The following is a 70643-nucleotide window of genomic DNA, read 5'->3' as shown; positions in this document are numbered from 1 at the left end:
GTGCATACCATTGCACGTCTACGAGAATGTGAGTTCACAAGTTCTTCCACTTCAAACTCTCCTGTGTCCCTGCTGAATCTTCGAACATGATGAGAATTAGCTTTTTGTCGGTTCTTATGCAGTATTGCAGATACCTCTTCACAGTACGCATGTCCGGCTTGCATCATGTTGAGTATTTTGAATCCTCTCTCTTCAAACATTGAACTGATCCTGTAAAATGTTGTCCTCACCAATGCCGTTGCAGGCAATTGATAAGTGCTCATTTTACGTATATTTGAATATCATTTTAAGCACTTATTTGACTTGTATGCTTGCATTTTGTATCATTTTATCCCCAAAGTAATTAGTTTAGTAAATACATAATTTTAACTTATAAATTGTGTAAACATTATATATTTCATGTGTTTAACATGGATTTTGATGTAGGAAAGAAATTCATGAAGAATCCAAGTTTAAAGTAAAAATGTGCAATTTTAGAGAGGCTGGGTGCTGAGCACCAACTTGGAGATGCTGAGCACCCTAAGAAGCTGAGGAATCTTTGTCCTGAAGAAAGCTGAGCGCTGAGCGCTGAGCGTCCAAAATATGGCGCTGAGCGCCCATGACGGTGGAAATTCTTCAACTTGAAGAAACAGGGGCGCTGAGCGGCCTCTGAAGGGCGCTGAGCGCCTGTGGCCGCCTCAAACACGTATTAAAGGCCAGAAATCATATTTTTGAGGGATCTCTCCATTTCCTCTTCGAATTTCTCTCAATTTTGGCACCAAAACAGATCAAGGGAGCTTGGGCTTCATGGAGGAGAGGTCCCTGGGTTTAGGATTGATGGATTGAAGCTCCGGAGCATGGCGGCGACCGCCGAAGGATCGTGACAACCTCTCGGAGGCGATGGAAAGCTTGGGAAAGCTTCTATCGCCGTGGATCCTTCGCCGTTCTTCTGGGTTTCATCTTTTCTTCCTTATCCCTTGTACTTGTTGTTTCTATTTTTGTATTTAGATTGTTGAAATTTGATTCTTTGATTTGTTCTAAACTCATTCATTGATGTCAATGTAATCTTTCATGTATGATGTTTCTTTCTATGCTTCATGATTCTAACCAATCAATTGATAATCAAAAGAGCTTCACTAATTCATCAATAGATCGGGAGATTGTTGTGAGTTTGTGTATGCTTAGTTCAATGAAAGTATGCACCTATGTCTTAGGTTTTAACACCTTTGTTCAAGTTTTTTCTTTTTGTGCTTCATGTATCGGTTGATCCATGTTAGATTTCAGGGGACTAGCATTAGATCGAGAGATTGGTGTGGGTCCGGTCAAAGAGAGAAACTGCTTAGTGCATCAATTTTCTTAGGGTGAGAATATCTTGGGTAGGAACAATAGTGGATTTCCACGTGACAGGTGGGGTTCTGAGTTCTAACAGGAGTTTTCGGAGTGACAACGGAGACTTGCAAGCCTAGGATACCTTGTCTTAGGATGAATTGGTCATTAGGAATGTCTTTGAGAGAGAAGTTGAGCTATATTATTCCTTTTGGGTTTTCTAGATGGTAAGGGATTACGTCTAGGAATTCCAATTGATAGATTCACCTAGGCTAGGGATAGTTAGGTGGATAACTCTCGGCATCGTAAATGAAATGAACCATTGCAAAAGTGTTTGAGTTGAAAGCAATTAGAGGATTAGGGAAATGCATTCTAAATACGTTTTCTTCTTTGTTATCCCTGTAAACATTCTTTTACCGCTTTCCTTATATTCAAAACCATAAAAACAATTAATCAAACATCTTTTTATCCGCTCAGATCGATGTTTAACTGGTGGAACTAATGTTCACACAATCCCTGAGGATGATAAACCCGTATTTGCTTTACTATGATTGAATCATAAAGGTTTAGCCAAAAGCAGTACAAACAACGAGGAAAAAACCTTTATCAAATTTGGCGCCGTTGCCGAGGATTGTGTTTGTAATGTTGGTGAAACTAGTGGAATTTTGATTTGAGCTGTACATAGTGTATATAATGAATGTTTTGTTCTTATGTGTCAATTTCACTGATTTATTCTTGTTCTTAATGTTTGTTGTAGCCTGATCAACTATAACATGATTTGTGGTTTGGAATTCTATGAACATGTCTTAGAATGAATCAGCTAGTGAATTTAATGTAATTTAGGTTCATTAGTCATGAATTGATGCATAGGATAATGTATATATGTGTTCTCTTGTGCATAGTTGTTTGTGTTTTCTTTCTCTTGTTCTCTTATTTTTGTTTTTAAATTTCCTAAGGATTCCTCACTTTGGCTTCTTGAATGATCTTTGTATGTTTTCATGTTTAAAATCCTCTTTTGAGTTATTTGAATCAAGATAGAACCAAGAGTTTTGAAAACCATGTGTTTTGGTGTGCTTGTTTTCTCTTTTTAAATTATGTAGTATATGTGATTTAGTGAAGTTGTGCCTAAAGTTTAGTTTTTATGAGCTTCACAAGTTTTGTTTATCATATTGAGATTGTTCAATGAGTTTAGAAGCAAGAAATGTGATAAAATCAAAATTTGGGGGTGTGACTTGTTGAAATGCATGTGAACATTCGGTCGAATTTGGATTATGTGCTTTTGAATGTTAATAACTTGTGTTTGAGACTTCTAATAGATCCAAAGTATTATATCTAATGCACATGGAAGGTTGGAATGCAAGGTAGGTGAGTATTGCAAATTTTGAGGTATGTGGTTGTGTGAAAGTGGTAAAACAACAAGTCCTCCGAAGTGGTTTTTCTGCATAACTGTTAAAATTTCTTCCAAATGATCTTGAGCAAACTCACTTTTGTGTTAGAATACTTTTCTTCAAGTTTTAGATTAGGTTTTAAGTTAAGCTCTTTGATTTTGAAGTGAAATTGAATAAGAACTCCTCATTGTGTGCTTTCTTAGCCATGAAAGGTGATTTTTAGTAAAAATGCTCAATTGTGTGTTCTAAGGGTCTCCACAAGTTTCAAGTGATATGTATATATGATTTTGAGGCCTATCATGATAGAAAAGTGAGGATTGAAAAATTTGAGGTGTTGAGTGGTGAAATAATGCGAATTCGGCCTTAATTTGAGCTTAATGTGACTTTTGTGCTAAATGTGTGTTAATTTCTAATCTTAAGATTCACACAAGTTTCTTAATTGATATGAATGTATTTGAACCATTTGGCATGTGCTAGAAAGGTTCACATCAAAATATAGCCTATCAAGTTGTGAAAAAACATGAAACTTGTCATTAAAAGCTTATAATTGTGAATCTTTAGGAAAATGAGCTTAAATGTTGGTTTCTAAAACCTAGACATGTTTCAAATGTTGAGTGAGTGTGAATGGATCAATTTGCATGCTTTGAAAATTAGAAACTCAAAATTTGACCTACCAACTTGTCATTATAGAGAGTTCTGACTTATGGTGAAAATTGTCAATTTGACTCATTGGATTATAAGTTTTGGACTGAAATTGTGTTTGGAATTGATGTCAGCATGTTTAATTGAGTGTGTGTAGTGTATTAGTGAGGGTGTGAGGTGAAAACCTTGTTAGGAACAGGAATTATGAAAGTCCGAGTTTTGAGCTGAACTGAGATTATGCAGACCAGTTTTCTGCCAAAAAATCGCCCAGCGAGCTCTGGTGGGCGCTCAGCGCCATGAGTTTTGCATTGCAGGGTGAGTTCTCTGCCATTTTTGCGCTCAGCGCCCAGAATTCGCGCTTAGCGCTATGCTTGCCCAGAAAATGTGTTTTTGACAGCATTGCACTCCCTACTTTAAATGATCATATCTCCCTCGTTTCTTATCTGATTTAAGCAAATGACCACTATTTGGAAAGCTCTTCAAGTGTACTTTCATATGAATCAGAGTGCGGATTTTTTTTTTTAATGGAAGGTGTGAGCTTTCTCGTTCTCTTTTGTGTACTAATAAAAACTACAAGTGACTGTTAGCAGGAATCTTTTATTGCTGGTATTTCTTTGCCAAGGACAGTCCAATTTCTCCGAAGAGGATGATATTTTGATCGAGCATGGCATAGGAGACATAACATTATGAGGGAGTACTTTTTGTCCTTCTTTCTTTTATTCTTAATACCTTATTAACATTTTGGTATATAGATAAATTAACACTTTGTATGGAACTCATTGATAATATGACTGATTTCAAATCCCATGGTTGATGAAGTATCAATGGAATTGCATGATATGTTTTAAAGTCAACTTGGATTGTTGATTCCACGGTCTAACTAGTGTTTGCACTCATTGATAACATGATATGATATGATTGTATGATTCACATGGAATTCACAGGCATAACATGAAATTTTTGAAAATCAGGGACTGCTTTGAACCTAAGCCATGTGAGGGAGTGTGCCTATACAGTTGTGAGCTGAGAGAGTCCTCATTGTTTTGCATGATTGGTTTTGTTTGAGTTTCCGATTGTCATTGTTGTATAGAATTTCTTGGAAATGATCAAGGCATGTTCTTTCTTTAGTGCTTACACACTCACTTAGCCAAATGACCATACCCTTTTATTAGGAAATCCATTGCTCAACCCCATTGAGCTTGAAAAGGAAAGAATTTGTGATTTATTTCTTGTTTATAACCTTGATCCTAAAAGGAAAACAATGATCTCACCTAAGCTGAATAGGTTAAGAGAGCATTTGCAAGATATGGTTGTATTCAAGTTGGGGGGAGCTATTGTTGTGTTCAAGTTGGGGGAAAAGGCATGTTGGTTAAAAAAATGTTGAATTCTCAATCTCTTTTGTGCACTATATGTATAGAGTGTGAATAGTTGTGAAAAATGATGTTTCTTCCTGAAAGAAAAAAAAAGGAAGAGAGATTGAGAAGGTAAGAAAGAAAAGAAAAGGGGTGAAAAAAAAAAAGAATGGTGAATGAGATAGTTGGTAAAAGTGAGAGAGTGATTTATCATTTTTTTATTGGTTTGAACTGTGTTTGCTCTCTTAACTTATTGAGTATTTTGTATATCCATAAAAACCAATTTTCTTTGAAACCTGACATCATTACAACCCTCAAAGACCTTAGAGATCCTTGATTGAACATGCAGCGTTGACAATTGTTGAGACAAGTAACAAAATTGATTTATGTGATTCAATGTGTGAATGGAGTGAAACACTTACCTTACTTTATATATAATGAGATACTAAGATGTTGAGTGAATAAGTATTTCCTGGTTGAAAAGGAATGGATTGTATGCCTATTGATTTTCATGATGAATATGCATTTGTGTTACTGTTGTGTTATCTTTTGTGGGCTTCATATTTTGATTTTGGATCATTCAGTTTGAGATTCTGAAAAATCATGCAATTTAAGCTTTGGAGAATTCAAATTCCATGCCTCTTGAATGAAAGTCAATACCTTTTGTTTGAGGACAAACAAAGTGTTAAGTTGGGGGGAATTGATAAGTGCTCATTTTACGTATATTTGAATATCATTTTAAGCACTTATTTGACTTGTATGCTTGCATTTTGTATCATTTTATCCCCAAAGTAATTAGTTTAGTAAATACATAATTTTAACTTATAAATTGTGTAAACATTATATATTTCATGTGTTTAACTTGGATTTTGATGTAGGAAAGAAATTCATGAAGAATCCAAGTTTAAAGTAAAAATGTGCAATTTTAGAGAGGCTGGGTGCTGAGCACCAACTTGGAGATGCTGAGCACCCTAAGAAGCTGAGGAATCTTTGTCCTGAAGAAAGCTGAGCGCTGAGCGCTGAGCGTCCAAAATATGGCGCTGAGCGCCCATGACGGTGGAAATTCTTCAACTTGAAGAAACAGGGGCGCTGAGCGGCCTCTGAAGGGCGCTGAGCGCCTGTGGCCGCCTCAAACACGTATTAAAGGCCAGAAATCATATTTTTGAGGGATCTCTCCATTTCCTCTTCGAATTTCTCTCAATTTTGGCACCAAAACAGATCAAGGGAGCTTGGGCTTCATGGAGGAGAGGTCCCTGGGTTTAGGATTGATGGATTGAAGATCCGGAGCATGGCGGCGACCGCCGAAGGATCGTGACAACCTCTCGGAGGCGATGGAAAGCTTGGGAAAGCTTCTATCGCCGTGGATCCTTCGCCGTTCTTCTGGGTTTCATCTTTTCTTCCTTATCCCTTGTACTTGTTGTTTCTATTTTTGTATTTAGATTGTTGAAATTTGATTCTTTGATTTGTTCTAAACTCATTCATTGATGTCAATGTAATCTTTCATGTATGATGTTTCTTTCTATGCTTCATGATTCTAACCAATCAATTGATAATCAAAAGAGCTTCACTAATTCATCAATAGATTGGGAGATTGTTGTGAGTTTGTGTATGCTTAGTTCAATGAAAGTATGCACCTATGTCTTAGGTTTTAACACCTTTGTTCAAGTTTTTTCTTTTTGTGCTTCATGTATCGGTTGATCCATGTTAGATTTCAGGGGACTAGCATTAGATCGAGAGATTGGTGTGGGTCCGGTCAAAGAGAGAAACTGCTTAGTGCATCAATTTTCTTAGGGTGAGAATATCTTGGGTAGGAACAATAGTGGATTTCCACGTGACAGGTGGGGTTCTGAGTTCTAACAGGAGTTTTCGGAGTGACAACGGAGACTTGCAAGCCTAGGATACCTTGTCTTAGGATGAATTGGTCATTAGGAATGTCTTTGAGAGAGAAGTTGAGCTATATTATTCCTTTTGGGTTTTCTAGATGGTAAGGGATTACGTCTAGGAATTCCAATTGATAGATTCACCTAGGCTAGGGATAGTTAGGTGGATAACTCTCGGCATCGTAAATGAAATGAACCATTGCAAAAGTGTTTGAGTTGAAAGCAATTAGAGGATTAGGGAAATGCATTCTAAATACGTTTTCTTCTTTGTTATCCCTGTAAACATTCTTTTACCGCTTTCCTTATATTCAAAACCATAAAAACAATTAATCAAACATCTTTTTATCCGCTCAGATCGATGTTTAACTGGTGGAACTAATGTTCACACAATCCCTGAGGATGATAAACCCGTATTTGCTTTACTATGATTGAATCATAAAGGTTTAGCCAAAAGCAGTACAAACAACGAGGAAAAAACCTTTATCAAATTTGGCGCCGTTGCCGAGGATTGTGTTTGTAATGTTGGTGAAACTAGTGGAATTTTGATTTGAGCTGTACATAGTGTATATAATGAATGTTTTGTTCTTATGTGTCAATTTCACTGATTTATTCTTGTTCTTAATGTTTGTTGTAGCCTGATCAACTATAACATGATTTGTGGTTTGGAATTCTATGAACATGTCTTAGAATGAATCAGCTAGTGAATTTAATGTAATTTAGGTTCATTAGTCATGAATTGATGCATAGGATAATGTATATATGTGTTCTCTTGTGCATAGTTGTTTGTGTTTTCTTTCTCTTGTTCTCTTATTTTTGTTTTTAAATTTCCTAAGGATTCCTCACTTTGGCTTCTTGAATGATCTTTGTATGTTTTCATGTTTAAAATCCTCTTTTGAGTTATTTGAATCAAGATAGAACCAAGAGTTTTGAAAACCATGTGTTTTGGTGTGCTTGTTTTCTCTTTTTAAATTATGTAGTATATGTGATTTAGTGAAGTTGTGCCTAAAGTTTAGTTTTTATGAGCTTCACAAGTTTTGTTTATCATATTGAGATTGTTCAATGAGTTTAGAAGCAAGAAATGTGATAAAATCAAAATTTGGGGGTGTGACTTGTTGAAATGCATGTGAACATTCGGTCGAATTTGGATTATGTGCTTTTGAATGTTAATAACTTGTGTTTGAGACTTCTAATAGATCCAAAGTATTATATCTAATGCACATGGAAGGTTGGAATGCAAGGTAGGTGAGTATTGCAAATTTTGAGGTATGTGGTTGTGTGAAAGTGGTAAAACAACAAGTCCTCCGAAGTGGTTTTTCTGCATAACTGTTAAAATTTCTTCCAAATGATCTTGAGCAAACTCACTTTTGTGTTAGAATACTTTTCTTCAAGTTTTAGATTAGGTTTTAAGTTAAGCTCTTTGATTTTGAAGTGAAATTGAATAAGAACTCCTCATTGTGTGCTTTCTTAGCCATGAAAGGTGATTTTTAGTAAAAATGCTCAATTGTGTGTTCTAAGGGTCTCCACAAGTTTCAAGTGATATGTATATATGATTTTGAGGCCTATCATGATAGAAAAGTGAGGATTGAAAAATTTGAGGTGTTGAGTGGTGAAATAATGCGAATTCGGCCTTAATTTGAGCTTAATGTGACTTTTGTGCTAAATGTGTGTTAATTTCTAATCTTAAGATTCACACAAGTTTCTTAATGGATATGAATGTATTTGAACCATTGCAAAAGTGTTTGAGTTGAAAGCAATTAGAGGATTAGGGAAATGCATTCTAAATACGTTTTCTTCTTTGTTATCCCTGTAAACATTCTTTTACCGCTTTCCTTATATTCAAAACCATAAAAACAATTAATCAAACATCTTTTTATCCGCTCAGATCGATGTTTAACTGGTGGAACTAATGTTCACACAATCCCTGAGGACGATAAACCCGTATTTGTTTTACTATGATTGAATCATAAAGGTTTAGCCAAAAGCAGTACAAACAACGAGGAAAAAACCTTTATCAGCAATGCACGAGCTCTTTTTAATACAGAATTCATGCACTCAGCAAGATTCGTCGTCATGTGTCCATATCTTTTCCCACCATCATAAGCTTGAGTCCATTTGTCCTTTGGAATATTATCTAACCACTCTGCAGCTTGTGGATTCTTTGATCTTAGTACAGTTAGCTTTGCTTCAAATCTTGGTTGCCTCACCTCATATCCTGTAAAAATAAACATTCGAAATATAAGCTATGTAATGACGAAGTCAGAGTACATTTGCAAAAAAACTAAAAACTACTTACCCATATTGATGACATCTTTCTTTAGCTCTACATTTTTAAATCGTTTGTTGAAGTTACTAGCAATGTGCCGAATGCAAAAAACTGATTGTGAATTATGCTGAAGCCACCCGACTCTCGGATCTTGCAAAGCTGCTAACAATCTTGTTCCTCTGTCAGATATCACACAAAGACTCGGCTGTGGTGTAACAATCATGCGTAGGTTGTATAAGAACCACATACAAGCTTCTTTTGTCTCTCCTTCAACAATTGCAAATGCGATTGGAAAGATGTCACGATTTCCATCTTGAGTCACAGCAACTAATAATGTGCCACAATATTTCCCAGTTAGAAATGTCTCATCCACTTGAATAATGGGTTTGCAATACTGAAAGCCCTCAATGGATGGCTTAAATGACCAAAAAACCCGATTAAGGATAACGCTAGAAGGATCTCCCATACCCTCTACAATTGATTGAGAAGTATCATAGTTAACAATTGTACCGGGTACAAAGTGTTGAACAACATTTAACCATCTTGGTAGAAGACTGTACGATTCTTCCCAACCACCAAATAATCGTGCAATTGCTTTTTATTTTGCAATCCAAGCCTTTCTATATGTAACAGAAAAACCGAATTGATTTCTAGCCTCAGCAATCAAAGCTTTTATTGGAATATTAGGATCTGAATTTACTATCCCAGAAATACAATTAGCAATAATGGATGAGTCTAACTTATCATGATCTTGTCTCATTACAGAAGTAATGCAGGTGTGATTCCCATTAATCTTTTTTATCTCCCAATTATTACGTATTTTGCTGAAAGATGCTCTAACCCTCCATTCACACCCATTATCAAACTGTTTACACTTAGCCACATATATGTTTGGCCTTGACTCCTCAACCACAAAGTCAAATGAATTCCTAATATGAAATTGCTTAATTGCATTGATTGTTTCTAGTTTAGACTCAAAAGACATGCCTACCACACGTTCACTACTAACACTTTGGCTACCATTTGCCCTATCTTGTGTATAACCATCTGGAAAATTTGGATCTTCAAATGCTTCACTGTTAATATTAGTGTAAAAAGGTGATAACGTGACATCATTTGAAGGTTCTCCTTCACATTCCTCATTTATATTATCCTCTTCTTCACTAAAATCAGACACATTATCCCTAATTAAAGTATTATCAGAAACACCTGAACCACCAATGAAATTATTTGACATCTGCAAATTTTAAAAGACCATATAAATATTTTTATAAATATAAATGAGAATTAGAGTAAAGCTAAGACAACTATGTATAAACAAAAGTCACAATTTTACCTTGAAAATTCAAGAAACAACTCAAGAAATATTCTAGTAAACAGAAGGAGCTCAAGTGTTCAATCCAAACATTTGTATGTATTTGTTGTGTAACAATATGCTTATGAAGATGCATATTTATAGGGTCTTAATATATTAAAAAATATAAAATAAAAAGCCAACAAGATTGGCGATTTGAAAAATATCGGTGGAAAAAACAAAAGGTAGAAAACGCCAACTAGGTTGGCGATTTTAAGAAAAAAAGTAAATAAAAAGAAAAATAAGAAAACACTAACTGTGTTGGCAATTTTAAGAAAAAAAAAAAAAGAAAACTCCAACATGATTGGCGATTTATTTAAAAAACGAAAAAAAACAAAAACAAAAACACCAATAGCATTAGCGATTCTTTAAAAAAGTAAAAAAAAATATATATATATATAATCGCCACTGACAGTGGCGATTTATACTAGTTTGGTAAATAAAAAAAAGTACCCCGAAACTGTAATTTCCAAAATAAACTATACCACTTGGGTACAAAAGCCGTGAAAGGTCCAGTATTCGAACCCTGAGGAGAGACTAATTTACTAACATTACTAATAACTAAACCTATAAAAAAAACTATCTACAACTCACTATGTTATATAATGTTATTTTGGATGCCTAATGTTATTTTGGCTTTTCAAAAAAAAATTCATTTCAAGCTAGCCTTTACTTAATGACCGTTGTTCACCTATATATCAAGAAACTACTATCACCAAAAGCACATGATATATACTTATCCAAAACAAGTTTCCATCACTAAACATGGGTGTTACAATATGTATCGATCCATTTATGGGCAAGAAGCAACACATCAAGTAATAGTGTTAGTGTAATGAATGATGTAAATGAAACATGTTAAAAAAGTAACAAAATCCAATTAACAAAGGGAAGTATAGGTTGAATCAAGTGAATTGAATGCACAAAGTACAATTGCTATATGAAAATGAAACAGAGATTTGAGTTTGAGGGACCCCGTTTTCCTTTTGAGAGTATAATTACAACAGCAAAACAACTTCAGCACTTCACATTACAGAACATGGGTGTCCACCTGCTGATTGAATCAGTTCCTTCTAGGTGACACACTTGAGCTCCGACTTGGTAAATATAAGGAATTAATGGCCACTTTCACAATTCTTTCAATTGTTTCATATTCGTACCTACAAAGTTGTAATTCAAGGGCTTTTAATTCACTCATCCATACACAGTTTTCATTTTTGTTGTTGTGAAATATATATTAGCCAAACTATTTCATCAAAATATAAAATTAAGCTTGACTAATTAAGTTTCCCAAAAATATATATATATATATATATATATATATATATATATATATATCGTAATTAACTAGAGCTGAATATAAAACTTCAATAACAACATTAGATAAATTTAAGAAAAAGTAAATGAAATTAAACCATGTACCCTGTTTTCAAGTGAGATCCTTTCAGGTTGGCAACTTCAACTAAAGATGACATCCATTTCTGCACTTGCTCGGAGCCGAAGTTATTTTCATGCATAGCCATAGCACTGCCAAAACTATTTTTTTGATGCCTTATATCAGAAGCTTCCACTTTGTAAAAGATGGGCCAAACTAGTTGTTTTTTCTTCTCCATACGGTCTAAAATTGTGACAAGTTCATCCAGACAAAGTGAAGAAAATGCATAGTTTTCAGATAAAACAATGATTGAAAGCCATGATTTATCAATTGTTTCAACAAGGGATGGTGAAATTCGATCCTTGTCATCCTCCAATTTCTCATCATGCATGTTGATTTTAAATCTCTCCTGCTTCAAAGCATCATGGAGAAAATTAACAAAGGAGTTGCGGGTATCTCTTCCCAAAAAACTGAGGAAAACATCAGAGCGGTCTACGGTACCGATGACCCATTCCACAATCTTGTCCATACGTTCATATTCATACTTGTACTTGCCCCTTCATTGATTATCTTTGAATTAGAATTACTACTTCAATCTAATAAATTCAATCAATCTACATAACACAACAATATATATCCATGTTTTCTGATAACATTATTAAGGAGGATTTCCTAGCGCCCTGAGAAAGACTTCTTTTGTTACCGTAAAGTTGGTCATCAGATCAGGATGTTACAGTATAAAAGCTAAACTAAATCAAGTTAATAGAAATTTTGAAACATACCGTTTTATTTGAAGCTGCCATTCTTGGTAAGAACTGGTTGCTAGGGCCACCTTCCATTCTTCTATACTCTCAATCTGAGGCATATCTGGAAAGATATCTTTGGGTAATTCAGTCAAGGCTATTTTGATACTCTCACAATAGGCATCAGACGGATCAACGTCACAAAAGATTGGTAAAACCCTTTTTTTACACTGAATGATTTTGACAATTTCTCTAAGACAATAAGTAGAGGATGCGAAGTCTTTGGAGAAAACAACAATTACAACCCTTGATTCTTCCAATGCTTTGAGAATAGAGGAAATATTGTCGCCGCTCTTTAATCCATCGTGATCCATGAAGGTCTTGATCTTCTTTTCGCACAGAGCATTATAGAGGTTCCCTGTGAAGGTGTAACGTGTGTCTTCTCCTCTAAAACAGAGGAAAACATCGTAGCTCCATTTGGGTTTATGGTTGTGGGTGGCGAAGTCTCTGTCATCACCTTCATTCGCCATATATCTTCTACTCTATGTATGGTAGCTGAACGGAAGGAGTGAGTGACTTGACTTTGAGATTTGGTGAGAATAGTAAGGACTAAGGAGAGTAGATCTGTGTTATTGAGTTATCAGTTATGGGAGTGGGAACAATCCAGTTAAGTCAAACAAGTTGGACATAAAAATATGGTGTCTCTGTCTTCGATGGTTCCCACTTGCATCTTACCGTCAAACTTTTTTTTTTCATTTAATACTACTACCTCTGTATCTATTTAATTGTCAAAGGAGAAAAAAAAAAAAACACACATATTAAAAAGTGTATTTAATTTTGTTAAATTTTAGAAATGTATTATTTATTTACTAATTTTACCCTTTGAAATGTGTTTTATCTTTCCTCATTTATTGCTTCTATAAGAACACTATTAGGAAAAACATCAATATCAATATATATTAGAAAAGAAGAACTTCTATCAGATTGATTTAGCGACGTGTCATTCTCACGTTAATTCTCATAAAAAAAATTCACGTGTCATTCTCAGGTTAATTCTCATAAAAAAATACATTTTAAAATTTTCGATTTGATTAGAATTTAGGTTGTTTATTTCTTGATTTTATCTTAATTTATTTTTGATTGATTTATTTTTAGAGTATTAATTAATTTTTATGGTATTTTTATTAAATTTTTGGATTTTTAATTAATTCGGGATTTTATAAGTTTTTTTTGTGATTTGCTAGATTTTGATAGTTTTTATCTATATTTATTTAGTACCTTTTTACATTTTAGATTTGATTAGGATTTAGGTTGTTTATTTCAAGATTTTATCTTAATTTATCTTATTATTTATTTGTAGAGCATTAATTAATTTTTATTGTATTTTTTATTGAATTTTCAGATTTTTAATTAATTTAGGATTTTATGAGTTTTTATGGCGATTTGCTAGATTTTATCTATCTTTATTTGTTACCTTTTTAAATTTTATATTTAATTAGGATTTAGGTTGTTTTTTTCTTGATATTATCTTAATTTATCTTATTATTTATTTAATGTTAATTTCTGGAAATACTTTATTTTATTTTAGAATTATTTTTAGAGTAAAATAAAAACTCATAAAATCCTTAATTAAATAAAAATCCGAAAATTCAATAAAAATAACATAAAATTTAATTAATACTCTAAAAATAATTAATAAAAACTATCAAAATCTACCAAATCACAATAAAAACTCATAAAATTCCGAAATAAATAAAAATCCAAAAATTCAATAAAAATACCATAAAATTTTATTAATACTCCAAAAATAAAATTTTTCTTCACCTAAATTTATTTTCATAACAAATATTGAAACTTATTTTTAAAGGTAATTTTAAATCTGAGAAACTTTTTCATAATATATATATACCCATCAAACCCTCATCCTAAATCATCTTTTTTTCTGTATGGTGTTGTCTTAACAATTTATGGTGTTCTCTCAGCCGCATTCAGAAGTGTAAGGAAATATTCCTTTGTAATTTATTTCCATCTGTTTGTATAATAAGAATTTTTTATATAAGGTACCCAGAATTTTGAAACCAGGACAAGGAGCATAGCTTCTATCATAAGATCCAATGGTACAAGATGGTGCTAGACGAAGCTCATACTATAAAAGCGAAGCCTTTGCCCACATTACTTGTGCTTTATCCTCTCACTGTCAATGGTGTCTAATAGGAACGCTGATTCAGGTTTATCTTTCTAATTATTAGGCAAATATTATGTGTGTACTGATAGTTCTCTACAGAAATGAAATTCCTATCTTTCTCATTCATCTAAATTCAGTTTCTTTAATCGGCATGTCAGTGCTAATTAGTTAGGTGTTATAATGGATTTGTTGTTCATTAAGCAAAAAGAACTCACCGTCAGAACATTTTGGTGTTCTCTATTGCAGAAGGTTAAAACTACCATACCCCAGTTGTATCATACCTTAGTGACATGTACCAATTAAAATAGGTTTGACTGTTAGTTTTGACTTTCTTTTTTTTTCTTTTTTTTATATCTAAAAAAGAAAAATACATAAATGATAATTAAAATTGTCAGGTTGGGTTAAGTTAACCTAGTGTGGTTAACATTTATGATGATTTTGAATATCAACATTGCTATGGAAAATTGAGTTTTTTTTTTATTTTTCAGAAGAGGGATATTAGAAGGAGAGTTAGGGTTCATCTTCTGGGCTCTTCTTGACGGCGGCGGCGGTCGTTATTTGCACAGCGGTGACGAACGGTTCATCGCGACCAAGGGTTCATCGTGACCAAGGGTTCATCGCAACCAAGGGTTCATCGTGACCAAGGGTTCATCGCGACCAAGGGTTCTTTGATAGTCGCGACCAAGGGTTCATCGTCGGCGACCAAGGGTTCGTCGGCGGTGACTTTGTCTTCTACCATTTTCAGCGTGAACGTCTTAGGTCCCAAAAGCATATTCAGTCTATCGGAATTTTGTTTCCATTTTCTTGCATCATGTAGTTCTATCTGTTCCATCGTTGAACACAGTTTAGGGTTCCATATTTTTGCCCCTTGCATATGCTATAAGTTGATTGTGTTATTAGTTTGTTGAAATTTTGTTTCTTTGTGGATTTCACTGATTTAGGGTTTCTGATTAGTGCGGTATTATCCTTTCAATTGAATGAATTCTGGTTTTGGGGGATGTTTTAATTTGGGTGAAATGAATTTTCCATTATTATAAAAAACGAAGTGTTCCTCAATTTGATAGGGTTTAGGGAAAGTAAGAGGCACAAGGAAGAAGACCAGATGCATATAGGTCATCTGCTATTTACAAATTTTAATTCTTAATTGCAAAGTTGTTTGTTTGTGGTGAAAATTTCTTTGTTTTGTTGAGTTCATTGATTTAGAGTTTCTTATTAGTATGGGATTTTATTTTCACATGAATGAATTCTGGTTTTGAGGTGTCCATTCCTTTCCATTGTTGCAATCTCATAGGTAATGGAATGTAAGTCGCAAAAGCAAGAAGAACAGGTCCATATAGCTGATGAGATGGTTGTTGGTAATGGAAGTAACGAAGAATCTGGTCCAATGAAATTTAATGGGGAGGAAGATGGTTATGAGTTGAAAGAGGATGAATTGCCACCTGTGGATGAAGTTCCTATGAAATCTTCATATCGGCAATCAAGCGAGGTTGAGAAAGCACAGGTTAATAGCCTTAAGGAACATGGGGTTCGTACTTGCAATATATTGGGGTTGATGCTAGGGCAGGAAGGTTGCGAAGGTTTTGGTTTTTTTAAGAAGGATATGTACAATCATATTAACAAGAATAATTTGGTAGGGGTTGGTAACGGCGAAGCGGTTGCTGCTTCATCATATGTAGATGAAGATGAAGATGAAGATGTAGATGAAGGTGAAGACGGTGGACAATGAAGGGATGCTGGACTTAAAGCTGAATAAAATGTTGATTTAATGAAGTCCCATTTTTTTTTCTTATTAAGTTTTTGAATTCATTTTCTTTTGTACGCTGATATTAAGATTTAATTTTAGTAATGTACTTTTGGTGCGTCTAAGGCATGTTGCTGCCAATTTTGGATGATTTGGGTTGTTAAGTTTTGATAGAAATTTGTGTTGATAAATGGTCTTTACTTGGTTATTTTGATTTATCTAATGTCTATGGTTGTCCAGATTTTTTTGGTTAAAAAAAAGATGGAATTTCCATTTTTTCTTTGTTGAACCCAATTGGTGTACGTGAATGAATTTGGACAATATCAAAGTCAGTCAATGCATTTTATAGTCCTGAATTTAATAGCAATAAAAGGTGCCTAAAAAATGTAGTTGGGTGTTGAACCCAAGACCTGTGAGAATTTAAACCAAGCACAAACCGCTGAACTATGATGCCAATTTTGTACTTAATACTATAACATTTGTATTAGTAATGCCCTAAGTCGTATTTAAGATCAAAAAATGAAAGAAAAATGCACGGATCAAGATTCGAACCATGATCAATTGATTAATCTGCAGCCACAAATACCATTAGGATATAGGTAAAGACAATTAAAAATTTGCAAATCAATATATAATATCTTTTAAACCTTGCGTTAAAACATTTAAGTTTAAGGCATTAGATTAAGGGCATCAACCATAACTTCTTACCGTTCCATTCCCTTATTGCTTATTGGGTCTAAGTTTAAGGGATGAACCTTTCCCTCACATCTTAAAAGGGCTTAGTTTGAGGCATGAACCCTAACTTCCTATGATCCCCCTCCATGAGTGCTTAGTAATGGTTAGCTTAAGACATCAACCTTAACTTGTTATGATACCCTAAATATCCCTTCGTCCCTTATAGTCGCAATCAACCCTAAACTACCTTGACTACATTTGCCGTAGTGGTTATTCATGGTTAGTTTAGGGCATCAACCCTAACTTCCTTGAGTGGTCTGTTAATGGATAAATTAAGGTATCAACCCTAACTTCTAATGATACCCTAACTAACTCTTCGTCCCTTATGTTAATGCTTAGTCACCATTAGTTTTGGGTATCAACCCTAACTTCCTTTTTATTTTTTTGTAGTGCTTAGTCGGTGTTAGTTTTAGAGCGAGACGCACACCTTTCATATGCCGTTTGGAGAGTGCACCATCACTCTTCAAGATGTTGCCGTTCAGCTGAGACTAAAGATTGATGGGCAACCTGTTACCGGGGTGACATGGTGTGACTGGTCCGATCTCGTTATTCGTGCGCTAGGAGTCGTTCCACCGGCAGGTGCTATTAGAGGAAGTGGTTTAAACATGAAATGGTTAAACCAGTGTTTTAATTTTCAAAACCTAGGTGCACTTGCGTCGGCAGAAGCTGAATTTGCTGCAAGAGCATTCATTTTGCGCCTGATTGACACTTTCTTATTACCCGACCACACGGGATCACATGTGCCTCTAAGATATCTACTACTACTAGAGAATTTAGCTCTGGCCTCCACATACAGTTGGGGTTCGGCCGTGCTTGCAACTCTCTATCATGAGTTATGCCATGCAACCGGTTATGAACGACAAGAAATCGGTGGTTGTACTTATTTGCTCCAAATATGGACTTGGGAAAGGATTCCAATGACTGCCCCCGAAAGCATACCAATATTGCCACTCGGCCGCCCCCTCGCAGGAAGGTATGCACGTAATTTATAAGTAGTTATATTTATTTGTTCACATAAATGCGACAAAATAAGCCGTTAATAAATCTTTAATAAATTTTATTTCAGGTGGGGAGGAAACGTTGGTTGTCAAAAGAATCAAATTGATTTGTGGCGGATCAAACTTGACGAACTGAGAGCTGAAGACGTGAGTTAGTTATGCTAGTATTATATTATGCTAATATTATATTATTTTGATATCTTGTCTCAACCATTTTATGTTTATGTTCTTAATTTTTTTCGTCTAATTTAAATGTGTAGTTTGTGTGGAGGCCATACCCAGATCATGTTCTAAATTCGCTACCGGAACGGTGTCGGCAAAGTATGCACTTGTGGAGATCAGTTGTGCCAATAATATGCTACACCTTTGTTGAGTGGCACCAACCGGATAGAGTCTTGTAACAGTTTGGCATGTTTCAGGGGGTACTGGACCCACCATATCAAATTGATGAAATGCATAACATTTTCTTGTCGGGGAAGGAACAGGAAGATTGGGTTACAACCATGATGCTCTTTATACAGATGTGGGGGCAAAGACACCACAGGACGATTGAGCAACCCGTGGTTAATACGTTAGCTAGCCCTAACGACCCTTACATGAAGTGGTACGCCCAACATTCCATTCGTTGGCTGACGCGCCAAAGTTCGACAACAGGACAAATTGTGATGCTATATAACCTTTGCTTCTCTTTGTTCCTACGTTTGTAATTTTTGAAATACTAACTTTTTATTTTATTTACTAATGTAGGGTGAACACATTCATCATGTGTGGTATGGACTTTCTGACGTCGGTCGTGGTACGTATACACCTGAGGAAATGTAAAGCCAAGTCGCACCTTGACATGATTACTGTTCCTGCCGCGTCAGTTCAACCCATGCCTACGGACTTACCATGTCCCACACGTGCAGACGTACCACCTGTTGGAAGAGATGAAGCACAGGGTTTGGGCAAGAATTGGCAAGAGGTGCATGCTTAGGATGTGACTATACATGGAGGTACTCTACCACCTCGAGATGGTGAGTACTCATTGTATCCCCTACATCATGGTGATTCATACCGGCAGTACTTTTTTGGTGGTGGGTCGAGACCTCCTGCAAATGAGTTAGGGTCATCTGGTAGTTCCCAACACTACCAAGAGCCACATATGCAGATGTCGAAGTCACAACAATATTCTGGCTCACAGCCATACATTCCGAACATGCATTTCGGTGAATCACAGTCACAACAATATTTTCATCAGGAGCCTTAGCCGATTTATGACCAGTTTAGGACACCGGAAATGCAGCACATTGATCCCCAAGGATGGAGCAATGTACCTAGATGGGGAGGCGGTGATGTAAGTGAAGTGTTGGATATCCCCCGAGCTTCAGAAGTGTTGGATATCCCCCGAGCTTTTGAAGTGTTGGGCCCCTGACCATCATTCTGGAATGTTGCAAACCCAGATGAGATTAGCCATGCACAAGCTAGCTTTGTGTTTGACTTGAACCAAGCATCTAGAGTAGGAGACAATGAGCCCAACATCCAACATGGATTTTCTTACGGCCAAGGTAGCCAACATGAGAACGAAGCAGAACAGGAGGGTAGGCCATATCGAGTAGCGAGAGACACACCTTGGCCTAATTGCGGAATAGGATCCCACCGAACTCATCATTGATCTATTGTATTGTTTTTGTTAATTAATGAATAGAAGTGAAAATTATTAGTTTAATCATAAACTCATTTCTCATCTTGTTCATCATAATTAATACAACCTCATAACAGTTGCGTACTTCCACCACATTATTGGGGCAAACACAAAATCAACAAACATACAACAAACACAAGCAACCCAAACATAAAAACAACCCTCAAACACAAGAACATCCCTCACACACAAGAACAACATCTATCTCTGTAGCGAAACAGATCTGTAAGATAAAGGTTTGATCAGTGGTTGCATCTCTATGTTTTGATGATTACAATTAAGGTTTGTGATGATGAACAATTGTGGTACCCTAACGTTTGTCTTTTTAAGTTGTGACAAACAGGTTCTGAATCTGACCCAAGCCTATTCGTTCAGAAGAAGAAGAACCAAGGGCAAAGGACCAAAGAAAAGTTCAGGAAGATATGAATCTTCATCTGGTCAGAAGAAGTCATCTGGAAAGGAAGTCACTTGCTTCGAGTGCAAGGAATCTGGGCACTACAAGAGTGACTGTCCCAAGCTCAAGAAGGATAAGAGACCAAGAAAAGTCTTCAAGAAGAAAGCTCTCATAACCTTTGATGCAACTGATTCTGATGAAGCTGAGTCAGAAGAAGATGAAGCTGTGGAGGCTCTAATGGCTACCACTAGCAAAGGTGCTGGAGCTTCAGAAGATGATTCAGACTCTGAGGATGATGATGAGGTATTCTCTAACTTTTCTCTATCTGAGCTAAGAACTGCCTTATCTGAAATAATGAAGAAACATGATATTCTGCTAAATAAGCATAAAGAACTCAAAAAGAAATATGCTGCTAAAACCAGTTCTATAGAAGTTCATGAGAAGTCAGTCTCTGAACTCATGGATGAAAACTATATTCTTGTTAATGACAATGCTGTTCTTCGTGCTAAAAATGATGTGCTAGAAGATCAACTTGCATCATCTGATGTTAAGTATGAGACAAAATATGAGAAAGCGTTTCAAAAGTTCCTTGCAAAGGGCATAGACAGAAGTCTTATGGCTTCAATGATCTATGGCATGAGCAGAAATGGGAACAATGGCCTTGGCTACTTTCAATCCATGGAAGATAAGTCATCTGAGCCCAAACGCGAACCATTGCATAAGCATTTCGTTCCCGCTGGCACGGTCATTCCAGAGAAGGTTAAACCAAAGATGGTGAAACCAAAGGGAAAGTTCAAACTTGACATGTCTAGATACTATACTCAGGTTCCTATGCATTATCCTCCTGTTGCACCCAAAGTTCCAAGAACTTCTGGGAAAACTAACAAGAAAGGACCCAAGATATGGGTACCTAAAACAAAAATTATTCCTGTTGCAGACATCTTATGCAGCTCAGTTAAGACACCTGTCATGGTACCTGGACAATGGATGCTCGCGACACATGACGGGCACAAGGTCTATATTCCAAGAACTGACACCGCTTAAGTCAGGAGGAGACGTTGGCTTTGGAGGAAACCATAAGGGAAAAATTATTGGAAAAGGTTCCATAGGAGATGGAAAAACTCCAGTTATCAATGATGTACTTCTGGTGGAAGGATTATTTCACAACTTGCTCTCCATAAGCCAAATTGCTGACAAAGGTTACGATGTGATCTTCAATCAAACTGGATGCAAAGCTGTTAGTCAAATAGATGGATCTGTTTTGTTCTCTGGGAAGAGGAAATATGATATTTACAAAATCAGATCCTCTGAACTGCTATCTCAGAAGGTCAAGTGTCTCATGTCAGTTAATGAAGAGCAATGGATCTGGCACAGACGTCTAGGACATGCAAGTCTCAGAAAAATCTCTCAACTTAGCAAGCTAAATCTCGTCAGAGGATTGCCTCATCTGAAGTACTCATCAGAGGCTCTGTGTGAAGCTTGTCAGAAGGGAAAATTCACCAAGAAGCCTTTTAAAGCAAAGAATGTAGTATCTACAACAAGGCCCCTTGAGCTACTTCACATTGTTGGGTCCAGGTGGGCCAGCATCCTGCCTGCAGGTAGCATTCGAAACGGGGCGCTGTCTGCTACGCTATAAGAAATAACGTTGCGCCCTCACTAACACCAATTGGTTTTGGCGTAGTGGTAAGCGCGTGATCCTACAAGTGGTATCAGAGCCAGGTCCCGTGTTCGAATCCCACGGAAGGCATGCTGTGCAGCTAGTTTGGCTGGCAGGTGCTGGGGGGGATTGTTGGGTCCAGGTGGGCCAGCATTCTGCCTGCAGGTAGCATTCGAAACGGGGCGCTGTCTGCTACGCTATAAGAAATAACGTTGCGCCCTCACTAACACCAATTGGTTTTGGCGTAGTGGTAAGCGCGTGATCCTACAAGATCTTCGACTCGATTGAGGCTCAGTCAAGTCCATCTCATTTCTTATTCGAGTTGACCTAGGACGACCCTTCGCCCTAGCGGTGGACAGATCTGGAACAATTCGATCCCCTTCCCTCGTTGGCATGTTCAGATCATTGCCAATGGGATACCACTGTCCCTGATACGCATCCAATATGCTCTGGAGCGTATAAACAGGGTCCACCAAACTCCAATAGTCTAAACTTTGATGCATACAGGCAGCGATTGCGTGGTCACATGGATACTTGAATGTTTGAAAGCGCCCACATTCGCATGTTCTATTGTCCAACCGCAGAGACCAGACATACCCATTGCGATGCCTGCGCAGGTTAAAACCTTCCTCCATCTCAAACCTTGTCCTATCGATGTTGTACGTGCGCACGATATGAGCACCTACGAGTAGAACATTCTTTTCTATGACTACAATGATCTTTTTACAGAATATGTGGCCAGCGGCCTTTTCACGAGCTGCTGCCTGACCTTTCTGAACAAAGTAATCCACTATCCTCCCGTATGTGCATTTCACCAATGCAGTTATAGGCATGTTTCTTGCACCCTTCAACACTTTGTTAACGACCTCAAATAAGTTTGTTGTCATATGGCCATATCGACGCCCGCCCTCATCGCATGCTCGATTCCATGTCTGATTGTCGATGCGGTCAATCCAATCTCAGATAGCTGGACTTATTCCTCGAAACCGGCGGAGTTGTCTCTGAAAAAGATATGGACAAGGCTCGTAACCTGCACATTTTAAAACAAATACAATCAACTTGACATTTAACCAATTCAAGTTTGAATAAATGAAGATATGCATGAGGCTTACCCATATTGATCAGGTCAAGCTTGTGCTTCTGATTCTTGAACGTACGATTAAAATTGCTGGCAATGTGGCGGATGCAGTAAACATGATAAACGTTTGGTGGTTGCCACCCGTTAGCGGGATTACGTATTGTCGCCTTGATGCCAGCGTGTCTGTCAGATATCAAACATATACCCTGTTTTTGGGTGACCTTCATACGTATCAAACGTAGAAACCATGACCAGGAGCTCAGATTTTCCCCCTCGACAATTGCAAATGCAATTGGCAAAACATTGTTGTTCCCGTCCTGTGTTGTTGCAATGAGTAAAGTTCCACTATACTTGCCGTAGAGCCATGTCCCATCAATCTGTATCACAGGCTTGCAGTACTCGAAAGCATCACAACATTGTTTGAAGGTCCAAAACACACGTTTAAATGTCTTCGAACCAACAACTACATTACCATTACAGTCGATAATGTCACTCGTGGATACTGCGTAATAGGACCCAGGGGAAAACCGAAGCATATAATTCAGCCATATAGGGAGCAAGTCATATGACTCTTCCCAATCACCAAAGATCTGTGCAACCACTCTCTGCTTCTCTTTCCAGGCTTTAAAGTACGATACTTTATACCTGAGCACACCGGTAATCCTCTCTTGAATAAGAGAAACAGGTACAGTAGGTTGGGTACGTACCATCTCTGTGACATTAGAACAAAATCATAATTTACTATGTATTTTTAAGGGTAACAAAATAATAATCATGAGAAAACATTGTACCAAGAATAAATGAACAGATAAAGTCGGATGTCATCTTCTTATGGTCCTGCGACACTATCGTATTGATGCACGTATGCAGACCGCTCCACCTAGTTACCGTCCAGATTCCAGTTTTTTTAGAACACATGGCCCTCAACTTCCAAGAGCACCCATTCGGACATTTTGCCACAAAGTATGTGGGTTTGGATTCAGCCACAATATAAGTTATATTTAGCTTAAAACAATAATGCTTGAGGGCCATCTGAACATCTTTCTTGGTCTCAAAACACTGATTTATATATAATTCATCACCTAGCTGCCACGATGTCTGATCATCCCCGCCAGTATAGAAATATGTCTCTTCATCGGGGTGTTCCCAGTTAATATATGAATAGTGTGGAGACTCATTCCAAAATGGGGTTGGGACGCCTGTAACAAAGAAGATTTATACAAGATACGATATATGGATAAATACAATACCTAAAGAGTTAAAGTGACTATACATACCATGCGTTTCAGGAGAAACATTCACCGGCGTCGGTAATCCAATAGGAGGTCCGGGATTGCCGTCAGAGCCACCCTCGTCCGAGTCGGACGAGTCACCTCTGTCACCCAATCTTTCATCTTCATCATGATCATCTGAAGATAAAATCTCCTCACCATCCACATTATCAGCGTCATGGTAGTCATAATCGTCATCCAAATTCACTGTGTCATCACCCAAATGAACAGCCTCCTCAACGCCACGGCTACCACTAGCTTTTTGAGCGAATGTCTCATGCGCACTTATCGAATTGGTTGAGGCCGGTATTGATGAACTTCCAGCTTCAGCAATATCAACGTATAACTCGAGCGTTGTCATGAAAGATTGCTGACGAAATCCATCCATCATGACATTCACGTCTTGAGTATCAACTAGCTCAAGAGGTGAAAAAAAGATGGGATTTGAGTTAGTCATAAATCTGCAAATGACTCTAGAAATGATTTGGTTTCTTTGGAGCTTTAACTTCTCATGGATTTTCCTCTTCAAGTGGTCGAATGTGATGTTGCATTTGAGATGCATGGGCCTAGCTTGACCTTCAAAAATGACACCTTGGTTGCCATTGAAAACTCTACCTCCAGAATACACAAAAGCAATGACCTTATCCATCTTTGGTGATTTTTTAGCTATTAGAACGTATGAAGTTTTGGAGAAAATTCGCAAATGGTGTTGAGAAGAAATCTGGTTCGGAGAGCTTGGTTTTATAACTGGGGTTTGTAAACTATATTTTTTAATGCATTCGCAATAAAGCATTTGAATGCCTGTCAACACAGCATTCGCATGCCTGCTTGCGAATGGCTTGTCTCCTGTCTGCATGTCACCCATCAGCTGAAAACACGCCATTCCATGTCAGCCATTCGCAATAAAGCATTCGAATCCTTTGTCTCCAGATTCCCACATGCATATTCTCACATGCACGTCAGAAAGGTACCAAATTCCTCTTTGTCTTATTAGCATTCGCAAGGAATCTTACGAATGCCTACTATTCCTGTCAGCTCACTTCTGAACACTGAAAAAGCAACCGGAAAAGTAGTTTGTCTTACTAGCATTTGCAAGGAATCTTCCGAATGCCTAAAAATCCATGTCAAAAACTACCCCAGACATCTAATTAATTTTTTTTTCACCCCCTTTTTCCAATTAATAATATTTTTTACGCCATTCAGAAAAAAAAGCCGACATTTTTCTTGTAATGTGGTTGACTCCAACAGGCACTGTTGGCATTGCCAAGAAGCAGGTATGTTGTAATGCTGAAAATTAAAGCTGTTTTTTTTCCTTCCCCACTTTGAATGCATAAGTAAAAATGGTCAAAGATAATAGTGTGCTGGATGCATGATGGAAATTTCGTTACCTCTCAGAGGGCCTCTCTTCTTGTTTCTTGGAGATCAATGTTCTTTGACAGTCCACAGATGGCATTTTATATGTTCTTCACAAAGCTTTGAAAAATTATTTAGCGTCTGGTGGAAACGCAACAAACAGACTTTCATTCAATTCATTACAAGAATTTCATTTACTTTTTATTTTGAAATGTATGCTAATGTTTATTTGTACTATTGCTATTTTATATCCAAACATAGTTTTTCTTCATGTACATCTCAAATCAATCAAACCATTGTCATGCTCTTTGGCGTATTGCTATCATGTACTACCTCCGGTCCTATTTATAAGCAACAAAAAAAAATTGACATAGTTTAAGAAATGTAGTTAAACTAGATAAAATGCATTAAATATGTCTTGAATCAAAATAAACTTCCAAAATTACCCTTTGTTATTAGTGTTGGAAAGTGGGAAAGAGAGAGAATAATTAATGAGACGCATTTAACAAGTTAGAATTAATAAGAGCATCATGGGAAAAAAATAATTAATATAACTCAAACTTTCATTTGATTCTTATAAAAAGGACAAAAAAATTTCTTCTCTTTCATTCTTATAAATAGGACCGGAGGTAGTACATTAAAGTGCGCTAAAAACATTTATTTTACATTAAGTTTGATGATGAAAATTTTCATTAAAGTCTCACAAGCTATGCAGATAATATGGTATCTTCTATTTGGGCAACTTTATGTTTTGGCCAACCATCTTCGTATAGATCGATCCAACCCTATTACGGTGATGGCGTCCCTAAAAGAGGTATATAACAATTTTCTCGCATCATTGATAGGAGAATCTGAGTATAAGAGAACTATTTTCTACTCAGATTCAAATATTGTATTTCTATAATATTATCCTAATTCTAAAAATACAATATCTGAATCTGAGTAAAGATGTAAATTCTCTTATACCAAAATTCTCCTATATCATCTACTATAAACTTGAACACGGTTCTAATTTATAGCGATTGTAATATTTTTCAGGCAGCTCGTGCAGTTGTGAAAAACAATATATCCCTGATAATCTTTCTGAGGGTACCAGGTCTAAGAGTGGAAGACTACTCCCTTTCAACAAAGTAATTATCTAGCCTCGCTTTCTTTACATTGTATAATTTGAGTGATTTTTCCCAAGCATAAGGGCTGCATTTTATTATATGTACTTATCGTTCACTATTTTTCGATGATCATGTCCATAAGTTGGTGGATATTGAGAATACATGAATTTTATCATTTTCAATTTTCATTCACTGTAGTCAATTACACTTCATATCCCATAAATTCTTTACTTCTTATGCAGGGTTTTGATCATTTAGCACTGCAATCCTGCCTTCCAATTGTTCCAATGGTCCTAACAGGTACTCATCTAGCATGGAGGAAAGGCGGCTTGCGCATTCGGCCGACGCCTCTCACTGTCAAATATCTTCCTCCAATAAGTACTCAAAATTGGAAGGCTGACAAGATTGATGACTATGTCAAAATGGTGCATAACCTCTATGCTGAACACCTTCCTGAGGCTCAGAGGCCTCTACTTTGAAATGCTAATACCATGTTTGGTTCCATTTTGAAACGTTCTAAAACCCCTTATGGTTAAAAGCTATAGGTCTTCGCTTCTGAGCTGAGTGAACTTGAACTTCAACGGATATTAGGACTCAGTACCAATTTTTAGTCGAGGTACCTCTTCCTTGTAACTTGAGTGAGGTACCTCTGAAAAGGAGGTCATGTTATATAACTGTTGTAATACGCATAAATTGGTTTCAACAAATTATAGAGCTAAATTCCTTTTGCTTGCAAAAAAGCTTACCTTGAATGCTTAATCTATTTAGTCACCTCCAATTCTTCCTTGGGTGAATGGTCACTTTGGTCCCTATTGTTTCACACGTCGGGCACTTTGGTCCCTATTCTATGAAAACGTCGTCCGTGGTCCCTGATGTTGCAAATCGTCGATCACGTTGGTCCCTGGCTCTGCTCCCCTTAGTGAACGTTAACGGGACGGCTGATTTGGCACGTTAAGTGCCCCACTGGCCGTGCCACGTGGATTGGAATGTTGGGGGAAACTTAGAAGCTTCAATTTAGTCCCTGTGAACCTTATATGAAAAGAAGAACCCTAGAACAGACCAGAATCTCCAAATTGGAAAAGAAAACCATCATAAAATGGAACAAAAATGTTGAGTGAAAGTAACAGAACAAAAACATTTCCAACCAAAACAACACAAAATGATAATCAGTATTCAGAACTAGGTAACAAAATTAAGGAAAATCAATCATCCGTAAAAACTGCAGCACTTCAATGTTGTTGTCACCAGGTGGATTAGAAGCACCATTCCTTGGAACATGTAGATTTTCTCGCATCTAGTATAGCGATTGATGATGAAAATGTTAAAGGTTGGTTTTTTATACTTGTTGGATCAAACCCATAAGACCCTTTGAGCTTTTTCAGAAGAAATACCCACCCAGATGTTAAAATGATGATCAGGGACAGTGAAAATTGACTGAAGAGACAAAATGTTTGAAATTTCCACAAAAAATATTGAAAAAAAGAACTCAAAATAGAAACCAAAGATACAAATAAGGTGAGAATCGAAGATGAAAAATTGAGAATAAGAAGAATCAAATGTGAACAGTCACTCACCACCAAACCCATCTTCATCTTCACCTTTTCCCTCTTGGTTGTGAACAACAACCCAAGCTTCTTCCTTTTTCTTGTAACAAAACCCACAAAATCTCTGCTCTCAAAAACCTAGTAACAAAATCCAATTTCTGAAACCCACCCACTCTATCCCCTTTCTACACATCCATACGTCCAGATCCATGAAGCCACCACACATCCTTGGAAACGTGGCAACCGACGTGATTTCGACCCAGCCCCAATTTGCAGCAACCCATGAACCCACGAAGGTCCTGGTGCCAAGACAGTGCCTTCTCCATCCTCCTCTGCCACTGCATCGTCTTTGTCAAACTCAAAGATCTGGGTTGTTAAAGGTTGAATTTTCATTTAGGTGGTATGGTTTCATTTTCTGGGTTTCCCCTTTGTTTGGAATTTGGTTTTTCCTTTTTCATTGATTTGTGTTTTTCAATTGTCTTTCTCCTTCAAATTCTCTTTGGCTTCTGAAATTTTCTTCTGTGATGATGGTCCTCGTTGATAAAGAGATTGAAGCTTGATGGGGTCTTTGGCGGTGGGAGTGAGGAGGAAGATGATGATGGAAAGATTGAAGCATTTCAGATTTGGAGATTTTGTCTTAAGGACTAAATTGAAGTTTCTAAGTTTCTCTAAAAAAAAAATCTCAATATTCAAATCCACGTGGCACGGCCAGTGGGGCACTTAACGTGCCAAATCAGCCGTCTCGTTAACGTTCACTAACGGGAGAAGAGCCAGAGACCAACGTGATCGACGATTTGTAACATCAGGGACCACGGGCGACGTTTCCATAGAGTAGGGACCAAATCGCCCGACGTGTGAAACAATAGGGACCAAAGTGACCATTCACCCATTCTTCCTTGATATTGTGGATTGAACGCATTAAATGCCTTGAATGCATTAAGAATCGTTTCCTCAGCTTCTACTTGATTACATGTGCTATCATCTTGTGATATTAAAACGTGACATGATTTTCAGCGAAGCTTATTCAAATGAAAACTACACCTCTCTTTTTTGTCTAACTTGAAAAATACGCCTACTCAAGTAAATTGAAATGCTTGAAAATTCAAACACATCAATTGAATTTATTGAATTTGTCAAACATCTTGTTTTGATAAAGTAATTGAATTTTCTTTGATTATAAAATTCTTTGTTTGGATAAGGTAATTCAGTTCATTATGAAAACAAATTCTATAAAGTACACCATAAGTTATGTGACATATTTAAAAGCAATATACATGAGAAAAGTCCCGGCTGATGAGGTGAAGTTATTTAAAATGTAACATTCAATTGATGAAAATAAAAAATATAAGCCAAACATCACATAATCAACAAAGCTGACCAAATAAAATTGGTTTTAAATGACTGCTTGAACCCGCCGGTTTAGCGGTCCAAACCACGTAGGCCCGCTTTTAAACGGGTCAGCAATCGGCGGGTTACAGCCCGCGCGGATTGTGGGTTCAGCGAGCCGGCCCGCGGGTGCGGGCCCATTCGCCCAGCTCTAACCGGTCGTGGGTTCATTCGCCCAGCTCTAACCGGTTTATTAAGAACTCTAGTAATGTTGTGGAAGACAATTTTCTCAATCCCGGTGAATCAAACTTCTAGCCTCTATCAGATGTGCCACACAAGAGTGAAGATTAAGAGAATCATTGCACCTACATGCATCTAATAAGACTTGCTCTTATAACAATACAACATGTACTCTGATAACAAATTGCTTGCTTCTTTAAAATTTAAACCTTGTTCATTATATATGTGTCCTCTTTGCATAATGCATAATATTATAACATGGATCAATTGCAATATCCGGTAAAAGAATGCTTTGATCAAATTCTACCTCCACAATACTCTATCCTAATTTCTCACATTCTTTTAAGCTCTTCAACACTTTGTCGCCCCTATGGCTATGATTACAAAATCTCTTTCTTTTGTTTCCCCAAGTATTTCTCGTCTTTCTTTTGTTTCCCCAAGTATTTCTCGTCATAGATAATTTCCTTCAGATCATTGTGCTTGCACTTATGACAAGACTACCAAACACCTATAATCATTGGGCAAGAAAACACATGTGATAAAAATTAGCTCAAAACTTAATGTTTAGTAGATCATACAAAGTGAGATGTTATAAGATAAGAAAACACTTGTGATGAACCCTCCCTTCTAAGGCTAGACAAGGCACACCCAAACCTTTGCTTGCATATTTTACCAGTGCATGGATATCGGTGGTGGTACTGCTGGTAAGTAATTAACTTTGTGCTTCTGGATTACAACTAACATTGCTTGGGAGTCAAATTTCTGCATCACAATTGTTGTAACACCCCCATACAACAATCACAATTTAAAGAATATTGTCCATATATGCATATGAAACACATATATTGGAATTAAGATCAACATAACGTCATCTTTGGATGCAGATACATCGACAAGACTGTAAGAGTAGTTTCGTTAAAGCAATGAGATTTTTATAGCGAAATTACTTGTAACGGATTCATTGAAAGCATTTCTTAATTAAGGCTGAACCGTTATGCTAGTTTGCACCTCGTAACAGTAAAATTCACCACTTTTTTAGTTTACACAAACTTTTTGTCAACTGAAAATGTGGTGAACTTTACTGAAATCGGGTGCAAAAACAGAATTGCGGTTACAGGTTACAGCCTTAAGAAATCCTTTCAAGAATGTAGTTCAATTGTCTGGTCCTCACCCAAACATGTATATATATAGGCCATGCTATCATTTTGTGCTTCATAAACCGTAATATTAGTTCGAGCTAGAATCGTGATGCTAGTTTGCACCTCGTAACAGTAAAATTCACCACTTTTTTAGTTTACACAAACTTTTTGTCAACTGAAAATGTGGTGAACTTTACTGAAACCGGGTGCAAAAACAGAATCGCGGTTACAAGTTACAGCCTTAAGAAATCCTTTCAAGAATGTAGTTCAATTGTCTGGTCCTCACCTAAACATATATATATATATATAATAATTAAAATCTATAGGGTCAAAATTCTGGGAAAATTTTCTGTAGGTGTTTGGATTGGGTCCAAAGTCAGTGGGACGAAGGACACGGAGAATTTGGAGTGTGGAGTGGGTAATTAGGGAGTTGTCATTTTTATCCCTATATATATATATATATATATATATATATATAGGGAGCATATCATGTGAGAGGAGTGTGTTATTATGAGAGATGAGAGGACCCAATATTGATCGTTGGATTTAAATCGACGGCTGAAATGCAGTCTCCCTTAAATGTTTCACGTGACACTTCTTTTTCGTGGTATTTCCAAATCCCACGCGCACCTGTCAATTTTCTGAGTATCTGATCCTCCCTGCTCCGTTCGATCTTATTTTGGCGAGCACCATCAACCTCGCCGCCGTCGCCGTCGCCGTCAATGGCTTCTGTGTGAACCGCCGCCGCGCCGTCACAAGCTCCACTCTTGCGTAACAGCACTGCCACCGCGAGCTCTGCATCACGCCGTCGCAGCAACTCTCTCCGTCACTGGTCGCAGCTCTCCATGACCCACCGGAGCTCCTCATCGACGGCGTCGATGCCGGCTAGGCAGCCTCCTGTGCACGGCACGAAAGCTTCTCCCCTATTCTTCGTTTGACCGCTGCGTTTCTCACACACAGAAAAGCAGCATCACCACTGTTCTGTTCTCCTTTCAGATCTGCGTTTTTGGTTCTTCCTATTCTCATCGCCATCATCGTATTCCCTGTTTTTTCCATGAATTAGTCATGCCATGGGTGAATAGGCTTGAGGCTTGTATTTCCTACCATCAATTGTTGCAAGCACAGAGCAAAACCCCAAGTGAAAATGCTGATCATTTTAAATTGCAAAAAACCCAAAATCAGTAGCAGCATGAGGATATTGGACGGAGAGAATGATTGAATATTGGTTTCATGCTGGGTAAGTGTTGAAATTGCATCTTGATACACAAAATTGAAAAAGGAAAGAGAAGGCATCCAACAGGAATACAAGATATAGAATCGGTGGCAATGGTAGAAGGAAGAGAAACCAGAACCAATAAAACGCACAGCAGAGAAGACGAACGGTGGGTGTGGTTCACGCGCAAGAAGAAGGAGTGGAATTTGTAAGATAAACATTAAAAATAGTCACGTGGATTTTCTAGACTGGAATTGATCCTAACCGTTTATCAAGATCAAAGGGTTATTATTGGGTCCTCTCACCTCTCACAATAACACACTCCTCTCACCTGATATGCTCCCTATATATATATATATGCCATGCTATCATTTTGTGCTTCATAAACCGTAATATTAGTTCGAGCTAGAATCAAGTGATAAAAGTGGACCAGTTAATAAATCGGTAACGGAAAGAGAAAAGGTCAAAGAACTAATTTCTAGGGCGAGAGAGGATGAGGAACATCTAAGAGGGAGAGTCAACATGTTTGTGGCTCGGGGGTTGCGTGATTGTGAGTGGTTGGAGAAAGAAGAAAAAGAATGAAAATAGAAGCGATTATTGGGTGAGTAGGAAAAGTTTTAGTTTTTTATTTTGGTGAATTCTGTGGTACCGAGAATATTTTCTTAGATATGGTTTTTTTTATAGGCAAATGTTAGTTGTTAGAAATGTTAGTAAATTAGTCTCTCTGCGGGTTCAAACCCGGGACCCTTCACCCTTCATCCCACCTACCCTTATGTCCCTAGCTCTTACACTTGAGCTATCATTCGCGGACATTTTTTTGGATATGGTATCTCATGTGGTGTAGTATTTTAAATTGTAATTTTGTTATTTTATTAAAAAAAAAAGACGAATGATTTATTGTTGTAATTTTTAAAAATTAAAGTTTAGTGACATAATGAATTAGTAACATATTGATCTTAAATTTGTTTATATTATTCAATGCATGATTTGAAAACTAAGGTATGTTCAACTTGCGACTGTGGGAGATCATCTAAGTACCTTTCGTGAGTGAATCTTCTTCCTCCAAACTCCACCCTTATTGAACCTCGAAATCTTCCTTCATCCATTTCCTCTAAGTTCAAAAAATTGTATGTTTTCTATTAATCTTTATCATTTTAGGTACCACACCTTAATTTGATTTAAGGTACCATCGCAAGCACCTTTTATATTTGTACTCATAATTATATAGATATAATATCCTAATTTGAGTAGAGATATAGTTTTCATCGTACTCAAGTTCTCTTATATCATCTACCACATACTTGGACAAGGTTCTAATTTTTAGTGATTGTAATAATGTTCAGGCAGCTCGAGCGGTTGTGAAAAACAATCTATCCCTGATAATTTTTCCTAAGGGTACAGGTCTAAGAATGGAAGACTACTCCCTTTCAAAAAAGTAATTATCTAGCTTAACTTTCTTTACATTGTTTAATTTGAGTGATTTTGCCTAAAAATAGGTGCTACATTTGGTTATTTGAGTGACATTCCATAAGAAGTACTTAGGTTATAAACTTAGACTAATCTAGCCAACCACTTGGAGCTACATTGGCTAGCTCAAACATTGGTTCAATTGAAGTTTTGTCCTCCTTAGCTTCACTTTGCCTATAACCTACAGCAATAATTGTTCTTCATATGGTGGTGTAGTTTACTAAGGATTTAAATATTCTATCTCGAAAGGGTGCCTCAATTTTTTGTCCGACGAATAAAATTTTGACATGACAATTAAAATTTCCAATTGTCATTTTCCATAACTTGGTGGATATGGAGAATAAATGATTTTTATCCTTTTTCATTTACTGCAATCACTTTGGTTATGCTAATATGCTTCATATCCCATTAATCTTTCACTTCTTATCCTTTTTCATTTACTGCAATCACTTTGGTTATGCTAATATGCTTCATATCCCATTAATCTTTCACTTCTTATGCAGGGTTTTGTTCATTTAGCACTGCAATCCCGCCTTCCAATTGTTCCAAAATGGTCCTGACAGGTACTCATCTAGCATGGAGGAAAGGTGGCTTACGTGTTCGGCCAACACCTCTCACTGTCAAATATCTTCCTCCAATAAGTACTGAAAATTGGAAGGCCGACAAGATTGATGACTATGTCAAAATGGTGCATAGCCTCTATGTTGAACAATTTCCTGAGGCTCAGAGACCTCTACTTTGAAATGTTAATAGCAAGTTTGGTTCCATTTAATTTGAAACGTTTTAAAATCCCTTATGGCTAAAAGCAATAGGTCTAAGCTTATAAGTGAACATGATTTGAATTATATGCAAATTGTGAAGTCAAACGTGCACTAAGACTCAATATCGATTCTTAGTTGGTAACTTGAGTGAGGTACCTCTAAAAAGGAGGTCATGTATAACTGTTGTAATATGCATAAATTGGTTTCAACAAATTATAGAGCTAAATTCCTTTTGCTTGCAAAAAAGCTTATCTTGAATGCTTAATCTGCATTTAGTCACCTCCAATTCTTCCTTGATATTGTGGTTTGAATGCATCAAATTGCCTCGAATGTATTAAGAATCGACGAATCGTTTGATCAGCTTCTACTTGATTACATGTGCTTCCATCTTGTAATATTAGAACATGACATGATTTCCAGGGAAGCTTATTCAAATGAAAACTACACCTCTCTTGTTTGTCTAACTTGAAAAATACGCCTACTCAAGTAAATTGAAATGCTTGAAAATTCAAACAAATCATTGAATTTATTGAATTTGTCAAACATCTTGTTTCGAAAAAGTAATTGAATTTTCTTTGATAATAAAATTCTTTGTTTGGATAAGGTAATTCAATTCATTATGAAAACAAATTCTATAAAGTACACCATAAGTTATGTGACATATTTAAAAGCAATATACATGAGAAAAGTCCGGGCTGATAGGTGAAGTTATTTATAATGTAACATTCAATTGATGAAAATAAAAAATATAAGCCAAACATCACATAATCAACAAAGCTGACCAAAAGCTAAACCTTATGGCTTAATAATTTTAGTTCCATATAATATAGTTTACCCAATCTTATATGCAACACTTATTATTAAGGACAAAAAAGAAATTAACCACTAATTGCATATATTAACGGCTTGGGAACTCGGGATTATTTTAGTTCAAGTAGATGTTTCGGGTCTTGAACAAAACTAACTCAAATATTTGAGGTTAAAAAAAAGAACTCAAAAGTATATTCGAGTGAAAATAGAATATGAGATTTTGGTCATAATCATAAAAAAATAAAATTGGAAATTATAAAAAAAAAATCAGTTTTCAATATTTGCCACACTTGAATAAATTATTGTCATATTTGCCCAGTGATAAACTTTTTCTTTTTTCATCAATATACTGAAGGAGGGGTTGTAAATATGGCTTTTTTTTTTTTTGATAAATTGTAAATATGGCTTGAACGAGTGAAGTGGCGATTTTGTCTCTCTGCCATTCATTATTCTCTCCAAACCCTCTTCCCCATGAAAGGTATGTTCCATTCTCTCTTGTTATTCTTCATTTTTTGATTGGCATAGGTTTTTTTTTTTTTTTGCAATGAGTTTCTAGTTACATGGAAACCATTTCTTCATTTTCATAACTTGGAAGATGGAAATGGAGGAAAAACCAATCTCAAAATGTGTTTGGCTTAAATTTGGTTCTGATACTTTTACATGATATTTATAGCAAACTCTGATTTTGATGTGTTTGTTTCCAACTTTTATTGTGTTTTGTGGTGGTAGTCATAGCCCTTGGTAAAGCTTAGGATTCTGGGGTAGCCCTGTGCAATCTGGTGAAGTTTTTGAAATTTGGGTGCTTGGTCAAGTAGAAAGGGATAATTGGATTGAATTGGTGCTTGGTAGTTTAGTTTGGTGCAGGAATACAGTAAGTTGAAATGAGTGTTGTGGGGTTTGACATTGGAAATGAGAACTGTGTCATTGCGGTGGTGAAGCAACGCGGGGTTGATGTTTTGTTGAATGATGAATCCAACCGTGAAACCCCTGCTCTTGTCTGCTTTGGAGAGAAGCAAAGGTTTTTAGGATCGGCCGGTGCGGCTTCTGCTATGATGCACCCAAAGTCCACAATATCTCAAGTGAAGAGACTCGTAGGACGAAGATTTGCAGACCCTGATGTTCAAAAGGACCTGAAAGTGCTCCCCTTTGAAACTTCCGAAGGCCCGGATGGCAGTGTTCTGATTCACTTGAAATACTTGAAGGAGACTTGCACATTTAAACCGGTTCAAATAGTAGCAATGCTTTTTGCTCACTTGAAGAGTATAACCGAAACAAATTTAGGGACATCTGTTTCAGATTGTGTTATTGGGGTTCCATCCTACTTTACTGACTTGCAGAGACGGGCGTATCTGAATGCAGCGACAATTGCTGGCTTAAAGCCTTTGAGGTTGATCCATGACTGCACCGCAACTGGTCTTGGTTATGGAGTTTACAAAACAGATTTTCCCAGTGAAGCTCCTATTTATGTGGCATTTATTGACATAGGTCACTGTGATACTCAGGTCTCTATCGCAGCATTTCAGGCTGGGAAAATGAAGTTACTTTCACATGCTTTTGACAGGAGCTTAGGGGGGAGAGACTTTGACGAAGTTTTGTTTAGTCATTTTGCTGAAAAATTCAATGGACAGTACAGCATCGATGTGTATTCTAACGTCAGGGCATGTAATAGGCTGCGTGCAGCATGTGAGAAGTTGAAGAAAGTTTTGAGTGCAAATCTTGAGGCGCCTCTGAACATTGAGTGTTTGATGGATGAAAAAGATGTTAATGGATTCATCAAGAGGGAAGAATTTGAAAATCTGGCATCAGGATTATTGGAGAGAATTTGTATTCCTTGCAACAAAGCATTAGCTGATGCAGGCTTAACAGTAGAAAAGATTTATTCTGTTGAGTTAGTTGGCTCAGGTTCACGGATTCCAGCTATAACCAGATTATTGTCTTCTCTGTTTAAAAGAGAACCCAGACGAACACTGAATGCGAGTGAGTGTGTAGCTCGTGGTTGTGCTCTACAGTGTGCAATGCTCAGTCCTGTTTTCCGCGTCAGAGATTATGAGGTTTGGATATTGAACAAAATATTGATTCTTATCCTATCTGTATATGATATATACTGCAGTTAGGTTTTCGAGTTTGTAGATTCTGGAATTATGATTATTAACTAAATGACCCCTATGAAACTAATGTAATTTCTCATGTTTGATAAGGTCGTAGATTCTATTCCTTTTTCCATTGGACTTTCATCAGATGAAGGTCTTACTCGTGCAGGATCAAATGATGCGCTTTTCCTGAAAGGAGAACCGATTCCAAGTGTTAAAGTTTTAACATTTGAGTGCAGAAAAATGCTAAATTTGGAAGCATTCTATGCTAATCCAGATGAAGTACCACATGGGACATCTCCTAAAATTAGTTGCTTCACAGTAAGCCTGCTTTAGAATTTCCTTGTGATGTAAAGAAGTTTGGATCCTCTTGTGTACATTTTAATGTGATTTAGAATCTTCTGTTCCCCTTCTCTCCTGGCTTTTTCCGTAGCACCTCTTGCTTTTTTCTTCTTCTTCTTGTGTTTTTCATGAAAGGCATGCAGCATTGCCTCTATAAGCTCTATTTTCTGCATGCCTACACCTTGTTTCATATGCTTATGCAGTTGTCTGCCACTTGTATTCAGATTGGTCCTTTCCTTGGATCGCATGGAAGTAAGATGAGCGTTAAAGTTAAAGTTCAACTAAATTTGCATGGAATTATCAGTATTGAATCAGCAACAGTAAGAAACCTCCTTTTATCTCTCTATACCACATTATTAATTTTCCAAGATCTTGCTATGCACACGAACCAAATTTTTTTGTCTTCAGTTGTTCGAAGATCATTTGGATGATTCAGTTACAGCAGTTGATTTTCATTCAAATTTTGAAGCAATGGATGTTGAACCGGTTTCTGAGACAGTTGAAAATGTTGCTGAAGTTAGTATGAATAGGAAGTCTGACTCTCCGCAACGTTCTGTAAGTACTCTTATATTTTTCTCTCTCTCAGAGATGGTGTTTTGAATAAATAGTGTTACGATCATGCCTTTTTACAGGCTGATGGTACAAGAAATAAAAAAGCTAACGGAAGGCTTCATGTACCAGTGTATGAGAATATCTATGGTGGAATGACTAAGGATGAGATCTTGGAAGCTCAAGAAAAAGAACTTCAGTTAATTGAACATGATAGAACAATGGAGTTAACCAAAGACATGAAGAACTCCTTGGAGTCTTATGTTTATGAAATGAGGAGTAAGGTACATGTTCAAACTCTTAATGAAATGTAGACATTACTGGTTCTTGTGATTCAGACTTTTAATTTATGCAGTCACACATTTCTTCAGCTACAATAGATAACTAGCCATTACATGATCCTTTTTTTCTTCTTGTTTTCATATATCTTTTATTTTCTACCGAGGTGCTTGAGTTATGTTAATGCGAAAGTATTGAATGTATAAAATGAGAAAAAAGCTTCCGTTTAGTCCTGAAACTGGTTTTAAATGACTTACTGTCAGGACTCATGAGTAGATGTTAGGTTAAACTAAGATTGTCAATCTGAGGGTGTTTTGCTGATATACTTTGTACTCAAATCTGCATAGGATATGAAATTGAAATCTCTATCCTTATATGTCTATTCATGCCATTGATTCTGTACAATGCTTTTCCTGTGCATGCTCTATTTTTCTTGATGAACTGCCATTTAATTATTTGTCTTAGAAGAATTATAGTATAAAACCATTTATGCATCTTAACCCAACAGTTTAAGCTTCTGGGACAGTTGGTTCATGAAAATTTGCATGTGTTAATAGCTTTTCAATACATATCGGAGCTTTGCAAGTGAAGAAGAGAGGGATGGCATATCTAGGAGCCTGCAAGAGACTGAGGATTGGCTTTATGATGATGGGGATGATGAAACAGTACATGCTTATTCTGCAAAACTAGAAAATCTAAAACAGGTTATTTTTCTTCTATCTCTAAACCCTGTACTTCCCGTACCATACTTGTTTACATTCTCCATCTTCTGTAGCTGGTTGATCCAATTGAGAGCCGGTATAGAGATGAAGACGCAAGAGCGCAAGCTACAAGAGATTTGTTAAGATGCATTGTGGAGTACCGCATGTTATCAGATTCCCTTCCATCTGAAAATAAAGAGCTGGTACTATAACAAACAAAGAAGAAATATTATTTTGAGTTGCAGCCCTTAATTAATATCACCTTTGAAGTGTTAACTTTTTGTTTCAGATCATCAACCAATGCAATAAAGCAGAGAAGTGGCTAAGAGAGAAGATGCAGCAACAAGATACTTTGCCTAAGAGCTCTGATCCTGTATTTTGGTCCAGTGAGATTGAGAGCAAGACAGAGAATTTAAAGCTGTATGATTTTACCCTTCTGTTTTTCCTTTTTCAGAAGTGCATAATTGTAGGCTACTATGATAATTCAATTGGATCTGAATTATACACTTGCTGCTGGTAAACACATTGTTCATCTGCTCCATCCATTGATTTTATCTCAAGGCTAATGGATGTTCTGTTTTGATGGGTTTCAGAGCATGCCAACCGATATTGGGATCTGAGGGTTCTCCAATTCGAGAAGACAGCGGTGTAGGCAAGCAAAATACTTCTAACCATCGATGAAGAGGAATAGTATGATTTACACACCATGAACTGAAGACCTAAACTTGCATTAGCTGATAGCTTCTAACAAATGTAGATCCCCCCTCCCCCCCCCCCCCCCCCCTATTTTTTCCCTGTCGGGAAAGTTTAGATGGATAAATTACCTTTTTTAAAAATTACAGTTCTCCTGTGGTTGATACTTAAAATTGCATTATCCTCTTTCTCCTGCTAGGTAAAATGTACTACATATCATTGTATATGAACCTTTTAGTAATGATGAGCAACTATAAACTATTTTTCTTAGCATCTTAGAAAATAAAAATGTAAAAAGAGAAGGTCTCTGGATGTTTGATTTCATTAAAATGAATTTAAGTGTCTAAGGATCCAGGGAAAGAGGGTGTAATTTTTTAAAATCGGAAAGGACAGAATAATTTAAACATCTATTTAGAGAACATGTTTTACTCTTTCTTTTAAGGCATCCAGTATTTTTCTATTGACTTTGCAGTATGCTTTACCTATGAATGTTTGATCAAAGCTAATTTCGCAGCCTATATGGAGATTTGAACATTTAGCTCGACACCTACGCTTAAAGTGCATGTTTAAAAAATCTTATTCAATTGATTCCAAAATCAAGATCAATTCAGGTGAGACTTGTGTGAGTAACTTTTAATGTCAGTTTTGATTCTAAGAAAAGAGAAACATATCCAAGACGTTTTAGTAAGAGAATAGTACTAGCATTATTAAATAACTGCAACATCTAAGGAACAGTGATATAACGATTTTGACAAAAAAAACCTAATTATCAGATAAGATAGGTGTGCGCATGTATGTTAATCTCATCCCATGATCGTCCTAATTTAAGTTTACATCGTCTGCCAGCTTCATTACTTAGTATTATGTCAGTTAAACATCAACACAGTCACTTGAAGGGTCTTCCAAATGCCTTCATTCACTTAAACCTTGTTCTCATTCTTCTTTGTTCTACTATCTCTCATCTACAAATACCTGAAGAAGGAAATGATGCAGAATCAACAAGGAGGAACTACAAGAGTACTAACTTTTCAAAACAAATATCATATGTGCAAAGAGAACCAAGTGGCGAATCAAAAGTTTAGTGGTTGCAAAGAAAAAATTGATTCAGTTGACTGCATTACAGAACCACTTGAACAACAACCTCATGAAAATATTTACTTCCAAGGATTCTTTCGCATTAAAACATCACTCATCAACAACAGTCCTGTATCATTTCCTGGCATTTTATACTGCACATGCTACATAGCTAGCTTCCCTGCCCCATCCAAAATACATGACGCCAGAAGTTTATTGTAATTGAATGCAATCAAACGCTAGCAACAAGACCCACAAGTAATTTACAGGATGTGGAGCCGCGGAACAAAAATAGAACGTTGTCATCAAATGTTTAGTTTTTCTTCTTGGAATTTGTCTTCTTGGCACTTGTTTTCTTTCTGGATTTCTTGAATCCTTTGCCACTCTCCTGTAAACATCAAAGATATTCAATGCCAAATCTCACCCTAAAAAGACACTAAAACATCAAAATTCAGATTAATGTAATGCAAGTAGATTTACCTTCCGATAATGTGAATAAGCAATCCGGCCAGTCAACTCCTTCCCACTTTTGTTGACATAAACCTACAGTTGGAAGATAAAGGATCAAGTTCTAATTACCTGATAGTATGATATGTGCCAAAATATGTTTGTTGACTATTAACAGGAGATTCAAAACAAACATATCATGAATGGCAAGATTGAATAAAATGAACTATAAGTTAAACTCTATGTTCATGTATAGAAGAAGAAGAAAAAAAAGTACTCAGAATATATCGTTATTTCCTGGATCAATTAAAAACCATCAATTTCACATTTTAGAAATGAGAAAGTTCACTGGCAGAAATAAAGCCCCTCAAAACATAGCAATAACAACTTGAAATCATTAACTACAATGAGAGACAAAACACTGGTATTTTCTATTTTTAAGCTGTTGCCGTCCAGAATTATTTGAAACAGAATGCATAATATCCTAGAAAAGTAGAAAGTTAATAAATAGGCAGTGGAATGAGAGAAATAGATGGGCAATCTGACTAATATCAGATACAGTATGATAACTATGCATCTTGGACTTGGTGGCATGGGATGTTGACATAAACTATGGACTAGAAAAACATTCCTGAGTATCAAATCATACAACAATATTTCGTCAAAAGAAAAAAATGTATGGCAATACATAACGATAATTCAAATTTCACTGCATATATAAATCACTTCAATAACATTACATGGGTGTTTTTTGCGTTCAATTTTAAACATATAACAAATAGTTCACATAACTACTTATGAAAGCTAGCAACGTGAGATAAGAAAATAAATTCAACCTGCTAATAACATTAAACATTTTTCAGAATTTTTCCCATACCTTTCTTCCATCTGAATTTGTAAACCAATGACCAGCAGATTGAACACCTTCTTGAACACCTGCTTGAACACGCCTTTTGCCAGCATCCTTTGGCATACTTGTGCAGCTCTTGGGTTCTACCCAATTTCCAGAAGCATAAGGAACATTTGAAGAATTTGATTTGTTTGTTTCATTTCTCCGTTTTGACACACTGTTCTTGGTGCTATTTCTCTTAGTTGCTTTCTTTCTACTGGATTCTCCACTGCTGAAATGAGAAATAACTTTGGGGTCCACCCAGCCTTCAGAAGCATTAAATGTTTCCTCAACACTTGAAATTTTTGATTTATTTTTTCTGCTTGTTGTGCTGTTAACTTTAACTCCCTGTGTTTTAGAAGCTCCTCCATTGTCAAATTGCCCCCTGAAATCAAAATAGACAAGAAAAATGTAATTAAGCATGATAAAAGATCTCTTTTTTCATTATTACAATAAGATAAAATGGTTAGGGAAAAAATTTGGGTTACATGTAATCAATATGTGAGGCATTTGGTTGCTGATTCACCCTGTTGACACGGAGCGGAGAAAAATTACACAGGCGACTGCAAACTAACTGCCGAATTCTTGGATCCTCATGGAAAAAATAACGATGAGCAGGAGGAAGAGGGTCTGTAGATTCTGATAGTTGTGGATCCTTTTGGAAGCTAGAATTAACCCCAAGATATCTCTCATTGTGACTTTCAGATATATCAATCCCTGACTGCTCCACTGTCTTATGCTTTGCAGAATTAAAGTATTCTTCACATATCTCATTGAATGCAGGTGTTGGAACAGAAAAAGGCTTCACTGGAGAAAAATCTTTCCACAGATCCGGATTTTGGTTGACATGAAACGATGTTTTTCTATTTTGTCCCAAAGAGCTCGAAGGCTTGCTTTGGTTACTCATTGCCTCCTTTAAGCCGGGATCAACTTCATTCAAACCACTAACATCCTCACCTCCAGAGTCATCCGAATCTGAATCAATCAAGTGAAACCTTCGAAGAGGACTAGCCGTTAACTCTGGAAACACAAACCCACTCTGCCCTGTATCCATCCTCGAAGAAGCCGGAATATCCGAACCTTGCTTTCTCTTCCTCTCCCCACTGTTACTACCTGAATGAGGAGTAAAAACCCCAGAACCACTCAACGAGACCTTCGAACTACTACACACAGAACGATTCCGCACCGACGAATGTGCATGCTCTAATATTAACCGCAGAAAAAAAGACACTTCAGAATCAAAATAAACCATTCATAAACCAAACTTCAAGATATCATTCAAAAAACATACCCAGAAAAACAATTTTTTTAACTTGACAATAAGCATGCAATGAAAATCTAATTCATCTAAACTAATGAAAGAAGCATTAAGTCCTAAATATTGGTTAACCAGTAAAATAAAAATATTTAACATAAACCCTCAAATTAGGGTTCTTCCATGAAACAATTATTGTTTGCTATATATCCCAAATTCAATTCTAATTCTAATTCTACTACATTGCAATCTATGCATAACACTAGCAAGCTCATTATTCTTTTGCACATGAGAGAAAAATTGCATTTCAATGGCAAATAAGAAAAGGGCAAAAAAAATCTGAGGTAAGGTGTTGGCAAACCTTGAAGAGGTTCATCCTGCGAGGAGAACTCCTCGATGTCATCGTCGGCGTCGAAGCACGGCGGCGGCGGAGGTGGAGGTGGATCTACCTGCTCGGGGGTGGAAGGTGGAGGGCCGCGGCGGAGGCGTTTGAGGAGGGAACGAGGCGGGTCGGGTCGGGTATCGGTATCGGGATCGGAGTCCGGGGCTTGGAGGGATTCGTCGTCGTCGGGGATGGCGGGAGGAGGAGGAGGAGGAGAAGGTGGGGGCGTGTCGAGGGTTAGATCGAAGCCGAGGGAGAAGGAGGGAGCTTCACATTCAGCCATGGAAAGGGAAAGAAAATGCAGGGAATGGAAATGGGAGAGGGGAAATTGTTGAATTTATTAGGTTTTTAGAGAGTGAAGAGAGGAATTGAATTTCGAGGGAAAATGGAGGGAATTGAAATTCCACTGGGTGCTATTGAAAATTGATTTGGCGGGTGAGTGATCGACAAGTTTGTTTCTTGTGGCAATCAAACAAAGACAAGCTTTTTCACCTGCGTCTCCCTCTTGTAATAATTTTATTATTATTGTAATTATTATTTTATCAACATTTTTTTGTTTTTCTTTTTTACTGCAGTTGTTCACAAACCACCAATTTTGCCACAAGTTAAATAAAACAAAGTGAGGGTTTTTTTTTTCTTTGAATCAAGAGGTTAAGACAAAAATATAATAAGTTCAATTTTAAAAGGAAAATGCTTAATGACACGAGGGCATCAAGCACGACAACGCACGAGAATTAAAAAAAAAAATTCTCCCCTTCCCCTTCCTTGATGCGTTTTATGGAATCATTATCGTCTTCCTCAGATCTGAAGCAATGCGTTTTTACCCCATCCATCTTCCACCACCTGCTATGCACCATCTTCCACCCATCATGGTTGTCGAGATCTCTAGCCTGCGTTATTGCCCATCCATCACTCTGTCGGGTGAGATCGTTGTCACAGCGTCGTTGAAGAGAGTTGTGTCGTCGTCTTGTTGCGCGCCCAAGACCTTCTGGTTCAGAAATTGTTGCCACCTTCAAAATAAAATTGAACTAGCTTTGACATTCTATGGAAGCCTGATTTCTCAATTTTTCCTTTTCCTTGATTTATTCCACTAAAGTCATAATTTTTAGATGCAATTGATTCCTTCCTTTGCAATTCTATCAAGCAAAACACAGGCAGAATCGTCTGTATCACCCAGTTGTAGAAGAAGAAAAGAACTTTCAAAAAGGTGAAGTGGCTCTGTTGATGATGAGGGAAGGAGAGAGAAGGAATTAGGTTGGAGGGTAATTTTGTCTTTGTATTTATTTCATCTTAGCCTTTAAAATAAAATATTTTTTAAAAAAAGTAGTGGAGCACGTCACTCGTGCATCTCGTGCTTGGAGATCGTCGTACCATATAGCGGTACTCATTTTAAAAACATGCATCCTAATTTATTTATGGATTGAGTTTAAGCCGTTGCTCTCATATCCATTAAAAATGGGAGGATATGATGCTATTTTAGTTCATTATTTAGAATATAAAAGGGCTAGATTATAAATTTAAAAAATTCATTATGGAGAAAACATATGACATAATGAAGTAAAAAGTATGGAACTCCTTCACTTTTATGGTGCCCACTGCCCACTAGGATGGACCATTAGTATTTTGGTTCACATGTGCAACAGGGGTTATTTTTTACTTTTCCCTTTCCTCTTCTTCTCCCCCCACTACCACTCTCCCCTCCTCCTCCCTATAGCCCAACTTGTAAAAGTTCACAGGATCACTATTAGTAATAAGTAGTAGTACAAGGACTATATTGTAATAATATAGAAGTTCATTGTAAGCTGGCATGTGCTGGCATGTTAGTTACTGATTAGTTTAGAGTTTGTTAGGTTGTTATATAATTAGTTAGTGTCTAATCTAGATATAAATAGCTATCTACAGTGTTGTATTGCAATTCAGTTGAAATCAGAATATCAAAGTTTCTTCTTCTTCTTCAATCTCTCTCGATCTCTCTCAAGAGTTCTCACATTCTTTGATGGTATCAGAGCCCTAGATTGGGCTCTGCCATCACCAGCTTCCACAGAAATGGTGCGAAACGCACAAATCAACAACAACAATGGAAATCAGCAAGCGCATGTGGTCCAGGATCCAGCGTAAAATCCGATTTCGCCGTATTACATTCATTCCGGTGAAAATCCGTCGGCTACAATGGTATCTCCACCTCTCAATGGAAGGAATTACAGTGCCTGGGCTCGATCGATGAAGCGAGCACTTGTGGCGAAGAACAAGTTCAAGTTTATCAATGGCGAAATTCCAGTTGCAGTACCTGGTGATGCCAACTACGATGCTTGGGATCGCTGCAACAGCTTGATCCATTCATGGATACTCAATTCGGTAACTTCTACAATTGCTAATAGCATAGTTTTTGTTGAAAATGCTTGTGATGCTTGGAAGGATCTTCGTGATCGATTTTCTCAGGGAGATTTAGTGAGAATTGCTGAATTGCAAAATGAAATCAGTAGCTTAAAGCAAAATACTATGTCAGCAAACGATTATTACACTGAAATCAAAACTCTTTGGGAAGAATTGGAGCACTATCGACCAATACCTCAATGTAGATGTATTGTTCCCTGTAGATGTGAAGCCATAGAGCAAGTAAAATTGTTTAGGGAGCAAGATAATGCTATCAGATTTCTTTTGGGACTGAATGAGAATTTTGGAGTTATTAAGTCTCAGATTTTGATGTCTAATCCTCTGCCATCCATAGCAAAAGTTGTTTCTTTAGCTATGCAACATGAAAGACAGTCAGATTTTGAAGAAAGTGATGAATCAAAGGTTATAGTGAATGTTGCAGAAGGAAGAAAGTCATATGGCAGGGGAAAAATGCCTAATTCTAGTTATTCTGGAAATTCTAGTTATTCTGGATACAAGGGTGCAGGAAAATTTTGTACCTATTGCAAGAAGCCTGGTCATATTATTGACATCTGCTATAAACTGCATGGTTATCCCAACACTTCCAATACTAAATTTGCTTCTAATTCCACTACTCATGTAAACAATGTCAGTGGAGGTAGTGGAGGTTATGATACAGAAGATGATCAAGGAGATGACTCAATTCAAATAAAAGAGAGTGAAGAACCATTCACAACTGATCAGTACAAAAGAATAATGTCTATGATTCAACAAGTTGCTGGTTCATCAAAGAAAGTTGCAGAAACAGGACAAGTTGCAGTTAATCATGTGATCAGAACTACTAATCATAATTCAGGAACCACAGGGCATGGTAAGCATTTTGCTCTCTCTTGTTCACAAAAGTATGATAGTAGAGATTGGGTAATTGACTCAGGAGCTAGTGACCACATTTGTTTTAACAAGTTGTGTTTTGAGACTCTAGCTGAAGTAAAGCCTCTAAGCGTTAGTTTGCCAAATGGAACAATCATAGATACCTGTTATGTAGGAACAGTTAGACTTACAAGTCTAATATTGTTAACTCATGTCTTATTTGTTCTTGATTTTAGCTACAATTTAGTTTCAGTACATAAATTGGCAAAGATAAATCATAGTGACATCATTTTTGGTGAATTCACTTGTGATATTCAGGAGGTGCATTCCCAGAAGAGGATTGGTTTGGGTAGCTTGAAGGAAGACAAGTTATACCATTTAGTAGTTACAAGTCCTTCTAGTGTATGTTTTAGTGTTCAGCATTCTGTTTCTGAAATAAACAGCTCCACTCAGGTTATTCCACCTGGAGCTTCGTGGCATTTTAGGTTGGGACATTTGTCTCATGATAGGATTCAAGCTTTGAATAAATTCCATAGTTCAGTAAATATTAGTAGTTTACTAGTATGTGATATCTGTCATCTGGCCAAGCAGAAGAGGAAAATGTTCCCTGACAGTTTACATAATTCCAAGAATTTCTTTGACCTTGTGCACATGGACATTTGGGGGCCACTTGCTATTCCCTTAGTACATAATCACAAATATTTCCTTACTGTTTTGGATAGTCTTGCTTAATAATAAAGGACAAGTTCAGCATCAGGTTCAGTCATTTGTGGCCATGGTACAAACTCAGTTTGGGCATACTGTTAAAGCTATTAGAACTGACAATGGGCCTGAGTTCATCATGTCATCTTTCTATTCTGCAAAGGGTATTCTACATCAGAGAAGTTGAATTCATACACCTCAGCAGAATGGGAGGGTAGAAAGGAAGCATCAGCACATTCTAAACATAGCCAGAGCATTGCTTTTTCAGTCTAAATTGCCCAAGAAAATGTGGAGCTATGCTGTGTTACATGCAGTCTTCCTTATGAACAGGATACCAAGCAAGCTGTTAAATGATAGGTCACCTTATCATTTACTTTATCAAGAGAAAGCAGATTTAGAGAGTTTAAAAGTGTTTGGATCACTATGTTTTGCTAGTACAATATCCTCTCAAAGATCTAAACTAGACCAAAGAGCCAGGAAGTGTGTTTTCTTGGGATTTAAGCAAGGTGTAAAGGGATTTGTTTTGCTAGACATATCTACTCATGAGATCATAATTTCCAGAGATGTGGTGTTTCATGAACATATTTTACCTTATAAGAGTTCTACACTACCTACTTGGGAGTGTTTAGATTTGCAAGCACAAGACAAGAAACCTGGAGATATTGAGAAATCAGAAGTGCCACAATCTATACTTGAAGGTCAGATGCTGCAGAATGAAGAAGATTCTTCTGTTGTTCCAGAAGTGATTACTGATAATTCTCAGGCAGAAAGGTTAACTTTATCTCCTCAGACTGAGAATTTGAACTTGCAACATTCCATAGATCTTGATGCTACAGAGACAGAGAAAGAAGGGGAAGTTCCAAGTTTGAGAAGATCAAGTAGACAAGTAAAGAGGCCAACTTTTCTACAAAATTTTCAATATAGTTCATTGCCTTCCTGAACTAGTACAGTACATAGCATCACAAAATACTATTCTCATGATAAACTCTCATCTCCACATCAATCCTATGTACTTAGTATCTCATCAGATAAAGAGCCTACTACTTTTGAAGAAGCTAATAAGCATTCCCACTAGCAAGAGGCTATGAAGGCAGAGATATTGGCTTTAGAGAGAAATGGAACCTGGAAATTGGTAGACTTACCAAATGGTGTAAAACCTATAGGGAATAAATGGGTTTACAGGATTAAGAGGAATGCAGATGGCACTTTAGCTAGATACAAAGCTAGGCTGGTAGCAAAAGGATATAATCAAGTTGAAGGACTGGATTATTTTGACACTTTTTCTCCAGTTGCCAAACTCACCACTGTCAGAATAATACTGGCCTAAGCAGCAGCACAGAACTGGCATTTGCATCAGCTGGATGTAGACAATGCATTTCTTCATGGAACTTTAGATGAAGATGTGTACATGCAAGTCCCGGCAGGAGTTTTGACAGAGAAGCCTAATCAAGTATGCAAGTTGCAAAAGTCACTTTATGGACTTAAGCAGGCTAGCAGGAAATGGTATGAAAAACTTGCTGCTCATCTTATACATCTTGGATACACACAAACTGCTTCAGATTACTCTTTATTTGTTAAATTTCAAGGAGACATGTTCACAGGATTGCTTGTTTATGTGGATGATGTTATTCTGGTTGGTAACAGTCTCTTAGAGTTTCAAATGGTTAAGGATTCTCTACATTCAGCATTTGGTATTAAAGATCTAGGTGTTTTGAAATATTTCCTTGGCCTAGAAGTAGCTCATTCTACCTCTGGAATCTCATTGTGTCAAAGGAAATACTGTTTGGATTTGCTTCAAGAAACTCGAAATCTTGGTAGTAAGCCAGTTTCCACTCCATTGGATCCAGCTCTCAAGTTAACAATCGATCAAGGAAAACCTTGTGAAGATGTCATGGGATATCGCAGATTGGTAGGAAGATTGTTGTATTTGACACACACTAGACCAGATATTTCTTTGCAACACAGCAACTGAGCCAGTTCATGAGCCAACCTACTGATATACATTACACAGCAGCACTTAGAGTTTTAAAGTACTTGAAAGCATCTCCAGGACTTGGTTTGTTTTTTTCCAGGAACACTCCACTCACTTTACAAGGCTATTCAGATGCAGATTGGGCAGGTTGCTTGGATACGAGAAGGTCAATATCAGGCTACTGTTTTTATCTTGGTAATTCACTCATATCTTGGAAAGAAAAGAAGCAGGTCACAGTATCCAGGTCTTCTAGTGAAGCAGAATATAGAGCTCTTGCCTATGCCACTTGTGAACTACAATGGCTACTTTACTTGTTGAAAGACTTGAGAATTTCTTGTCTTAAAACACCTGTTTTGTTTTGTGATAACCAAAGTGCTTTGCATATTGCTGCCAATCCAGTGTTTCATGAAAGGACTAAACACTTGGAAATTGATTGCCATGTTGTCCGAGAGAAGTTGCAAGCTGGAGTTGTCAAGCTATTGCATATTCCAACAGCTTTGCAAGTTGCAGATATCTTCACTAAAGCTTTGCAGCCTCGGATCTTTCAGGGATTTCTGGCTAAACTTGCAATGATCAATATCTTTCCACCTTCAGCTTGTGGGAGGGTGTAATGAAGGTGTGAAAAACGACTAGAAGGGGGGGGGGGGTTGAATAGAGTTTTGAATATAAAAACTTTCCCTTTAAGATTTAAAGAAAATCTTTTCGGTTTCTCTGAGATAGATGGTGCAGCGGATAAAGATAGAGAGAAGAGAAAAGCACACAAGTATTTTATCCTGGTTCACTTGATAAATCCCTCAAGCTAATCCAGTCCACCCGTTAAGGTGATTTCTTCCTTCTTAGAATGAAGGCATCCACTAATCAGATAATTGTTACAACTGCACTTGAAACCTACAAGTGACTAACAATACACTGACTTAGCTGTCACTAAGATTCACTCTCTTAGTCTTCTCTAGGATCCGATCAACCTTGATCTCCTAAAGGAATCACCACTAAGATTCACTCTCTTAGTCTTCTTAAGGATACTGACCTACCCGGTCCCTTAAGGAAAATCAAACAACTGTTTGAGGTTGGTGTTTACAAAGGTTTGCTTCTAAATAAGCTGAGTGTAAACTAAATAAGAACAGATGAAGAAAGTAGAGGCTTGAATCTTTTCTTGTATTGCAGCTCTTTGTTTTCTCTCTCTTAGCTTTCTTCTTTTCTTCAGCCTTTTATAGTCCAAGGTGCAAAGGATATTTCTGTTGAGAGAATATGACCGTTGGAGGGCATTTCTGGAACTTCCAGAACCTGCTGTGGCTGAACCTTGGTAGGTAGGCTTTTCAGAATAGTACACTGCTCTTGTACTTCTCGATAGAGACATTTGCCTTTAACCATTGACTTCTGATCAGAGTTATGCTTCGTGTTGGAACTTGTGAAGCTTGGTGATCAGAGTCAGAGGGATGCTTGGATCCTCTGACCTTCGTAACTTCTGCTTCTGGACCTTCAGAGCTTCTGAACCTTCAGAGCCTCTGGTCCCTCAGAGCTTCTGGTCTTCAGATCTTCTGATCCTCAGATCTTCTGATCCTCTGATCTTCTGATCCTCTGATCCTCTGATCCTCAGATCCTCTGATCTTCAGATCCTCTGATCTTCAGATCTTCTGATCCTCTGATCTTCTGATCCTCTGATCCTCAGATCCTCTGATCTTCAGAACTTCTGACGAATATATCTTCTGGTGTCAGAATCAGAACCTGTTTGTCAAAACACTCAAGACAAACATTAGAGTATCATAGTTGTTCATCCACAAATAAATACTTGTTATCATCAAAACATAGAGTTGTACCACATGACCAAATCTTGATCTTACAATCTCCCCCTTTTTGATGATGACAAAACCATGTATTTTGATGAACAACTCTAAACAAATAAACTGAATACACTCAGAGTATAAGGTATCAGAGTTAAAACTTATCCTGATGTGTATAGTTTATCTTGCTCCTTCTGAATCCAAGACTCGTGCTTGATTCTGAGCTAAGCTCCCCCTGAATCTAATACTTAATATCAATGTTAGTAATATCTAGATTCTGAGCTAAATAAAATAGGAGTTGTCAAGATACTATAAGTTCTCCCCCTTTTTGTCATAAGCAAAAAGAATGAAGGTGGAAAAAAAATAGTAAGAGCAAAAGACGAAATACTCCCCCTCAGAAGTAATACCAAGGGATACTTGGCTTCTGATTAGTATATCTTCTTATGAGAGCAGAAGTGTCAAAGTCCAGAGGTTCTGGTGACATCTCCATTCTGGAAAAAATTCCATCTTCAGATGCTTCAGAATGAGAAGCTATGAACCTACTCTTCTTCTGATGACGCAAGTCAGAAGTTGTAGTAGCATCTTCTGATGTTGTTGCTTCTGGTTTGACAAGTTCTGAGTCTTTGTTTCTATCTGAAACAGTCATGCTCATCTCTACAAGCTTTTTCAGCTAGCTTTGACTTGACCAAATCTTACTCTACTGATGCCTCCAAGATTAACTTCACCTTCAGATTCAAGTTTTGGATCTTGGGACATATGCCTTTCTCCCGTCATGTGTTGCCTGCATCCACTGTCCAGGTTCCATGGTTGGAGTTTCGATGGACCTATTGAAGATATCTGCAACATATATAGTCTTATCCCTAGGTACCCACTTTCTGGGTCCTTTCTTGTTAGTTAACCCAGAAGTTCTGACAACTTTGGGTCATTCAACAGGATAATATAAAGGAATTTGAGCATGATATTTTGACATTGAGAAAGTTCCTTTCTTAAGAGATGATGGAGCAACTTCAGAAGGTTTAGAATGACCAATGTCATATATTCCATTTCTGCTTACGCCATAGATCATTGAAGCCATTAAGCTTCTATCCACGCTTTTAGCTAGGAATCTTTGAAAAGACTTTTCATACTTAGATTCATTTCTACAATCAGAGGCATCACAGGCAACAATTTCTTCTAACTTAGCAATCTGGTTCTTAAGCACAGAGTTAGAATTTACCAAAGCATGATTTTCATTTTTCAAATCAGAAATAATTTTCTCATGTTCAGAAGGAGTCTTGGAGACAGCAGATAAGTTCTTTTTCAACTTTTTATGCTTAGACAATAAAGAGTTATACTTATCCATGATATCAGACAAAGCATGTTTCAGTTCAGAGGTTGAGAAAGAAGCGAATACCTCATTTTCATCGTCTGAGGTAGGATCTCCTTCTGATGCTGAGTCAGAGTCAACAGCATCCTTTGACTCTGCTCCTTTGTCTTTGACAATAGCCATGAGTCCTTGAACTTCACCATCAGAGTCAACATCCTCTGACTCTGATTCATCAAAAGTCACCATCAGACTCTTCTTGGTCTTGAAATGCTTCTTTGACTTTTTGTCCTTTGATGAGCCTTTGAATTTGCTCTGCCTGTGCTTCCAGATGCAGTTGAGCTTTCTGGATATAAGAGTCAGCTCATCTTCATCAGAATATTCTGATGCTTCTTCAGATTCTTCTGCTGCTGCTTGGAGAGCCTTAGCCTTTTCAGATTTGGATTTCAAGGCAATAGACTTCTTCTTGTGATCTTGATGTTCAGCACGCTTTAGTTCATGACACTTCAGTATGCTTATGAGTTCTTCCAAACTCATCTGCTCAACATCTCTTGTGAGCTCCAAGGAAGTTATCAAAGGCATCCAGCTTTCAGGAAGACCTCTAAGGATCCTCATGACATGATCCGCAGTGGTGTAGCTATTGTTGAGGGGTTTTATTCCAGCAACAAGCAACTGAAATCTGGAGAACATTTCTTCAATGGATTCGTCAGGTTCCATTTGGAAGGATTCATATTTCTGGATCAAAGACAGTGCCTTTGATTCTTTCACTTTCTTGTTTCCTTCATGAGACATCTTCAAGGATTCAAAGATGCCCTTGGCGGAATCACGATCAGTAATTTTCTCATATTCTTCATATGAAATGGCACTTTGCAGAATAGCTCTTGATCGGTGATGATCTCTGAACTTCTTCTTTTGATCTTCACTCATCTTCTCCCTTGGGATCTTTACACCATGTTCATCAACAGGAGGGGTGTAGCCATCAACAACAAAATCCCAAAGATCAGGATCAAAGCCAAGAAAGAAGCTTTTGATTCTATCTTTCCAAAAATCAAATCTCTGACCATCAAAGATAGGTGGTCTTGCACTGTATTGATATTTGCTCGTAGTAGTGGTGGAATCCATGAGTTTTTCACACTGGCCCGGATCTACTGAACACTGTTAAGTGTGGTAATCAGAACTTGCGCTCTGATACCAATTGAAGGTGTGAAAAACGACTAGAAGGGGGGGGGGGGTTGAATAGAGTTTTGAATATAAAAACTTTCCCTTTAAGATTTAAAGAAAATCTTTTCGGTTTCTCTGAGATAGATGGTGCAGCGGATAAAGATAGAGAGAAGAGAAAAGCACACAAGTATTTTATCCTGGTTCACTTGATAAATCCCTCAAGCTAATCCAGTCCACCCGTTAAGGTGATTTCTTCCTTCTTAGAATGAAGGCAATCCACTAATCAGATAATTGTTACAACTGCACTTGAAACCTACAAGTGACTAACAATACACTGACTTAGCTGTCACTAAGATTCACTCTCTTAGTCTTCTCTAGGATCCGATCAACCTTGATCTCCTAAAGGAATCACCACTAAGATTCACTCTCTTAGTCTTCTTAAGGATACTGACCTACCCGGTCCCTTAAGGAAAATCAAACAACTGTTTGAGGTTGGTGTTTACAAAGGTTTGCTTCTAAATAAGCTGAGTGTAAACTAAATAAGAACAGATGAAGAAAGTAGAGGCTTGAATCTTTTCTTGTATTGCAGCTCTTTGTTTTCTCTCTCTTAGCTTTCTTCTTTTCTTCAGCCTTTTATAGTCCAAGGTGCAAAGGATATTTCTGTTGAGAGAATATGACCGTTGGAGGGCATTTCTGGAACTTCCAGAACCTGCTGTGGCTGAACCTTGGTAGGTAGGCTTTTCAGAATAGTACACTGCTCTTGTACTTCTCGATAGAGACATTTGCCTTTAACCATTGACTTCTGATCAGAGTTATGCTTCGTGTTGGAACTTGTGAAGCTTGGTGATCAGAGTCAGAGGGATGCTTGGATCCTCTGACCTTCGTAACTTCTGCTTCTGGACCTTCAGAGCTTCTGAACCTTCAGAGCCTCTGGTCCCTCAGAGCTTCTGGTCTTCAGATCTTCTGATCCTCAGATCTTCTGATCCTCTGATCTTCTGATCCTCTGATCCTCTGATCCTCAGATCCTCTGATCTTCAGATCCTCTGATCTTCAGATCCTCTGATCTTCAGATCTTCTGATCCTCTGATCTTCTGATCCTCTGATCCTCTGATCCTCAGATCCTCTGATCTTCAGAACTTCTGACGAATATATCTTCTGGTGTCAGAATCAGAACCTGTTTGTCAAAACACTCAAGACAAACATTAGAGTATCATAGTTGTTCATCCACAAATAAATACTTGTTATCATCAAAACATAGAGTTGTACCACATGACCAAATCTTGATCTTACATGTAAAAGTTCACAGGATCACTATTAGTAATAAGTAGTAGTACAAGGACTATATTGTAATAATATAGAAATTCATTGTAAGCTGGCATGACCTGCATGTTAGTTACTGATTAGTTTAGAGTTTGTTAGGTTGTTATATAATTAGTTTGTAACACCCCGATTTCGGTGGCGTCACTTTAGTAACTCAAGAATAAAATAAAGCGGAAAAGCAGGTATTTTTTTTTTCGTTTTCTTCAAATAAAAAGACTTGTCGAAATAAAGACTCAACCCCGATCGCGATTAGCAGCGATTAATATACAATACAAGCACAGCCCTCGCTGCAACTAAAAACATCGTCACGAGTATCCTCAAGTGACGGAAAGTAACATCAAGTAACTAAGGTGTTGCCCAGCGGCAAACAAGTGCGACTCATAAATTGAGTCATAAGTCTTATAAATACAGTCCTCCGAAAAGTAAGTCAGCCCAAAACGGCTTCCAAAAAGACTTCCTACGTCCGACTACTCCATGCGATCCCCATCTATGGAGAACCACACCGAAAGCAACCTGTCGGAAACTACCCGGTCCCAAAAGTACAAATGACGAATTAGAGCTATGACAGCAACAACCAACTCAAAAGACTCTAACCACCCATATCCCACACTACTATCATCGACCCTTTCTCGATCAGGCATGAAGTCCGGGTCCTCGTCGAAGGCTTCAGTAATAGTCATTTCGCTCCGGGTCTTTCCCGCACAACGAATCATCACAAAACGGCTGACGGACGCCTGGCAGCAGGCCGACCGCCCAAACACAAACATACAAACAAAGCCAAGGCGCTAGGGTCAACTCACGGAATAAAATAGATATTACAACCAACATGCGATAAAGGGGGTATATATATATGTTGTATATATACATATAAGTTCTGCATTGCCTACCCTAAGGTATATACATGGCTTGTTATCTAATCTCTAATAACAACACAATATTCAATATCTCAACAATTCAACAAATAACATAACAATGTTCACTAATATCAAATCATCAAAAACTCATAACGATGTTTATCAACATCAAATTATCAAGATCTCAACCAATATAGTTAGAGTGCATGTTATGTCAATGCAACGTCAATTCAAAAGGTTCCGGAAGGAATAGGCTGGGCACGATCGAGTCGGTCCTAACACTGGCATTGTGTCGACCATAACCCTCGAGTGTCAATTACAACCTTGACATAGCCGGATCAGTCCTAACCCTGTGGGTCGACTTTTCCCTCCGTTATGCCTGACATCAACAGGTCGATCCTAACCATACGGTCGATCATATCCCCCATCGAATGCCCGAGTTACCCGAAGGCATGCTGTACCCGAAGGCATATATTGTACCCGAAGGCATATACTGTACCCGAAGGCATATAGATATACTGTACCCGAAGGTATTTACTGTACCCGAAGGCATATACTGTACCCGAAGGCATATAGATATACTGTACCCGAAGGTAAATGTTGATTCGGCGACAAAAGACAATTAATTATGAAAGGAGTGCAATCACCCTTGATGACTTCTTGAGTCATCTGTCTCATCAAATTTCGATGGTCAAAAACTGCTCAACGAGCGAAGAGTAACAATGTACTTGGAAACTTATAGTTCCCTGACTTATCCTTCAGATAGTCAAATAAATAAACTGCTCATCGAGCGAAAGAGTATAAGCATACTCAGAAACTTTTGAGCTTCCTCAAAACTTCGATTCGGCGACACTTCTCATTTTTTCAAAATTAATATCCAAATCCTAGAAGTTCATTTGAGATCCTTGACATTTAATTAAAAGAGTTTGAATGTTGTTTAAAGCATTATGAAATTTCTCATGAAAATATTTTCTTTCCAAAACTATAAGTTCAAAAGATCCCGATATCCCCAAAATCCCATGAGAAGGTCTTGAAACCACAAAAGAAGACAAGAGCATGAACCTCAGTTCGTCCTGTCGAAATAAACCTATAAGAGTTCGCCACCAACGGGGCATAACTAACTGTTATTCCTCACATTTGGTTAGTCCACGAATAACCGATATAAGTTGCACAATATGGTCAGCATATTCCAATAATAATTGCATGCTCCAGAATAATGTGCACAAGTATTCACATAGCCTAAGATTAACCATTTAATCACTTAGCAAGTATGGCATGTGAATTAAGTAATTGCAGCAAAACATAACCCTGTCCTATCCACTAGGAAGCAGTAATACGGAAACCAGTAAACGGCCGAAGCCTCTCAGAAAACGGAGACACACGTCTCATATAAGTTCACTCGGCCGAAGCCTCCAGAAAACATTTTCCAGTTCAAAACGATAAACAACATTCAATATCAAGCAATATTCAAGTCGAATTTATTGACGCCTATAAATCAATAGCTAGTAAGTAAGTTGCCCTAACCTCGAGTTGTTCTAGTCTCGCGGTGCAGGTCTCGCTCACAAGCTTGTTCAGTCAATCCCAAAGTTTCCACAATCGAACCTTTGAGCAAACAAAGCAATAATGAATCAAAACAAGTCGATACCGTCGAAACAATCCTAACTAATGTTCGACTAAGCTCAAGAAGCTTCAGAGTACCACAATTAGGCACGTATGGAAGGGCTTTCCCCGAATGGATGAGTTTTGACTCAATTCAAGTTTTGTACAAAAACACATTATTCACTAAAACGTGCATAACTCGAGCTACAGAACTCAGAATGACACGAAACCGACGCCAAAATTTCGACAATTGAAAGAGCTACGCAATGGCTTAGGTCAAAGAGACCCAAAAATTATTTTTGGACATGGTACCCAAGCAAATAGGTTTCGGCCACTATGGAAAATAGGGTTTTCGAACTTTTTCTTCGCTTTAAATCAATTCCTAGGTTATCATTAGCCGTAACTAAGGCGAATCTAAGCTCAGAAAAATTTTCGGATCAAAAACTGTCGCAGGGGTATTTTGGTCATTATTTTCAGCTCAAAATTTCAAAACTGGATTTTCGAAAAACAAATTGGATGGGGACGTCAACAACGACGTTTATGACGACTAATCCTACTAGCGCTAAGCTAAGTCGTGAGTTTTCAGCTTAAAGAACGGAACTTTACCCAAAAATGGGTTTTTCCAACAAAAATTGATCCCGGCGGCATTTCGGCGAGATTCAACAGAAAACAACCGGATATTCACGCTCTAGAGTACGTAGGCAATAAGTTTAGACACCAAAATCAGCTTATTTGGACAGTTTTACAAAAAGCTCAAAACTTTGAGCACAGAAAGACATAGAGAAAAGCGACAGAATTGACGATCAGAAGTAAGAAATATCATCAGTACCTCGAGGCCTACGCGTAGCAACGAACGGAACGACGATCGGTCAAGAATTGGAAAAAAATCACTTTTCCTCCTTTCCTCCAAGAGCTCTCGGCCGTGTGTGTGTGTTTTGGGATTTTTTTGTTTTTTTTTTTTTTGCATTTTTCATACTATATATAGGAAATGGAAAATGCGGAAAAATGAAAATTTCGCGATTCCGATTTTTCCTACTGATTCCAACGTATTTTAGACACGATATTCTTCCCGCTGAATCTTCTAATTCTCCAAAGAAATATCAGTATGATTTTTGGTTTTCGAGGCTTGTTTTTAATGTTTACCGGCTTAAAAATGCACTTTATGCACTTTATGATTTTGACCTCGGATACAGAAACTTCCTTCTGAAGAAAGATTCAGAACGTCGATTAGAGTGGGCGTACGCGGATGAAATCTTTATTTGAAGCTCCAAATAGAAAAAGTCTTCATCGTCCGTCGATTTTAGGGTTCTTGAACTATCAGGGTTTCGGTTTCGGCAAACTTCCGAGTATTGAAAATTAACGTTCGTACATTCCAGGGTTTCGTATCGAAACGCTCGTTTATGGACGAATAAGAGAAGTTCTAACATTTCTCTGAAGATTTTTGGAATTAGTTTCCAACGTGTATTAAAACATAAACTAGCCATTTCTAGCGTTCTTGACCTAAGTTTAAGCGAATGCTAGTCGTGCTATAACTTTTATCGACTCTGATACGATCCTTAGCCTTTTCCTGAACTTTCTCCTTCACAAATTAATTCCATTCCATAAACACTTGTTCAGGTTTTCCTTCACGTCACATCAAATTAATCGTGAAAAGGAATTTTATTCGGTTTATTCCAAACTTAAAAACTTGGGTCTCACATTGTTAGTGTCTAATCTAGATATAAATAGCTATCTACAGTGTTGTATTGCAATTCAGTTGAAATCAGAATATCAAAGTTTCTTCTTCTTCTTCAATCTCTCTCGATCTCTCTCAAGAGTTCTCACATTCTTTGACAACTTGTTCACCCCCACTGTAATGCACGATAGCTCCAGTCATCGGAGCTCCGAGCTACCACTACCCACTCCGTCTCAGGATCTCCAACCCGACGGTTATGGGAAAAAACCATAGTTAATCCTTTCTCCAACGCTTCTTCCTCTTCTCCCTCATCTCACAAAAAAACAAAGCCAATGTTGCGAGTAAGATCAAGAGGGGTTCGGTTTCTGACTATTTTTTAAGAAGAGAGGTTGAGTTTTTGAAATTGGGAAGAAGAAACGTGTAAGGAAGAAACAAATTTGGGAACATACAAATTGACTCTCACTCAGATATGAATTTTCTCTACCACCAAGCAACGAAAACAAGATAAGTCAGATCTTTCTAAGTTTCTTTTTGAAGATTGAGTTTCAGATATGGGGTGATATAGCTAAATGTGTGGGTGGTGACAATAACAATTCCCTAACACAGTGACGGATGCAAGTGGTTGGGTATGAGGGCACTTGCCCTCACTTAATTTTGGAAAATACATTAGAAAAAAAAATTGAGTAGTAAAAATATGTGATTTTTTATGGCTTATTTGATAAAAAATGTCTTCACTTATGTTCCACATTGCTAAATGCTTTCACTTGTGTCACACATTGTTAAATGTCCTCACTTGAATAGTAAAAATAAGTTGTTTTTTATGGTCCATTTGGTAAAAATGTGCTCACTTGTGTCCTTTTTGGTAAAAAATGTCCTCACTTCTATTAATATATGTATTTTTTTTTGTATACAAATTTATATGTATTTATTGCCCTCACTAAATAAAATTTCTGAATCCGTCACTGCCCTAACATATAATACATGAACTCAATCACATTACATTACGTTAGACCCTAGTGAAATGAATTCATTTACCGAATACTATTTATTTTTATCAATTAAACTAGGTTTTTTTTTTTTTGAACTAGGTGAAATGTACTGTAACATGCAATTTGGTGGTAGCCTCTCCCTCCTACTATCGGGCTTTAGTGTTCTATCAGATTTATTGGCTATATCTATGATTAAGAAAAATGTATGATTTATTATTTTGTTGTTCCATTATTTTTCACACGTTATCCTTGCATAAAAGGCCAAAGAGAGAAATTTAAAATTCAAACTCGAGATTCTCCAGCATACCTTGTGCAAAATGAAATATATTGGACTTATGAAGCGATCGTATTCTGCATTTTTCTATCACTTTACAACAACAATATTCATTTTCTATAGAAAAGTTACGTACTAGTTGCCAAAATACAGTTCCAAGTTCAACAATGGATTCTATCCACGAAATGTTCAACAAATGGCTTCCAATTCGAGTTTCTCAACTGTTTTTATTTTATTTTATATATATATACAAAATTTGAACCTCACACCTTACTTAACTAAATTATTCATGTTCCTTTTTTTCATTTTCAAGTTGGAACTTTTATTCCCGTTCAAAAAAAAAAAATTAGAACTTTTATATACAGCAAAATTCTCTCTACCAAATATTTAATGCAATTATATTCATAAGGACTCGAACATGTATCAGTTTATCTGCTGCTCATGGTATATCCATGTACCACTTGAATTGAAGACACCAAAGATATTCATCTTCTATAAATATCCAAGGCACTAGCTAGTAATACTCACCCAATCCAGTTCCAAAGTTTAACACTGAATTCTAGCCACAAAGTTCACCAATGGCTTTATCCAATTACCAAACCGATAGCAAAAGCCATAGCAGTAGCAACACCATTGATCAACCATCCCAAGTGGTGGTGGTTATGGTACCTTACCCTGCACAAAGCCATCTCAACCAGCTCCTTCACTTGTCACGCCTAATCCTATCACACAGCAACAACAACATCCCAATCCACTATGTTGGCACTGCCACACATAACCGCCAGGCCACACTTCGTGTCCAAGGTTGGGACTTAAACTCCATTTCAAGCACCATCTATTTCCATGACTTCAAAGTTCCTCACTTTGCTTCCCCTCCTCCAAAACCCAACACCGGTGAAACCAAATTCCCAGATCATGCGGTTCCTTGCATAGAGGCCTCTTCACATCTTCGTGAACCTCTAGCAGAACTTGTCATTTCCCTTTCATCTGTGGCTAAAAGGGTCATAGTGATCCATGACTTCCTAATGGGGTCAGTGGTACAAGATGGCAAGAAAATCCCAAATGTTGAGAGTTACACATTTCTCAGCAACTGTTCCTTTCCCTTCTTCACCTTTTGGGAGAACATGGGAAAACCGCCACTAGAAAACAACTCAAATATACCAGAAGTTCCATCTCTTGAAGGATGCTTCAACACCCAGTTTCTAGATTTCATTACTGAACAGAGTGAGTTCATTGAATTCAGTGAGGGATACATCTACAACACAGCCAGAGCAATTGAAGGTCCTTACATGGAGTTTATGGAGAGCCTCATTGGCAGCAAGAAGAAGCAATGGGCACTTGGGCCCTTCCACCCCTTGACCATTAAAAACTCAAATTCAAAGGGAAGACACTTTACCATGGAGTGGCTTGATAGACAAGAGCCAAAATCAGTTATCTATGTGTCTTTTGGGTCAACAACAACATTCACAGAGGAACAAATTGAAGAGATTGCAAAAGGATTGGAACAAAGCAAGCAAAAATTCATCTGGGTGCTGAGGGATGCCGATAAATGTGACATCTTTGATGAGACTGAAGTGAGAAAACATGACCTTGAAAATGGTTTTGAAAAGAGAACTGAAGGGGTGGGGCTAGTTGTGAGAGACTGGGCACCCCAATTGGAAATTCTAGACCACCCTTCAACAGGAGGGTTTATGAGTCACTGTGGATGGAACTCCTTGTTTGAGAGCATGTCCATGGGGGTGCCAATAGCAGCATGGCCTATTCACTCTGATCAGCCAAGAAATACAGTTTTGATAACTGAAGAGCTGAAGGTTGGTTTGGCAGTGAGGGACTGGGCAAAGAGAGATGATTTGGTGACTGCTTCAGTTATTGCGAATGCGGTGAGAAGGCTGATGGAAACAAAGGAAGGAGATGAGATGCGAGAGAAAGCAATGAGCCTTAAAGAAGCCATCCATAGGTCCATGGATGAAGGTGGAGTCTCTCATGAGGAAATGAAATCTTTCATTGCTCATATAACTAGATAGTTTGATTTAACCACACATTCTGGGTTTGAGCAAGTTTGAATTTTTGGATAAAATTTTAATTGTTGGTGCTTGTTTGCTGGGGTTTTGGAGTTTTATTTTGATGAAATAAAAAGTGGGATGGAGAAGAAGGAAGATGAAGAACATGATGATAAAGATGAAGAATATAATGAAGATTGAAAATTTAAGGTTTTTTTACTTTATTTTATTTTAGTCACTGTTCTTGGTTAATTTGTATTTCCTTAATTATTTACATAATATGTTTAACAAAACCACAGTGAAAAAAAATTTGATTTTGGACACTCATTAATATACGTGAGCTGCCACATCATCTCCACCGCACACATGGCAAGGTCCGCCAGAGCACATTTTCCTACTAGGATCAAAAGTGGGTATTTTCCTATATGCATGCATTTTCCAAATTTTACTCCGACGAGAAACTAAAATTAGAGCGAGCCTATTTTACAGGGTCCAAAAACAAATTTAACCCTTTAAATATTTTAATTGAGTTTCTCAAATATGTCATTTAGTGCAAAATACATGTTTGAAATTTCTTCTATAATTGATTTCAGAATTAAAATCAATTCCAAAGAGAAAGTTCTTGAGTAACTTTTGAGTGTCAAAATTGATTCAATAAAAATAAGTCAATCCAAACATGATAAAGGTTGACCGATGGCTTCTAGGTTCTTTTTTAACTTCATATCTCATTCGAGATAACATCTGAACGAGTCTGACTAGGGTTCATTGATATTTTCTTCCACTTGTGCACCTGATTAATCACCATTGGATTCTGAAAATTATTGAATATTTTTTAATTAGATGGTTAGGATAGGATGGATGATAAAAGAGCAAAATGTAAACTGACAAACCCTTATTCCCTCCTACTTGCCCCCATCTCTCCCTCCCTCCACCTTCCGGTTCCAAGCGCTCCACCCTCTAATGCCGGCATCCACGGCGACGAGCACAGGGTGTCACCGGGGCTTCTAGCAATTCAAGAAGCTAATTACATGACCTGGAAACAATAGAGATCTTGTGAGGGGGATAAGGCAGCCAGAGATCGAGAAAGCTAGTGATTCGTCTCTGGAATTTGGATAGTGGTGTGACATAGGTTTCTAGCACGGTGGTAATGGGAAGTGGCTGGTTGAGGCCGCAACTGAGTGGTTCAGTTAGATGGAGGCTTGGGTTCGAGGTCAAGGTCCACTGGTAGCTGGTGAAAGGGGTGAAGTTCATGGCTCTGGCAGTCATAGAGATTGCGTTGAGTGAGTTGGGGTGGTTGTGCTCCGTTTATGCAGATATGATTGAAACTTGATGGCAGTGAGGCGGCAGTTGGAGAACAAGAAGATGGAGTGGCGGTGGACCGGTGGTTGGCTGGGATGACGGTGGGAGGGAGAGGGGAGAAAACATTGTTTTAGATTGTTAAAAATAGAATAATTGTTCCTTCACACCTCAAAGATGAGGTGGAAAGAGGTTAGGGATGAGAGAGATAGGAAGAAAAGAAAAAGTAAGAGAGAGAAAATATAAGATGTGATAGATGATAAGAGCAGAGAGATAGAAATAAAAATAGATGGAAATGAAGTGTGTATATATCATTGTTGCTAAAATATCCTAGTGCACCGGTGATCCACCCTAATCTGACCGATGTGAAGGTACCTTTTGATCTCTCGAAACTATTATTTTCTATAGGTTATTACATGTTTATTTTCTTAGAGTTTAATAAGGATACACTGACAGTGTAAAACCCCTTTACACAGACATCCAATAGCATTCATGCTTTTTGCCACGTTAGATTACATTTTAAAACAATTTTCTTCAATTAAAAAAGTGAAAAAAAGGGGCCACGATGAAAACATCACGGTGAAAACCTGGTTCCATTTTCTCCCCACGCCGTCTACGGTTTCCTCCACTGCTACGTCCACAAACAACTACTCTTGCAGATACCAACGAACAAGTTTCGGATTGAACAATTTCATTTTGCACCACTGCTACGTTCACGAACACGTTTTAAATTGAAAAATTTCATTTTGTTGATGGATTCAAAGAACGAAACATGATTATATAAGGGGGGAATGATACTAGGTACCAGATTTAGAAGATGCCATTTTTTTTCATCATAGAAATATGAAATTGCCTTTGGATTCATGAATAATGACACTGTATTTGTTGGTTTTATTTTCAGCTTTCATCGTTTCTGAGATTAGACATTTGGGTTCATGACTTCATGACATGTGTCTTAGTTTGAGAGGTTGCTAATTCGTCTATGAAAAGCAAGCTAACAGTTTGATATTTGTCTCTTCACTCTTTAACTGATACAACCATAAACATGTTTATCTCAAATACTGATGATTCTTTGAGAAAGGGTGATGATCAAGGCCTCAATCTCATTGATGTTTCTTTGACAAATGATTCTCTCATCTCTAACACAGGTACTTCTTTTAACCACTCAATTCCTTCCGCTGAAAATTCATTATAACACATAAATCTGAACCTGTCATTGTTGTTGTTATCTAACTTTAGTTAAAATGTTTGTTAGAAAATGGGGCATTTCTTTTTAACAATTGTTCAGCTGAAGATTCTCTCATGACTAATCCAGGTCTGTATTCACACTGCTCAATCTTTTAGCACTTTGATTCTCTGATAAATTTTTGACATGTGATTATATTTTAATATTGTTTATAGAAATTAAAATTGCAGATGATAAAGAAGATTCCATAATGGTTAACTGTGACAATAAGAATGGAAGTACTTTGATGCAGTAGCAATTAATTAGGATTTTGTTATATTTTTTTAGTTTTTTAAATATGTTTAGGATCTATTATGTTTTTAGTTAAGTTAGGATCAATTTATTAAGATTTCTTATTTTTGTTATTTTAGAATTAGGATCTTTTTATTTTCAGATTAGAATATTTTATTTTTAGAATATAATTTTTTTAGTTTCATTAGGGGTTTCCTATTTTTCTATTTAAGCACTTGTAAGGCATAACCTATTCAGTTTATTATTGATAATCAAATTTGAGATTTTTCTCTCTTTACTGGTGGATTCCAGAGTTATCTTTTTAGGGCTCAGTGCTTGCTAACCCTTACTTTCTGGTGGATTCCAGAAACCTTTTCTTTTAGGATTTGCGCTTGCAATCCTAGTACGACTTCCGCTGCATCAAGTGGTATCAGAGCAGACTTTCTCCTGTCTCTTTTCTTAGCTTGATCAACCATGGAAGATCAACCAGTGACCAAAGCAGACTTGAAGGATGTTACCGCGGCTTTTAACGCGGCCCTCACTGCTATGACGCAACAAATGGCGACGTTCACGACGGCTATATCGGCGCATTTCAACAATACCAACAACGGTAACCGGCGACGAGACAGGAGAGGGAAACCACATAGCTTTCCGCGCGACAACAACAACAATCGTTTCGCTATATACTTACATTCCCAATCCTTACCTTCACCATCCATATCTCATCCTTATTACCAAGTTCAGTACCCAACCTTTAACACCACTGAAACTCCACACCACCAACCTTCTACACCCAACCTAATCAATCTTCACCCCAACATATCACCGACTGCAGATCCAATTTTTTTGCCGCAACCCCTACTAAAACGCACATCAAATATATGTCTATCTGCCAGACCTGTGCAAGCAACTTCTTCGGAATCAAATTCTCAAATTTCATTTGCGCCATCCTCTGTTTTTGGCCTGGAGGATAAGGCAAAAACGTTGATGGATGATTTGTGCAGCGAGAGAACACCAACACACAATTCTCTTCTATCTAGATATGACGACATCTCAGAGGTTGCACCCCATGTTATATCTAAGGTAGACACCTCTGTCAATTTGGGCATCGAGGCAGTAGTCACACCTTACAATCCAACACTTATGGTTGTGCCTCAGGTTCGATTTGTCCTTGTTCCCAAGTTTGCACCCCATATGTTTGGTAATATGCCAGAGCAAGAGGAAGTGGAATCCAACTTGTCTAACTCGCAGTTCAGACAATTAATTCATGCCACTGAAAGTTGTTTCAATCACTGCTTGTTCGTCCAGGAAACACACTCTTTCATTTTCATGGTATTCGGCGAAAACAATTTGATCCTGACATCAACAAGATGGACGCTAGTGTTTCTAAACATGAGTCTGCACACTCTTTTCCATGTGTTTTTATTAGATATTCAACACTCACTCTCTTTGGTTTTAATTGGAAGTCTTTTGATCCTGGTATTTGAGACAGTTGAGGTCCTTTATCGTGATGAGAACTCAGAGTCGAGTTCTTCAGAAAAACAGGAGTCTGATGCAGGAGCAATTAATTAGGATTTTTTTTTTTGGTATTTTTAAATATGTTTAGGATCTATTATGTTTTTAGTTAAGTTAGAATCAATTTATTAAGATTTGTTATTTTAGAATTAGGTTTTTTTTTGATCTTTCATTTTTAGAATATAATTTTTTTTGTTTCATTAGGGGTTTCCTATTTTTCTATTTAAGCACTTGTAAGGCATAACCTATTTAGTTTATTATTGATAATCAAATTGAGATTTTTCTCTCTTTACTGGTGGATTCCAGACTTTCTGGTGGTTCCAGAGTTATCTTTTTAGGGTTCAGTGCTTGCTAACCCTTACTTTCTGGTGGATTCCAGAAACCTTTTCTTTTAGGATTTGCGCTTGCAATCCTAGTACGACTTCCCTTGCATCATACTCCCAAAGTGGATCATCTCAATAGCGGACCACCTTCAGAGCCCTATGAAGGAATGGAGTTTGCATCAATTGAAGATGCAAAGAATTTCTACACAAGGTATGCTAATTACAAAGGCTTTAGTTTTTGTATGGGTCGTGTTACTAAATCAAGAACAAATGGTCTGATGATTGGGCAAGAGATCCTTTGTTCAAAGAAAGGTTTTCGTGCGAAAAAAAATAAAAAAGGGGGAAAGTTCAAATGGTATATTAAAGTTCATGGACTTCATTTGTGGGAAACAATGAATTTTAAAAAACCTCAAATTTTTAGTAGTTTTGAATCGCTATTAATCGATGAACAGATATTCTAATTTGTTTATTATTTTTCATTTCCATGGTTCCAGATCCATACTACTTATTTTTATAAAAAAAAAGTGAACAAATCAAACATGCATTTTTCAATTGAATATTCTTTTGTTAGCAAAACAACAATCGAAGATCCATGGTACCATTAACTGTATTCAAATGGCATCAACAATTTTCGAAAGGAAAAGTTGATGTCATTCATAATTTTATGGTTCAAAGATCTTCAAAGAATTTAGAGTCACAAAACACAAATACAAGATTACTTTTATGGACATCACAAAAATTTAAGAAGTTACATGTGACATTATTCCTTCAAAAAATTGTGATTTTGTATTAGTTCATGCAATTCAAACAACTGTAAATGACCAAAATGACCAATATCTGATGGGTTAGTTCTTTGACAATAACAACCCTATGTGGTCCATATTTTTATACATTGTTTATTTTAAAAGTAATTTTCTTTTAGATGTTATTGAACAATTACTTCAAAAGGATGAATTAAAGGAAAATGAAAAGCACGAAAAGAAGAACATGTATATTGATGTTGTGCTACAAGATTTGGAGTGAATCCTCATATGTTGATTATTCAACACTTTGAAAAGATTTTTGGGTTTATATACAACTTCATCAAATCTTCAAAATGTCATTTTCATGTATTTTTCAGTGTTTATGAGTTTATGATTTTTTCAATGTCATCTTCAAAAGATTTTTGAGATTATAGATTTCTGGGTTCATGAGTTTGCTATGTGTTAATGGGTTTGTTGAGTTTGGATGATTTCTCTAAGATTTATGATAGGAAGAAGATGAATTTAGATATGAGTTTGTTAATGTTGGAGTTAGGATTATGAGTTTTTAAGTTTGATGTGAGTGATGAAGATGAAGATTATTCAATAAGATGAAGAACATTGAAGAACAACTGAATTAAGGGGAGAAGGACTAGATTTGATGGAAAAAATTTGTAGAATCAAAACAAAAGTGAAAAGTCCATGTGGACTCCTACATGGATCAATAATTAATAAATGAAAATGTCAAATAAGCATTATAACATCACGAGAGCTTTTTTTTATATCGAACAATATTTGTCAGGGATTAAAAAAGAGGATTTAAGTTTTCAAGGACTATTTCAGATTATGGTGTACTCCCTCCGTTCCTTATTAACTGTCCATTTTGAAGAAAAAATTGTGTTCCTATATATCTGTCCACTTAGAATTTCAAGAGAGCATTAATTGATGTTTTTCCAAGAAATGCCCTTACAAAAACAATAAATGAAGAAAGATAAAATACATTCTAAAGGGTTATATAGGAAAACAAATAATACTTTTATGAAAATCAACACAATTAATTACTTTCCTTAATTTGTGTGAACCTTCTCTTCCTGGACAGATAAATAGGAACAGAGGGAGTATATGTTAAGAACCACAAACATATTTAACCCATCATAATTGTCAAATTCATAATTCTAGATGAAATATTTATGTGAATGGGTCCTCATAAATTCTCATTTTATGTCCACAATCTTTAGATGATATAGAAGAAAACTTCATGCTTATTAGGCATATGGGACAGAACGATAGGTAAACAGATAGTTGATGAATTTAGGCGGGGACATCCCTCATGAATTTTTACTCTCATATTCAAGTAAAACATTTAAAAAACTAACGCATAAATGCAACATTTACATAAAGGTAGACAAACAACACAAAAACAATCATTACCCCATAAAACTTACAAATTTATAAATGCTGATACAAAAAAATCTTTGAAAAAAAAATACATATTTTATAAAAATACATACAATAAACATAAATGAGTTCCCCGTGCATTGCACGGGTCAAAAATACTAGTTAGAACTAAAAAGCGTGAATTTGAGCGGAAATTCACGATGGAAATTCACATGTTTTGGGATCTGATTCAAAATCCCAATCTTAAGAACGTGGAGGGTGATGCGATACGTTATATTAAAGAATGACTTAATTGCACTTTTGGTCCCCCAACTGTTGCCTTCCTGCAAAAATTGTCCCCAAACTTCAAAATTAGCAAAAAAGTCCTCCAACTATACATGTTGTTGCACTTTTGGTCTGTCGTTTGCCTTCCGTGAGAAAACTAACGTGAGAAGCTGATGTGGCTCTCTCACGTGTGTCTCACGTGACTTTCTTCAGAGTGCTTGATGACTGGACAAGTCAAATGCTTCTCACGTGACTCTAAAAGGATTCCATGGTGAAGAAGACGATGGAGGAGGGAGATGATCGTTGGAGCCTTTCAGAGTTACATGAGAAACATGTGACTTGTCCAGTCATCAAGCTCTTTGAAGAAAGTCACGTGTGACGCGCGTGAGGGAACCACATCAGCTTCTCACGTTAGTTTTCTCACGGAAGGCAAACGGCAGACCAAAAGTGCAACAACAGGTATAGTTGGAGGACATTTTTTTGCTAATTTTGAAGTTTGGTGACGATTTTCGCAAAAAGGCAATAGTTGGGGGACCAAAAGTGCAATTAAGCCTCAAAGAATTGAAATTGTGAGGGTATTTTTTGATACAATGAAATTGTGAGGGTATGATATCCCTTAGTTCACTTTAGAATATAAAGAATGATATTGTAAATTAAAAAAGTTTGTTATGGGGAAAATATAGCAAATTAAAGCAATAAGTAAGGAACACCTTAAACTTTTATATCAGGTACTAGAGAAATTGTCAATATATTTTTTGCTTTATTAAATTACTCTTGTAATTTTAATCTGAGTGTAGTAGAGGTTAAAGGTCTTAAACTAGCAATACATTAAAAAAAATTATTGTCAAAACTAATATGGATTTAGGAGAAATGGAGATTTGTACACTATGTAAGAAAGAAAAAACACGACTAATCTTATCAACCATTAAGGCATTAAGCGATGCAAACGAACAACGACATAAAATGAATGAGATATTGAATTGATGGTATTTGATCATACATGTAGGGTTTCAAGGTTTTTTTATGTGTGATTCAAGTAGGAATTTCATTTTTGTATACATAAAAAAGAA

At 37.1% G+C, this 70643-nt stretch overlaps 7 protein-coding genes and 1 pseudogene across 10 annotated transcripts; 5 read left to right on the top strand and 3 right to left on the bottom strand.

Annotated features, from left to right (window-relative positions):
- Positions 1-8327: 8327 nt before the first annotated feature.
- On the bottom strand, positions 8328-10043 carry LOC130731529 (uncharacterized). The gene is made up of 2 exons (XM_057583835.1): positions 8861-10043; positions 8328-8779 (listed from the first exon to the last, which is right to left on the bottom strand). Exons 1-2 carry the CDS (start codon positions 9294-9296, stop codon positions 8529-8531), a joined length of 687 nt encoding a protein of 228 aa, XP_057439818.1. The 5' UTR covers positions 9297-10043; the 3' UTR covers positions 8328-8528.
- Positions 10044-11024: 981 nt separating this feature from the next.
- Positions 11025-12958, bottom strand: LOC130733125 (uncharacterized). Its single transcript, XM_057585207.1, has 3 exons — positions 12342-12958; positions 11607-12116; positions 11025-11344 (listed from the first exon to the last, which is right to left on the bottom strand). The coding sequence occupies exons 1-3, from the start codon at positions 12830-12832 to the stop codon at positions 11248-11250; spliced, it is 1098 nt and encodes a 365-aa protein (XP_057441190.1). The 5' UTR covers positions 12833-12958; the 3' UTR covers positions 11025-11247.
- An 11790-nt stretch (positions 12959-24748) lies between these two features.
- Positions 24749-26986, top strand: LOC130732814 (1-acyl-sn-glycerol-3-phosphate acyltransferase-like; annotated as a pseudogene).
- A 5961-nt stretch (positions 26987-32947) lies between these two features.
- Positions 32948-34311, top strand: LOC130732813 (1-acyl-sn-glycerol-3-phosphate acyltransferase-like). The gene is given in 5 exon segments (XM_057584799.1): positions 32948-32968; positions 33313-33364; positions 33367-33404; positions 33940-33984; positions 33987-34311. Coding segments are annotated over 5 exon segments (348 nt in total). The 3' UTR covers positions 34179-34311.
- A 1045-nt stretch (positions 34312-35356) lies between these two features.
- Positions 35357-39931, top strand: LOC130733123 (heat shock 70 kDa protein 16-like). Of its 3 annotated transcripts, none has more exons than XM_057585204.1 (10): positions 35357-35485; positions 35743-37058; positions 37206-37418; positions 37664-37759; positions 37848-37994; positions 38072-38272; positions 38825-38971; positions 39043-39171; positions 39258-39388; positions 39562-39931. In XM_057585204.1, exons 2-10 carry the CDS (start codon positions 35889-35891, stop codon positions 39647-39649), a joined length of 2322 nt encoding a protein of 773 aa, XP_057441187.1. In that variant the 5' UTR covers positions 35357-35485; positions 35743-35888; the 3' UTR covers positions 39650-39931. The 3 variants fall into 3 exon arrangements, with proteins under 3 accessions (XP_057441187.1, XP_057441186.1, XP_057441185.1); XM_057585203.1 differs by having other exon boundaries at positions 35361-35485; positions 35737-37058; XM_057585202.1 differs by lacking the exon at positions 35357-35485 and having other exon boundaries at positions 35516-37058.
- Positions 39932-40349: 418 nt separating this feature from the next.
- On the bottom strand, positions 40350-44181 carry LOC130733124 (uncharacterized). 2 transcript variants are annotated; one of them, XR_009017381.1, is made up of 6 exons: positions 43688-44181; positions 42560-43274; positions 42060-42456; positions 41216-41278; positions 40803-41123; positions 40350-40633 (listed from the first exon to the last, which is right to left on the bottom strand). XR_009017381.1 is itself a non-coding variant. In XM_057585206.1 (5 exons), exons 1-5 carry the CDS (start codon positions 43989-43991, stop codon positions 41049-41051), a joined length of 1554 nt encoding a protein of 517 aa, XP_057441189.1. In that variant the 5' UTR covers positions 43992-44181; the 3' UTR covers positions 40725-41048. The 2 variants fall into 2 exon arrangements, 1 of the variants encoding a protein (XP_057441189.1); XM_057585206.1 differs by lacking the exon at positions 40350-40633 and having other exon boundaries at positions 40725-41123.
- A 1653-nt stretch (positions 44182-45834) lies between these two features.
- LOC130731528 (uncharacterized) lies at positions 45835-47558 on the top strand. The gene is made up of 2 exons (XM_057583834.1): positions 45835-46952; positions 47270-47558. Exons 1-2 carry the CDS (start codon positions 45878-45880, stop codon positions 47302-47304), a joined length of 1110 nt encoding a protein of 369 aa, XP_057439817.1. The 5' UTR covers positions 45835-45877; the 3' UTR covers positions 47305-47558.
- A 13411-nt stretch (positions 47559-60969) lies between these two features.
- On the top strand, positions 60970-62874 carry LOC130733122 (zeatin O-glucosyltransferase-like). Its single transcript, XM_057585201.1, has one exon. It carries the CDS (start codon positions 61160-61162, stop codon positions 62603-62605), a length of 1446 nt encoding a protein of 481 aa, XP_057441184.1. The 5' UTR covers positions 60970-61159; the 3' UTR covers positions 62606-62874.
- The last annotated feature ends 7769 nt before the right edge of the window (positions 62875-70643 follow it).

Source organism: Lotus japonicus, chromosome 1 (assembly GCF_012489685.1).
Source record: "Lotus japonicus ecotype B-129 chromosome 1, LjGifu_v1.2".
In the NCBI taxonomy this organism is placed as follows: Eukaryota; Viridiplantae; Streptophyta; class Magnoliopsida; order Fabales; family Fabaceae; genus Lotus; species Lotus japonicus.
Note: the sequence above shows the minus strand (reverse complement) of the source record. Positions and strands in the feature narration are given on the sequence as shown.

What these genes read in the sequence shown, in the direction of transcription:
- LOC130733123 (XM_057585204.1), top strand. Translation starts at nt 35,889, where the DNA reads ATGAGTGTTGTGGGGTTTGACATTGGAAATGAGAACTGTGTCATTGCG. An exon ending in TCAGTATTGAATCAGCAACA is followed by an intron (nt 37,760 to 37,847) that starts GTAAGAAACCTC and finishes TTTTGTCTTCAG; the next exon opens with TTGTTCGAAGATCATTTGGA. An exon ending in CTGACTCTCCGCAACGTTCT is followed by an intron (nt 37,995 to 38,071) that starts GTAAGTACTCTT and finishes GCCTTTTTACAG; the next exon opens with GCTGATGGTACAAGAAATAA.
- LOC130733125 (XM_057585207.1), bottom strand. Translation starts at nt 12,832, where the DNA reads ATGGCGAATGAAGGTGATGACAGAGACTTCGCCACCCACAACCATAAA. An exon ending in TGGCAGCTTCAAATAAAACG is followed by an intron (nt 12,117 to 12,341) that starts GTATGTTTCAAA and finishes TAATCAATGAAG; the next exon opens with GGGCAAGTACAAGTATGAAT. An exon ending in GGATCTCACTTGAAAACAGG is followed by an intron (nt 11,345 to 11,606) that starts GTACATGGTTTA and finishes ACAACTTTGTAG; the next exon opens with GTACGAATATGAAACAATTG.
- LOC130731529 (XM_057583835.1), bottom strand. Translation starts at nt 9,296, where the DNA reads ATGGGAGATCCTTCTAGCGTTATCCTTAATCGGGTTTTTTGGTCATTT. An exon ending in GAAAGATGTCATCAATATGG is followed by an intron (nt 8,780 to 8,860) that starts GTAAGTAGTTTT and finishes TTATTTTTACAG; the next exon opens with GATATGAGGTGAGGCAACCA.
- LOC130733122 (XM_057585201.1), top strand. Translation starts at nt 61,160, where the DNA reads ATGGCTTTATCCAATTACCAAACCGATAGCAAAAGCCATAGCAGTAGC.
- LOC130733124 (XM_057585206.1), bottom strand. Translation starts at nt 43,991, where the DNA reads ATGGCTGAATGTGAAGCTCCCTCCTTCTCCCTCGGCTTCGATCTAACC. An exon ending in CAAATTCAGATGGAAGAAAG is followed by an intron (nt 41,279 to 42,059) that starts GTATGGGAAAAA and finishes TTCCAACTGTAG; the next exon opens with GTTTATGTCAACAAAAGTGG. An exon ending in CTTATTCACATTATCGGAAG is followed by an intron (nt 41,124 to 41,215) that starts GTAAATCTACTT and finishes TGATGTTTACAG; the next exon opens with GAGAGTGGCAAAGGATTCAA.
- LOC130731528 (XM_057583834.1), top strand. Translation starts at nt 45,878, where the DNA reads ATGGTATCTCCACCTCTCAATGGAAGGAATTACAGTGCCTGGGCTCGA. An exon ending in TTCAGGAACCACAGGGCATG is followed by an intron (nt 46,953 to 47,269) that starts GTAAGCATTTTG and finishes TGTGATATTCAG; the next exon opens with GAGGTGCATTCCCAGAAGAG.